Source organism: Rhipicephalus microplus, chromosome 1 (assembly GCF_043290135.1).
Source record: "Rhipicephalus microplus isolate Deutch F79 chromosome 1, USDA_Rmic, whole genome shotgun sequence".
Lineage (NCBI taxonomy): Eukaryota > Metazoa > Arthropoda > Arachnida > Ixodida > Ixodidae > Rhipicephalus > Rhipicephalus microplus.
Genome location: NC_134700.1, coordinates 221,445,660 through 221,517,748, shown reverse-complemented (window position 1 = coordinate 221,517,748; position 72,089 = coordinate 221,445,660). Strand labels below are relative to the sequence as shown.

The following is a 72,089-nucleotide window of genomic DNA, read 5'->3' as shown; positions in this document are numbered from 1 at the left end:
TTTTCATAGCCGCCTAAGTTATTTAAATGCGTATATAGAATTTGATTGTCTGGTTTTAGGGGTACAGGATGGGCGACGTATATGATCGCTGATGCCACACACGCACGCAAGTGATGTCAGTGCAGCGCATATGTGCGCCCGGTGAACATCAATAGCAAGGTATGGGTTTTTGGGCTAGCTGAGGAAAGAAAATTGATCAAAGACTAGTTTTACTTGTTAGGTACAGCATAATGAAACCATTGATGATTGATATGCGAGGTTTAACGTCCCAAAACCACTTCATGATTATGAGAGACGCCGTAGTGGAGGGCTCCGGAAATTTCGACCACCTGGGGTTCTTTAACGCGCACCCAAATCTGAGCACACGGGCCTACAACATTTCCGCCTCCATCGGAAATGCAGCCGCCGCAGCCGGGATACGAACCCGCGCCATGCGGGTCAGCAGCCGAGTACCTTAGCCACTAGACCACCGCGGCGGGGCAGCATAATGAAACCAACAGACAATGAAGCCAATGAATGTCGTTACCTGTAGTCTTTTACTGCAACGTGGTAAATATGATATAAATGTAAAGAAATTAGTGGACGAAAATTGCCGCTTGTAGGGATTGAACTTACAACCTTCGCATAAGGCGTTCGATGCTCTGCCAATTGACTAAACAGCGGCCGTTGTTCTTTCGTACGTCCACTTGGGCATTTCTGTGCACGTAAACCAGAGAGTGTTCGCCAGAGCTGCTCTTAACCACGGTGGCGAATGTGAAACGTTTATTTATTTTATTCAGCTGTGTTACATGGTCAAATGAGAGGGGGGGGGGATAACTGAACAAAGGCTCGTTTTTGCTTTGCAATGAGAGTGACACACAAAAATGTACGATCCATCTGCTGATCCCTGGTAAATTAGGGCACGCGCGAGCGAATACGGCTGATCAACGCAGTTCCTGCCTGTAGAGTCCCATCGCGACTTCCTATCGCCCTATCGCGCGAAGGGCCGGCACGGTGCTTCTAATTTTTAGCCGATGTCGTCCGCAGCATTCGAAACTATCACTCGCACACAGAACATAAGACGTGCAGGGTGGTGTTAATGATTTGAACTTTGTACGGAACATCACGCAGCAACGACAAAAATGAACCTGGAGTATCCATACACTGTAAGCAAAAACTATCCGAGTTTGGGGTTTTTGCGGCTCATGACCTCTGAAAACTCTCTTGCGTTTAAAATTACTACCTCGTATAGGAGTAAAAGATGGTACATGACATAGTTTTACCACCACCTCTCAGGCAAGTAGTAAAAGGATGTCAAAATCCAGTTTTACCACTTAGGTAGTTTTCTATCACGTGAGTTTTAACCTGCGTTTCAGAGTTTATTACCACGTGACTGCAAGGTGCAGCTGCTTCGGTGGCTTTTGCCCCATATCCCCCATTGTGACGCTCTCCTGAAGGTACGCGAAGACGACAGTTTTTTTTTTTTTTTTTTTGGCATCGCCGTGCCTCGGGACTAACCTCGAGTCGACGCACTTTCACTGGAACTGGGGGCAGCATAAGCACAACAAGCGAGAACATCATTCTGTGAACGAAAAAGAAAAAAAGATGGGGGGGGGGGGGGTATCTCAAAAAAAGAAAAAAAAAAGAAAGAAAACCTGCTCAGGAAATTTGTTGCATATTTTCGCAAATTGTTGTCTTTTGCTCGGCGGTGGCCTTGGAGACAGACGGTGCAAGAAGCTCGGTATCTGTGTGTCTGGTTGGGCTGATGGATCACACGTGTTTCCTACATCGTCTAACGACCGTGCGCTTCCGAGCGCCTCCGAACCTGCACGTCGCGGATATCTCGCTTCCGAGCCGAATCGCGAATATCTGCCGGTGGTAACAAAATCAATCTGGTGTCATCGTCCGTGCTTGCCTACTGGAGAAGCAATAAGCAAAATGCTTTACTCTCGTCGGCACCGAGCCGCGGCCGCCAGTGACCAGTGGGACTGTGTCGCCGGGGCAGGTGAAAGAAGCATCGCATATATCTTGTTCCAGAGTAGGCGATGTCTGCATGAGTAAAGTGCTGCCCGAATTGCCCACCTCATGCACCAACTACTCTCAAACATGTAGCACAAAGCCTATACGAGGCAGACGGAACCAACAAGCGGCTGCCGGTGAGCACGAAGAAAACCCGGACGGTGGTCTTTCGTTGGAAGTATACATACACCGCCCCGTCCCCGTAAGATAATGGTCACGTGTTCATTTGTGTCTGAAATGACGACGAAATTCACACAGGATATGTGTTCTGTGATCGCCAGCTGTGTTTCATCGGATAGCCGTGCTCCTCGAAAAGGCCTAGTACGCCGTCGGTAAGAAGCTTGTGTGCAGGCGTGAACCGCTCCTCTACGCCCATTGTGATGAATACGTGCTGCTACTGTGTTAGTGCACCGTCGCTCAATGAAAATCATTGAGGTACCATGGTTTGTGCGTACTTATATATATTTTATGGACTTGTGGATCAGCAGTGCTAACACGCGTGGGGCCATGAGCCCGGTGTGCCAAGTAATTATTGGATACTCGAAAAGGTGAGATTGGGTAGATTTACAATAAAAGGTCAGTGTGACATTTAGTGCCCTGCAGCCCACCTTAAGTTTACGCTTGCACCTTCAACTGTTCTTGTTTATCGATGCAAAAAAAGCGCTTTCCTACTGGTCCTACGGGGCCGGTCAAAAAGTCGTGCCTATATATACCGGATTGTCAAAGTGTAGTTGAGCAACGCGTGTAGTCTGTGCGAGTGGTGTTTTATTCTGCATTTGTTGTGTGTGGGTGTCTGTCTGTATGTGAATCTATGTGTCACCAATTCTGCCGTTCAATAAATTCAATCAATTGTGCTGTTTGATAAATTTGTCGACTCTGGGCGAATGCACCCATCAATTTTTATTTTTTTACCACCGGAAATAACTCTCTGAAATCCCCTCAAAAACCTTGTGAAGGCAGTAAAAATTTACTCTCTCTATACTCGCTCAAAACCTCACTGGGGTAAATAATTACTACTCTCCCTACGTTCAAAAACTCAGCACGAGAGTAAATTTTTACCTCCAGAGTAGGTGGTAAAAAAAAAAACAGGAAAGGTAGTGCGCCAGAGGACAAATGGTTTACCCAGTCTTTGAGGTTATTTCACGTCATTTTCGTTTAGTGTGTATGAGTGTCGTCGCATTAAAACTTATAGCTTGAACTCAAGAAGCAACTCCTGTTGTATACAGAGCTTTCACAGTATATATAGTGTACAAGAATCCTGATCGCTATAACATGCATGGTAGCTGTGAAGTTGCATGCAGCTTACGACGCTCCCTATCAGCTTTGTAAAGCGTGTGCATGCGTTTTACAGCGCTGGTTGGAAGCTTCGCAAACTGCGCCGAAGACGCTGCATGCAGTCGCGCTTCGATGACGAGCGTATGTGGTATCCGCGGTTCTATTTGGAAACTGTATGGTTCGCCTATAGTTGTCACCTAATGATACCTAGAGATATGTGAGACCTCTATATGATTGACTTAAAATACACGTCAGGGAATTGGACAAATATCCTGGAATTCGCAGGCGTCTAGGATAGCACCCCGCGGACGTGAAATCGCTTCAGTGTCAGGCAGAACCCATTGAATTATCGGGCAACGTTTCACTTCAAAAGTATAGAGATATGTCTCCGTTCGTCGAGGTTTTAGAAGCCCGGAAGTATGCCAGCTCTGTATAAAAGCTTGTATTCTGGTGCATCCTGCAGTGCATCTAAATGTCATTCGTACTTTAACGCGGCATGGCCAGCGCTATATTGACATTACCGATATCGGGTGCTGTATACGTTACCCGCCATCGACATTATTATTGATTTTTGGCACTGTATACAGTGCTCCAGATAAGCAAAATTATATATATATATATATATATATATATATATATATATATATATATATATATATATATATATATATATATATATATATATATATATATATATATATATATATATATATATATAATTCCATTTCTCCGTCTCACCAGTATAGATAGCATATTGCGGAACTTGCGAGGTTGCTATCAAATGTGAAAAACGTGAGCGCAGGGAGCAGCTCCGCCGCAGAGGAGCCGGTGCATGCTTCAACATAAAATCACTAGCAACGCTGAGTCTGCACATGCATGAACCATACGCGTCACTGAGAGTCAGTGAGCGGGCATGCGCATGGCTTCATCCGCGCCGCCGTCAGCTCGCACCTTTCCCTTTGGGAGAGAGAGAGGGAATGTTACTTACGTACAATTTAATTGAAATGTGCACGAGTTGAACGAAGGCTCTTTTCGTCTTAAACGTGAGGATGCATTTCGTCTTTGTGCGAATACCGTCTCGCTCGGCTGCGCCGTGCAGACCACCGTTTAACTTCTTGCAAACGTTGCCGCAAGCGCAACTACCTGATCTGTTACCTGTTGACTAATTTGCACCGAATCGGCTCTTTTGGGAGCGTCTGGCACTTAAAATTTAAGGCAAGGCAGCTGTATCCTCATCTTGTGCGTTCTCGCTTGCACGGTATACTTGTTACATCGTATACAGGGCGTTCAACGTAACTTGAGCCAGAGTTTAAAAATATGCCGGTACACGTAATTACGACGCGACCAAACGCATGTTGCTCACCGTTGCCTGGAGTTAGACTATTTTTTGTGTTCTCAAATATTGTTTAATTAGATATGTTTAATTAACTGACTTTTAAAGAAACGAAGGTAGATGAAAAAATTTATGAAAAAGTTGTAGATCGGTTTGCAAAACGACCGATAAGATAGTTTTCAACTTTATATCTGTTAGGTATTAGTGTTTTTCTGCTAATTGCAAATGCCCGCGAAATACAAAAGAAATACCACGGGACAAACGCGCTTGCGCATCAGTGCGCACGATGATTCTAGTGCTCCCTAACGTTTCGCGTACGGATGACACGCTTCCCTCGCTCCAGTTCATGACAGCGATAAGCAGTCACAGTGGTTATCGTTTTTGTGGCCCATAGCAAAACGTGTTCATCGTAAAGCCACCACCATCGTATCGGCCCTGTCGAGACAGCACAATGGGGGCAAATGCTATATATGGTCGTTCGTACGCGAAACGTTAGGGAGCACTACAATCATTGCGCACACGAGCGGGTTTGTTACGTGATATATATATATATATATATATATATATATATATATATATATATATATATATATATATATATATATATATATATATATATAAAGTAAGGGAGAGAAGTGTATACCTAAGGGCTCGTATTTCCGTGTTTTAACACAATATTAATGAGATATAACAGACAGTAATGCCAAGAAATGTACAGGGGAAGTTATTAGAACCAATGGAATGTAAATAAGAAGAAAGAAGAAAGAAAAGTGGATGAAAAAATTACCAGCTGTGAGCAGGAATCGAACCCACGACCTTCGAATAACGCGTATAGTCATATATATATATATATATATATATATATATATATATATATATATATATATATATATATATATATATATATATATATATATATATATATATATATATATATATATATATATATATATATATATATATATATATATATATATATATATATAAGCGAGAGAAAGACTATTTTACGGATGCAAGCATGATATTGGGCTGTTAAAAGGGTACCGACACGTAATTTCGTGCCTGAAATAGTGTTCGGAATCAATTTTCGTGACGAAAATTGTACAGGCACACATCATCTATAAAAAAAAGTCTGCACAGCTAATGCAGCTCGGAAGGTAACTTCCGTGAATTTTGAAGTTCGCGTGTGCGGTCTACAAGAGCGCTCCTCGGGACATTGACATCGTACAAAACGAGCTCCAGGTGACCCGCCAAACTTCTGCGACGTCACCGCTGAATCGTCACGTCATAGTGCTTCTGCCGTTCTCGCGTTAGCAGGCCAGTGATCGGCTGCGGCTGCTCGCGAGACGCATGACCACGGCGAACGTACATGTGGGAGCCTCAAGAAAGTCCTTGCCAGGAAAGGGCGATGATGACAATGACGGCAATGACATCTAAGAACGCGAGCAGATGATGCAGGCAGTGCGGAATTGCGTCACAGTTTTGTGTCCCGTTCACGCGCTAGATGGCCTTAAAGTTACTGTATATGCTATACCTTTAGGTAGCATACAGTAACTTTAGATGGCCTTAAATGGCAGCGCCATCACGGCGCTATAGGTGGCCGCGGGGCGCAAGCAGATCTGTATATACAGGAGACGATTGTTGGCGAAAAAAATGCGTTGGCTGCAACCTACTTGTAATGTACATGCCGTCCGTTGCCGAATGGATGCACGAAGCTCGCCGAACGTTATTATTACTTGTGAGAGAAGCGCAATCTGCCATGGAAACGAATGTTCGCTCTATGTCACGTTTCTTGTATTTTTACTGGTAAGTCCTGAGATCGAGTCCCGCCTATGCTATATGCACTGCTGTACAGTGCGACTGACTTCATTATTTGATTCATGCGTGCTGGTGTTATACGAAAGAAAGAAAGAAAGAAAGAAAGAAAGAAAGAAAGAAAGAAAGAAAGAAAGAAAGAAAGAAAGAAAGAAAGAAAGACAAAAATGCCGTAATCTTGGCTTATGAGCTAAGTCGACTAAGGTTGCACGGCGGGCTTGTTGGTTATTCATGTTGTTCGAGGTATATAGCGCATCCAGGACGGGACAGAGAAGAAAACACAGAACACATACACGGCGCTAACTTTCAACTATGCGGTTTAATCCGAGAAACAGAAACAGCAATACTTGGGTATAAGTATTGCTGTTTCTCGGATTAAACCGCATTGTTGAAAGTTAGCGCCGTGTATGTGTTCTGTGTTTTCTTCTCTGTCCCGTCCTGGATGCGCTATACCTCGAACAGTATGAGCTAAGATAACCGCGAATACGCATCTGCATTTTTCTTATACACTTGTTCATGAAATGAACGTTTCTTCTGGAAATCTACGCGACTGACAGCATTCTGGCGCGCTTGTCGTTACTCGGATGACATTATAAAAAGATAACAGTTCAGCATATTGATTATCTGCATGACAGTGATGCAACAAAGTTTCGTTCAGTTCTTCGATTGGACAAAAGATTTTTTTTTTCAAGCGAATAATGCGTGCTTTTTCCGCCAGTCTATAAACAACGCCTCAAAAGCGCTTAAAGTATCGTAGAAAAAAAAACGTTCCCGTGAAATTATACGACAGAAATGCGGCGCGCCGTCTGGATTAAGTTTGGCCATCGCGACTTTTTAACGTGAACACAAATCTAAGCACACCGGGTGTGTGTATACAGATTTAGCCCAATATTGAAGTATATATGCACAGGGTGACTCGAGCTTAATCCCCTCCGTATCGGTCTATTTTCTGTTTTTTACGGTGTACTTCAACTAAAAAGCGGCGCCCACGTGATCCTGGTAAATGGAGGGCACGACGATAACACACAGCAATCTCGGCAAGTGCCCAAAATGATTTTATTGCAGTCAGTAGATCATGTTACGCAAACGTACAAGCAGTTAAACTTGCACTATTGTTAACAGAAGGAACGCCATTCGATCCGTGCGGTGCTACTCAGGAAAAAGTAATACCGTTCGTTTATGAAATCAATCTCGATAATTCAGAAGAAAAAAATGGCCGAGGAAGTTCTGGACGGAAACTATATAGAGTGGTATAAAAGTGAAGTTATTTATTTTAAATGACCTGTGGGAAGTCGCATCGCTAAATAAAGGTGCCTAAAGTTTTATATCGCAAAATACCCCAAACCCAGTCGATCCGCTTAGCCGGTATAGCCGCAGAATGAACACAAACCCGGCTGACATGCATGAGCCGCTGAACGACGACGACAAGTGGCAGCAAGTGGTGAATTTAGTTGCTTTGTAATTGGCGGTGCGAAATATATGCGTAAACCAGAAGAAGATACTTGATCGAAAGATAAAAAAAAAGAAAAGAAAGCTGCCTTGATGTCATCGCTGGAGATACGCACACACGTGCACCCAGGCTTCTGCTTGTTTACATTATGGCCGCCAGACGCCACTAAGGTGGTAGAGTAAAAACATTTTGCGACAGCCTTTTGTACAACTCACCTCGTGAAATTGAGAGATTTCTCGGAAAACAACGTTAATTTGGTGTTTCCATGAATGCAGGTCCAAAAATAAGAATGTCGAATGCCACCTTTCAGTATATAGTCCCTGGAATTGAGAGTACACATTTGGTTCGACTGCGACGGCGAATGTGTTTCTCGAACTCATTCGATTGCCTAAGTCATCCCATTCTAATGACATTATACATCACTATGCAGCAGCCGCATAATGTCATTAGATTCGAATGCCATTCCAATCGAACGACATGTATATGTTTAGTGTGACAGGGGTATTTTATGTGGCAGACGACGCAGGGAGCAATCCAGACTCGCGACCGGACGAGCTAGATATACGCTACCTTTAGGTAGAATACCTTATTTTCAGGTATGAGCATGTACACTAACTCTAGGACGAGTGGCACGCCAGCACCACCTAGACTGCTGGTGTTGGGCACGCGCGATCTCCCGCGTGGGCTGTGTTCCAATTCTTAGACAGCACGTAGACAGTCTACGCAGACTGCTTATAGAAGACCGCACCGGGCCCATGCTGCCCTATAATTGGAACACGTTTAGACAGCTTTTATCGATTTATTATTTATTTATAAATACTGCAATCCCTACTAGGAATTTTCGCAGAGTGGGTTACATGAATTACATGAATGCTCAATATGAAGACGAACAAATTTTCAAAACAGGAAGATAAAAACACAGAGAAGCAAAAGTATACGCACAAAGCAACCCAAATATGCAAACATTCGAACGTTTATGGGGACATAGCTTAATTGGCATGCTATATTAAACACTGTTATTGAGGCTAGAAGAAAACAATGTTAAGGATGGCTGTAAAACTTCGGTGTTGGTTAGTTTGTTCCAGTCGTTTACAGTTCGTGGAAAGAATGAATATTCAAAGCAGTTGTTACGGGTCGCATAGGGTGTTATTGTGCGCTCATGCCTTTGTCGAGTTGCATAACCGGACGAAAATGAAAGAACTTCAGAAATGTCTATCTTGTAATGTCCCTTTATTAGTTGATATAGAAATTTTAGTCTAGATAAGCGGTTTCTTTCTGTTAGTGTTCGTAGATTAGCTCGAGTTGAAAGTTCCGTAATTGAAGTGCGCCCGAAGCTGTTATAAATAAAACGAATGGCCTTTTTTTGTACTCTTTCTAGCTTGTTGATATTAGTTTTGGTAAAAGAGACGCATATAATGGAAGCATAATCTAGAGTCGGTATAACTATTGTTTTATAAGCCAGAAAGCAGACGGAGGGCGTTGAGAGTTTCACTGCTCTTCTGAAGAAGAACAGTTTACGCATTGCAGTGTTAGTTACTGTATTAATGTGTTTCGTCCAATTCAGGTCATCTGTGATCCATAAGCCAAGATACCTGTAATGTGGGACTTGGGAAAGTTTGGTATGGGTAGTGGAGTACGCGACGATGCGCCACCTCGCGTCGAGAAGAAAAAGCTAAAAGAAACAAAAGTAACAGTTGTCATTTCTGGCTTATTTTATGTTGGAATCAAAAACAAATCAATGTTACCGTCACATTGAGCGTCTGGGAAAGCGTCTGCTTGTGTGCAGACGACCATTCTGGCGAGATTTGATTTATCTGAGCGATTCGCTGAGCCGCCGTCTTGTTTAGACAGCAAAGTAGCCTGCATCACCTTTCCTTCCTCCGTGCCTGCATCGTATTTGTCTACGATGCGGTCTTCTCGGATCTGTCTGCTTTGCCGGCTACGTGAGAATTAGAATGGGACTTAAGATGGCCGCCATCCATTTAGCTGTCTATACAGCCGTCTACGGTGAGTATTGGAACACAGCCGTGCACTCCGGCCGGGCTAGTCTAGGTCACTCTAGCCGCGCTAACCGTGCCATACACTAGGCGCGTTTCAGCCAGTGGCCACCAGGCGGCGATTCCGCTCGATCTCGGGTAGAGTTACTGTATATGCTACCTTTAGGTAACAGAGCTGCGCCACTGTTTTTCGGATGGATGGATGGATGGATGGATGGATGGATGGATGGATGGATGGATGGATGGATGGATGGATGGATGGATGGACGGACGGACGGACGGACGGACGGACGGACGGACGGATGTGGCTGCACCCTTTAGATCGGGCGGTGGCTAGCGCCACCAAGCCGTAATACCTAATGAACCAAAAACTAGATTTATTTTTTTAGGTGAGTTTGAGGATTCGTACTTTGCAGTGAAGGGTTTAATTTTCACTCGTGCCTTGACTTTACCCACCAATCAGATAACCGCCTTCTGGTTAAGTCTACCCGCTTAAAGTCTATTTTGCCCTCCCGGTCCCTATACCCCAGTGCTTTGAAAAACTCTGCGCCATCATCCTGAACTATAAGGTGAAGCCCTTTACAGAACATTATCAAGTGTTCGGCAGTTTCTTCCTCCTCTCCACACGCACTGCATACTGTATCTACCCCTTCGTATTTGGCCCGATATGTCTTGGTTCGCAGTACTCCCGTCCTGGCCTCAAACAGTAGAGAACTACCCCGAGTATTATCATAGATCCTTACCTTGGCGATTTCCTGCTTAAAAGTTCGATAGATCTCGAGTGCGGACTTCTTAATCATGCCAATTCTCCACATGTCTGTCTCCGTTTCCTTCACTTCCTTCTTAACCGATAGATCTTTTTGCTTTGGCCACCTGCTGTTTTCTAAGTATTTACCTGTCAATATCCTGGTTTGCTTTCTTCATTTTGTATCGACATTCTTCATGTACAAGTAGCTGAAAACCTTCCTAGCCCAATGCTCCTCCCCTATTTCTCTCAATTGCTTCTCAAATTTTGTCTTGCTGCTAGCTTCCCTGCCCTCAAATGATGTCCATCCCATATCACCTCGTACTCCCTGTTTTGGTGTATTCCCGTGAGCTCCTAAGAAAGCCTACCTATTCCACGTTGCTTAATTTTTAATCTCGCTTGAACTTCTGATCTCATGCACAAGGCCGCATTGCCGAACGTCAGCCCAGGAACCATGACGCCTTTCCATATTCCTCTCACAACATCATACCTATTGTAACTCCACAGTGCCATATTTTTCATCACTGCTGCATTCCTGTTACCTTTAGTAGTCACGTATATTTCGTGTTCCCTCAGGTACTCGGCCTCATTGCTTATCAATACGCTCAGATATTTGTATTTATCTGTTATCTCTAGCGTGACCTCCTGTATTCTAAGCTCACTACCTTCGTTGTCGTTGAAAATCATGACTGCTGATTTTTCCTTACTGAATCTAAAATCTAACTTATCTCCCTCATTACCGCAGACGTCCATCAATCTCTACAAATCTTCCTTGTTGTTGGCCATCAGCACTATATCATCTGCGTACATTAATGCTGGTAGTGCCTGATCAATGAGTTTTCCTTGTTTGACTAAAGATAGGTTGAAGCCCAGTCCACTTCCCTCTAATTTGGCCTCTAATCCTTGTAGGTACATCATGAATAATAAGGGCGACAGGGTGTCACAAAACGAGCGCTCAAAAAAGGGTGCGCCGCCAAATTCTCGCGACGAAGCGCCGAGAGGTCAACGAAAAAAAAAAGAAAACAAGCATCCAAAGGCTCCCCGGGTGGGCGTCCTTCTCCCCTCGAAAGCGTGGGTTCGCCGACGAACCTCCTCTCATCGGCACCCGAGCAAGCCCTCGAATGTTCTAGATGGAAAGGGGCGGGGTGATGCCGGGTTGCGTCATCCGTCGCGGACGGCCTGCGAACCGTCTCGCCCTCTCACCAGCCTTCGCTGCGTATCGCGCCGACGAAATGATGAGAACTTTCTGGAATCTCGCGCAGAAGGTATTTAATCGAGTAGCCGAGTTGAGAGATCAGCAGAAGAAGGAAGTTAACGCCAGAGTGCGTGAGGTCGGTGAAGGTTTTGTCCTTAGTGGCAAAGCAGGAGAAGAAAAAAGTATGCACCAGAGAGCGTAGGGTGTACCGCCTTGTGGGCGAAGCCTTTTGTCTGCCGTGACAAAGGAGGAGAAGAAGAGGATTTCCACCTGAGGGGTGACGACTCGAGCTACAGGCAAGGGTGTGTGTCTACCGCTATCGAGCGAAGACGCGTGGCAACAGCTGCGTGTGGGAAGCCGACGTGTTTCCGGCGAAGAAGTTTGAAGCTTGAGAGTGACCAATTGAAGACGCGAGGTTTCCTGGAAGAGAAACTTCGGGTGAAGCGGAACGACAACAACGCTGGACTTTGAGTGAGTTATTCTCGGAAGAGAATCATCCAGACTTTTGTTCCAAGAACTTTGGACTGAATAAGTTTTCTAACTCTTTAGTCTTTAGTGTCTTGGTTGTTCAATGCATGCGACTGCATTGTAGTGCGTATTGTTGTCTGTGTCCGTTGTTTCGAGTGTGGCTGATTGTACTGTGTAGTACGTTGTTTGATTGGTGATATATTGTACTAAACTATTGTGGAGTGTGCATACTTGTGTATTGTTTTGATCTGCCATTATTGACAATATAATTTTGTTTTGTTTATCAACTCTCGGCTCTGACTTCTTCTTTGGGCCACAGCTGGCGTCCGCTGGCGCGCCAAATAGGACCAGTTCTAAATTGTCCACGCTTTCGTGGTGCGGTTCGGGGGGCCGATACTTCGGGCCTTGGAATTAGTCCGGCGATCGCTTCCCTAATTAACGGGACCTGTGACACAGGGGACACCCCTGCCTAAGCCCCCATTTTACCTCTGCAGGCTTGGATACCTGTTTTTTCCACTTTATAACTACCTTTTTACCTTTATAGATATCCTTTAAAAGATTAGTGACTACATGTTCCACGCCTAGTGTGTCCAGTTCTCCTTACAATTCCTCTTGAACCACGCTATCGTACGCTCCCTTGATATCCAAAAATGCTAGCCACAGGGGCCTGTGTTCCTTTTCTGCTATTTCGATGCACTGCGTCAGTGAGATCAGATTGTCTTCCAACCTCCTGTGTTTACGAAACCCATTCTGCAGTTCCGCCAGCACCCCCTCATCCTCTATTCATGCCTGCAGTCTTTCCTTTATAATTTGCATCGCCAGCCTGTATAATGGATGGATGGATGGATGCTATGAGCGTCCCCTTTATAACGGGGTGGTGACAAGTATGCCACCAGGCTCGACAAAAAAAAAAAACCCTTTTTTTTATGTTGGCCTAATGCCTCTACTTCGATAAATTTTATCTTAATGGAAAAAAAGGTAAATTTTCAGCTTAAGTTCTCTGCCATTTACGGCACACTGTCCATATTTTATTTTTCCAATATTTATTTTTGTCCTTTCTCTCTAATTTTCTGCCACCAATACTCTAACCGTCTCTTACTTATTTCAATCGCGGGTGTGTTCAGCTTTCCATTGTTGTCCCTAAAACCCAAGGCTTCCTGTAGGCTCGTGCCCAAACGTACACCTGGGTGGATATCTCCACAATCAATCAGAACATGCTCCGCCGTTTCCTTATCTTTCCCGCAGCATGTGCATTGTTCTTCTTCTTTACTGAATCTTGCTTTATAACTACGCGTTCTAAGGCAACCCGATCTCGCTTCAAACAGTAAAGCGCTTCCCCTTGAATTATCGTAAAATGCCTCCCTCCTTATTTCATTTTTGCCCTTGCGGTAGTTACTCAGAGCCGGTTTTTTCTCCATAGCTGCCATCCAGTAAATCCTCTCCGCCTCCCTGACTTTTCCCTTAACGCTCTTTGTTGACATATGGCTCACAATACCAGCCGTATATTTACTAGTGAGTCTTCTAGTTCTTTTTCTCCACTGTGTGTCCACGCTCTTCCTATACAAATAACGGAACACCTTCTCTGCCCATCTACTCTCCTTCATATTTCTTAGCCTTTCTTCGAACCTTATTTTGCTCTGCGCTTCCCTCGCCTCAAAACCTGCCCACCCCATATCGCCCTTTACAGCCTCGTTTGTCGTCTTCCCGTGAGCACCCAACGCGAGGCGTCCCACAGTCCTTTGATTTACATCCATTCCCGATTGCACCTCTGCCCTCATGCACACCACTGAGTTCCCAAAAGTAAGCCCTGGAACCATTACACCCTTCCACAGACCTCGAAGCACCTCATACCTATTGTATCCCCACAACGCTCTGTGCTTCATTATTGCCGCATTCCTCTTTCCTTTTGCTGCCGAGGCTTTTTCCTGTACCTCCATGTATCTATCACTCTCATTTACCCATACTCCAAGGTACTTGTATTCACTTACCCTCGGTATTTCTTGGCCTTGTATGGACACCGTCTGATCACAGGGATCATTGAATACCATCAATCCACACTTCGTTACACTGAATCCTAGTCCAAGAGCTTCACCTTCCCTTCCGCATATATTCGCCAGCTGCTGTATATCATCTCGACTGTCCTCAAATAAGACGATATCGTCCGCATAAAATAAACCTGGAAGCTTCTGCTCAATCATCATGCCGCCCTGTTTGTGTGACAGATTAAAACCAATGTTGCTACCTTCTAGCGCTTTTTCCATACTCACCATGTACAGCATGAATAACAGTGGGGACAAAGGACATCCCTGTCTCAGACCCCTGCTAACCTCAACGTTCTCTTTGCTACGCATTCCTTCCCACTCTATGCAAACTGTATTTTCTCGGTATATCTCCCTCAAAAGCTGTATACAGTCGTCGCCCATGCCCATTCCTTTCAATATATCCCACAAAATTTCCTGATTAACGTTGTCGTATGCCCCAGTGATGTCTAGAAAAGCCACGTACAAGGGCCTATTCTCTATTTTAGATATTTCTATACACTGAGTGAGAACAAACAGGTTATCGTCTAACCGCCTGTCGACTCGAAATCCGTTCTGAAGTTCTCCCAAAATATCGTTATGTTCGGCCCATGTTTCTATTTTCATTTGCTTGCATCGCCAACCTGTATAGTACCGATGTAATGGTTAGTGGTCTATACGAGCGAATCTTGTCCTTTTCTCCCTTGCCTTTATAGATTAAGTTCATTCTACTTTGTCGCCAACTGTCCGGTATTTGTCCGTCCTTTAAGCTTTTTTCTACTGCTTTTAACAATGCTTCTTTAGTGTTATGTCCTAGTTCGTTAATGAGGCTAACGGGAATCCCATATAAACCCGCGGCAGTGCGCTTTGGAATTTTTCCTTCGGCCTTTTTCCAGTTGAAATTATCAAGTACTAGCTCTTCCTCTGTTGCTTTCTCCGCCACACTTTTACTCACCGGGGAGATCCCCTGGACGCTCTTTTGAAACGAATCGGCTGTTACCTTTTGGATGTAACCTAGCGCTTCGTACCCTTCCAATTGATTTCCTCCTTCATCTAGAATATGTTGTTGCGTTGTGACAGACTTCCTACCTAGCGCCTTTATGTGGCTCCAAAAAATCCTAGGCGCGGCCTCCTTTTTTTCGTGTATCTCTGTCATCCAGCGTTCACTTTCACCTTTAATTTTTGCCTCTACCAATTTCTGTACAAGGGATTTTTTCTCCAAATATATTTCCCATATTTTTTTGACTTCGTCCTGCGGCCGCTTCTCCTTTTTTGCCTTTCTATGCTCCCGTGATGCTTCGCGTCGCTTCTCGATCGCCTCCCGGATTTCCTTGTTCCACCAACTTTTTGGCTTCCTTTTTCCTTTCCAGCAAACAGTTTTCTTCTCTTTCCCTATCTCCTTCGTCATTAGATGTAACAGCTCACTATACTCCCAGTCCTTGCCTGGTATTTCGCCTACTTCTTCCTCGACTCTTGCGGCTATATTTATTATTTGTTTGTCATTTAAATACGAGCTGCCAGACTTTGATTCCATGCTCATATTTTTAGTTTCGTATCCCATTTGTAATGTTATTCGTTTATGATCACTACCCAAGCTGTTAATGCCTTCCTCGTCAATCCTCATTTCTGTCAGTTTGTGGTAAATTCCTTCAGTCATGAGACAATAATCAATACTTGATTGCTTGTTTCCGACTTCCCATGTGATCTGGCCGTCACATTTAGGCCCCGTGTTAACTATCTCCAGACTATGTTGCTCGCAAAGATCTAGTAATAACTTCCCATTGGTGTCTGAATATCCGTCAAGGTCATGTATGTGGGCATTCATGTCCCCTAGAAGGATGATTTCGGCCCCATTACCAAATTCCTTAATATCCGCACTCATGCGATCCACTATCTCCTGATTCTTTTCTCTGCAGTTATTCCCCGTCCACAAGTAGGCTACCCCTAGCCACGTTTCCTTTCCACCTACTGTGCCCAGAACCCAGAGGTGCTCTGAACACGTCTGTTTCACTCTAACCCATTTGGCTCCGCGGTGAATTAGCATTCCTACACCCCCACCTTTCCTTTCCGATATGGTCCTGTTACACCCTTCCCAAACATAATTTTTAATATGTGGTGGCTCTTCCAAGTCTCTAAGGTGTGTTTCTGTAACCGCATACACGCCTATCTGTTCTTTGTTTAACTGCTCCTCAATCTCTAACCATTTTGCCTTCTTTCTGCCACCCTGCATGTTTATGTAACTAATTGCAACACGCGCCTTTTTCCTTTTTCTTTTACCTTTTTTCTGATTTTTCGCAATTCTACCTGTCAAAGCGTCCTCCTGGTTGTTTTCCCTGTTACGAGCTACCCCGGACTCCGAAGGGCCCGTGAGCCCCCCAAAAAAGCTACTGCGCGTCCTGCCAGTCGCCAGCCCACCTCGTGTCCAAGCCTCTTATCGAAATGAATCTTGTCTCTTTGGAATCCACCCCACCTGTGCACTTCCCTGTTTAAATCCACTACCTCGAAACCCTTCTCTCGACTAATTCGCCATATCTCTTTGTTTGCGTCGACAACCGCTCTTTGCAGGTTGACGTTGCGTACTGGTACTTCCGGTACTGTGCATACTACAATTTGCACCTGGGGGGACACGGTGCGCATGTCATCCACCCCTTTTGCCAAGGTCGTCGCTAGTCCTGACGATTCTTTTTTCAGGACGTCATTTAACCCTCCCGCAATTACAACGAGGTTACGATTGTTAGCTTTAGCTGCGAGTTGTTCACCCGCTTGACTCATTACTGTCCCCAGCGTTTGTCCTGGGAACGTCCCTATCGCAACTCTCTTGTCTCCTTTCACCCTTTCTTTGATTGCCGCTGCGCATCGGACTAAATTTGAGTCACCGGCGATGATGACCTGTTCAGACATTCCTTCTGAAACCTGCACCTGGCTGCTGACTAGGTGACTAGCGTGAGTCACGGCTGCTGGTTTGCTCCCTCCCTCCCTCAAAACTACTTCCCGGTAGCTGGGCCCTGTGGCCAATGTATCTGCCTTTGTCATGCCTGTTTCCCTCATTTCTCCCGCACGGGGGGTCGTCGCCATAATGCTTCCGCCGTCACCTGCGTCTTCGTTCCCCTTCACGACCTTCGATAGGCCCTTCTCGGCTGCCCGGAGCCTTTTCTCCATGGCTGACGTTTTCTCTCGCTCCTTCGCCAATGCATTCTCCAGCTCTGCGATTTTCTCCATGAGCCCACTCTGGACCGCCATCATATTTTTCATTTTCTCCTCGAACTCGCACTGTCTACACTTGGCGTCATCTTCTGCTTTCTCTTCCGCACTAATTTCCACCTTCCGCCCTACCCCGCACTCTGAACACTTTACGGTCTTTTTGACCATGGCTAGCTCAGTTTACCGATGCCCACGTGTTAGAAAACTGTACTAAAATACACTGGTCTAAGCCAAAAAGAACCACAATAATACATAAATACGCTACACTTCACAGCACCTGCGCATGCACGTGGTCGGTCTACGCGCAGGCCTCAGCCACGTGGTGGCTGGAGCAAAAAAAAGACACAGTACAGAATACTAAAAAAAAAAAACGTACACCGTACTAGACCTAATCAAGCTTTACGCTAGCGCCTTACGTTCTCATAACGCTACATACAGAGGCAAGCTGGAAACATGCAAAAACACTTATCTGTAGCTGTCATTCCGGAGCTCTCCAAAAACACGTCCGACCTCCTACCTGCTCACCGGACCGTAGCCGGTGTTAATCGTGTCGGTCGCGAACGCCACCACGCGGAGCTTGTTTAAAACAGAAGGCAGGCCAACTCCGCTGGGAGCGCGAGCCATTCCTCAGGCATCTTTCTATAGGAGGCTGTCACACCTGTCCCGTTTATTAGGGAGGCGATCGCCGGGCTAATTCCAAGAGCCGAAGTATCGGCCCCCCGAACCGCACCACGAAAGCGTGGACAATTTAGAAGTGGTCCTTATTGGTGCGCCAGCGGACGCCGGCTGTGGCCCAAAGAACAAGACAGAGCCGAGAGTTGATAAACAAACAAAATTATATTCTCATTAACGGCAGATCAAAAACAATACACACGTATGCACACTCCACAATAGTTACATACAATACGTCACCAAACAGACAATGTACTACACAGTACAATCAACCACACTTGAAACAACGGACACAGACAACAATACGCACTACGATGCAGTCGCATGCACTGAACAACCAAGACACTTAATGACTAAGGAGATATAAAACCTATTCAGTCCAAAGTCCTTGGAACAAAAGCCTGAATGATACTCTTCCGAGAATCACTCACTCAAAGTCCAGCGTTGTTGTCGTTCCGTAGCTCTCGAAGTCTCTCTTCCAGGAAACCTCGCCGGAGTTTCTCTTCCAGGAAAACTCCCGTCTTCAATAGGCCACTCTTCAGACTTCAAACTTCTTCGCCGAAAATCCGTCGGCTTCACACACGCAGCTGTTGCCCGCGTCTTCGCTCGATAGCGGTAAACCCACGCTCTTGCCTGTAGCTCGAGCCGTCCCTACGGACCACAAACTTCGCCGACTACACGGCGGACTCTCTACGCACTCTGGCGCTCACTTCCGTCTCCTCCTGTTCTGTCACTACGAGCAGAACCTTCGCCGACTCCACGGCGGAATTCCTACGCGCTCTGGCGTTAACTTCCGTCACCTCCTGTTCTGTCACTACGGGCAGAACCTTCGCCGACTCCACGGCGGAATCCCTACGCGCTCTGGCGTTAACTTTCGTCTCCTCCTGTTCTGTCACTACGGGCAGAACCTTCGCCGACTCCACGGCGGAATCCCTACGCGCTCTGGCGTTAACTTTCGTCTCCTCCTGTTCTCTCGTCTCGGCCGCTCGATTAAATACCTTCCGCGCCACTTTCCAGAATTTTCTCGTCCTTTCGTCGGCGCGATACGCAGCGAAGGCTGGAGAGAGGCGAGACGGTTTGTCAGCCCTCCGCGTCGGGTGACTCAGCTCGGCGTAGCCACGCCTCCTTCGTTCTGGAAATTTCTAGCGCTTGCCCGGCCGCCGCTGTGGGGTGAGGAGGTTCGTCTGCGAAGCCGTGCTTCTGCGGGGAGAGCGCGCGCCCGGGAGCCTTGGATGTTTGCTTTCTTTTTTTTTTCTTTTTACCTCGCGGCGTTTCTACCGCCCGTTGTCGCAAGGATTTGGCGGCGCGCTCTCTTTTTAGCGCTCGTTCTGTGACACTGCCCCCCACTTTAAGAATATTATCTCATAATATTCAAAACCGCACAAACGAGCGCGAAAGTCACCACACACTCTCACAGACTGTAACACCATCAGTCGCTCATAACACTTCACATTCACAATAGATCACGCAATACAATCTTACATTGTAGTTCAATTCCACAACACATGAAATATAGCCACAGGTACATGCCTACAACACTTCATCACACATTCTAAACAATACAAACGTACAAAGTTCTGTCTATCCAACAATTATACAACACTATACATCACACCATCGCACAGAACACTGACTCACTCGACATACACTTGAGACACAGGATAACAAGAACATTAACTCAACATATGTCACTCAGCCCTGCCGAACACATTCTGATTCCACCTCAGCACCTATCTTGAGTACTTCGAACAGCGCTTGCGCCCCTTTTTGCGGTGCTCGCTCGATCTATTCTTGTGTTTCCACGTTCTTTTTCGGCGAGCCCTTTCCCACGACGATATCTGAGGCGTCGTCTCAGCCATCGTTGTCTCTTCCGACACCGTTAACGCGTCATTACATTCGACGGGTCCTGTCTGTTTATTTACCCGCTTGATAATGCCTCTACATTTCGCCCGGCTGGCCAACTCCGTCTCCTTTACACTGTCGGTCGGTTGAGGTCGTGCCGACGTAAGTCCGGTTGCTCGACCCGCGAACTTATTCGACACGATCGTCTTCTCCTTCGCTGTCTCTTGCGCCGCGGCTTCGCCTTGGGCTCTAGTGAGGTCCGTCACGGGATGCTCCTCCACTGTATCTCGCGGCCGCTGTGTTGGCGAGGGCTCTATCTTCGGGTCTTCTCCCAAACATTCTGGATCACTTGGCCCTCGCGCCCCGTCGATGTTTCCGATGACAAGGTCATACAGGGGGGTCGTCATGCATAATGCAGTAACCTTCCCGCTGAAGTACGGGGTTTCAACCTCAATTTCTGCTTCGGGAAGCATCCGGACCGTACGGTCAATTAGGCAAACCGGCTTCGTTCTGCCTGTCAACTCTCTTTCCCGTACCAAATTTCTCCTCACGATAACCGTGGAGCTACCGGTGTCTCTTAGAACCGTAATCTCCTTGCCTGCAATCTTTCCAGGAAGCGTTGGCATTCCCTTCGTAACACCGGTTGGCTGTTTTGACATTACAGCACCCACAATAGGAATTTTCTCCCCATTCTTCAACTCTACGAATCCATCGGTGACGGCATTATTATCAGATTTCGGTGCTGCTTGCACACAGGATACCTGGTGAGTTTGACTCACTCCGTTCCGACAAGCGTCTGCTTTGTGCCCAGTCTGACCACACTTAAAACATTTTACAACCGTAGGGCTCGTAAAGATCGTTCGACAATTTTTCGCGCGATGACCCACTCGGTTGCACAGAAAACATCGCGGAATGCTCTCTGGTGCACGCTTCTTTTCTTCGGGAGCCAGTTTCTTCGAATCATCGGGACACTCCTTCTTTACCTTGGCCAAATTAGTGCCACCTTGCGCTTCCAAGAATTGATCAGCCAATTCAAGCATGTCTTCAAGTGAGTCAGCCTTCCTCTCTTTCAAGTACAGTGACAGGCTTGGGTGGCAACTAGTAAGAAATTGTTCTCTAATTAGCAGCTCTCTAAGCTCATCGTACTCCTGTGCTGTCCCTGAAAGTTCAATCCATCTGTCGAAATAATGGCAAAGTCGGGCGGCATACTGCGTAGCCGTCTCACCATCAGCTGGCTTTCCTGTCCGAAACCTGTCCCGGAATCCTTCCACAGTGAATCTAAATCGCTTCAACAAAGCCGTTTTCACCTTTGCGTAGTTGGCTGCATCGGTCGGCGTCAGCCTACCGTACACACTGAGCGCTTCACCACTCAAGCAAGTACTCAAAGCAGTTGCCCATTGATGTTCCGGCCAATTCTGGCTCTTCGCAATCGTCTCAAATCGGTGGAGGTACGCGTCTAGGTCGTCCTTCCTTTCATCAAACGCTACGAGCAGCTTGCTTGGGTTCAAGCGGAAGCCGTGATCCTCTCGTTCGCTGCTTTCAACTCTAGCTTGGACGGGAGTTTCGCTTCGCTGTTGCAAACGGAGCCGCTCGAGTTCCATCTCGTGCTGCCGCTGCCGCTCCCTTTCCTCTCTTTCTTCTTTCAGCTGGCGCTCTTTTGCCTCTCTTTCTTCTCTCGCCCTTTCGGCTGCCAACTTTTCTCGCTCCAGCTCCAACTTCAATTGCTGCTCTCGTTCTTCCTTCAGCTGTCGCTCTTTTGCCTCTCTTTCTTCTTTCGCCCTTTCAGCGGCCAGCCTTTCTCTCTCCAACTCAGCTGCCTTTTCTTCCTTGGCCCTCTCTGCCGCCAACCTCTCTCTCTCCACCTCAGCTTCTTTTTCCGCTTTGGCTCGTTCGACCGCCAACCTCTCTTTTTCCAGCTCGGCTGCTTTTTCTTCTTTGGCTCTCTCTTTTTCTTCTTTTTCCTTCTGGGTGACCCACTTCCGTAGTTCGACGCCAGAAAGACCCATCTTTTCACCAAGAGCAACTAACTTTTCGAGATCCATTGTCTCGCAACTCTCAAATAAAACCTTGCCGCGTGCAAAAAGTATCTGCCTAGATCAGTCTATCGGAGCACTCCCCTGCACTCGTTAACGAGAACACTGAACAACACACAAAATCCTTCCGATAGCACTATCAACAACTCGAGGCTCTTTCTCACTACTTTGGACACACTGTGCACCAAAAGGTCCTGTCGCGGACGCCAGATTAATTGTCACACCTGTCCCGTTTATTAGGGAGGCGATCGCCGGGCTAATTCCAAGAGCCGAAGTATCGGCCCCCCGAACCGCACCACGAAAGCGTGGACAATTTAGAAGTGGTCCTTATTGGTGCGCCAGCGGACGCCGGCTGTGGCCCAAAGAACAAGACAGAGCCGAGAGGTGATAAACAAACAAAATTATATTCTCATTAACGGCAGATCAAAAACAATACACACGTATGCACACTCCACAATAGTTACATACAATACGTCACCAAACAGACAATGTACTACACAGTACAATCAACCACACTTGAAACAACGGACACAGACAACAATACGCACTACGATGCAGTCACATGCATTGAACAACCAAGACACTTAAGGACTAAAGAGATAGAAAACCTATTCAGTCCAAAGTCCTTGGAACAAAAGTCTGAATGATACTCTTCCGAGAATCACTCACTCAAAGTCCAGCGTTGTTGTCGTTCCGCAGCTCTCGAAGTTCTCTTCCAGGAAACCTCGCGTCCTCAAATGGCCACTCTCCAAGCTTCAAACTTCTTCGCCGGAAATCCGTCGGCTTCACACACGCAGCTGTTGCCCGCGTCTTCGCTCGATAGCGGTAAACCCACGCTCTTGCCTGTAGCTCGAGCCGTCCCTACGGACCACAAACTTCGCCGACTACACGGCGGACTCTCTACGCACTCTGGCGCTCACTTCCGTCTCCTCCTGTTCTGTCACTACGAGCAGAACCTTCGCCGACTCCACGGCGGAATTCCTACGCGCTCTGGCGTTAACTTCCGTCACCTCCTGTTCTGTCACTACGGGCAGAACCTTCGCCGACTCCACGGCGGAATCCCTACGCGCTCTGGCGTTAACTTTCGTCTCCTCCTGTTCTGTCACTACGGGCAGAACCTTCGCCGACTCCACGGCGGAATCCCTACGCGCTCTGGCGTTAACTTTCGTCTCCTCCTGTTCTCTCGTCTCGGCCGCTCGATTAAATACCTTCCGCGCCACTTTCCAGAATTTTCTCGTCCTTTCGTTGGCGCGATACGCAGCGAAGGCTGGAGAGAGGCGAGACGGTTTGTCAGCCCTCCGCGTCGGGTGACTCAGCTCGGCGTAGCCACGCCTCCTTCGTTCTGGAAATTTCTAGCGCTTGCCCGGCCGCCGCTGTGGGGTGAGGAGGTTCGTCTGCGAAGCCGTGCTTCTGCGGGGAGAGCGCGCGCCCGGGAGCCTTGGATGTTTGCTTTCTTTTTTTTTTTCTTTTTACCTCGCGGCGTTTCTACCGCCCGTTGTCGCAAGGATTTGGCGGCGCGCTCTCTTTTTAGCGCTCGTTCTGTGACACTCGCCGGAGTTTCTCTTCCAGGAAAACTCCCGTCTTCAATAGGCCACTCTTCAGACTTCAAACTTCTTCGCCGAAAATCCGTCGGCTTCACACACGCAGCTGTTGCCCGCGTCTTCGCTCGATAGCGGAAAACCCACGCTCTTGCCTGTAGCTCGAGCCGTCCCTGCGGACCACAAACTTCGCCGACTACACGGCGGACTTCCTACGCGCTCTGGCGTTAACTTTCGTCTCCTCCTGTTCTGTCACTACGGGCAGAACCTTCGCCGACTCCACGGCGGAATCCCTACGCGCTCTGGCGTTAACTTTCGTCTCCTCCTGTTCTCTCGTCTCGGCCGCTCGATTAAATACCTTCCGCGCCACTTTCCAGAATTTTCTCGTCCTTTCGTCGGCGCGATACGCAGCGAAGGCTGGAGAGAGGCGAGACGGTTTGTCAGCCCTCCGCGTCGGGTGACTCAGCTCGGCGTAGCCACGCCTCCTTCGTTCTGGAAATTTCTAGCGCTTGCCCGGCCGCCGCTGTGGGGTGAGGAGGTTCGTCTGCGAAGCCGTGCTTCTGCGGGGAGAGCGCGCGCCCGGGAGCCTTGGATGTTTGCTTTCTTTTTTTTTTCTTTTTACCTCGCGGCGTTTCTACCGCCCGTTGTCGCAAGGATTTGGCGGCGCGCTCTCTTTTTAGCGCTCGTTCTGTGACAGAGGCGTTGGATGGAGGGCCACCGGGGGCGCTCACACGCGCATGCGTCAAAGCAACGCAACGTCGCACGCACCTGCAAGTATGCGGCGGGTGGCATCGCCGGCGTGCGCGACGGGTTACATCGAACTGTATTGTTGCCTTGAGTGTGGCTTGTAGTCATGTTGATACATGACACACACCTCATGATTATCATGTTTGCACCAGTCACATGTATACCTTCGTCATCCATTCACGTGACGTAATACCAAATTTGGCATATGTGAAGCTAGCAAAACAGCTGCAGTGGATCGTGTGTGTGGCGTTTATACATGGTGTTACATGACACGCGTGTCATGATTATCATGTTTGGACGTGTCCTTTACCCACATCGCCCGCTCGCGTCACCTAATAGCAAATTTGGTACATGTGAAGCTAGCCAAACGGCCACGAATGCGTCATGAGCGTAGCATGTAGTCATATTGTTACATGACACGCATCTCATGATTATCATGTTTGCACCAGTCACATACCTTCGTCATCCATTCACGTCCCGTAATACCAAAATTGGTAAATAAGACGCTACCGAAACGGGCGTGAGCGCATTATGAGCATCGTATGTAGTCATGTTGTTACATGACGCGTACCTGCACAGATGATTATCATGTTTGCACCAGTCATATACCTTCGTCATTCATTCACGTCCCGTAATACCAAATTTGGTAGATGCGAAGCTAGTGAAACGGCCGCGAGCGCACCATGAGCGTTGCGTGAACTCATGACTAGTCATAACATGAAAATCATGACACATGTCATGATTTCCACGTTAGGGTCTGTCACTTTTGTTCGTTATGCAGTCATGTCATACCATACCAGTTTTTCAACATATCATGTGAATGAAACTACCGCAAGAGCAGCAGGACCATGATATTAAATCATGTCATTCATGACTTACATGTCATTATTTCCATGTTATGACTAGTATTTTACGCTCGTCATACAGTCATGTTATAACATACCAAGTTTGGTGTCGATACCGTTATCGAAACGGCCAAGAGAGCTAAAAGTCGCAAGCGGATAGATAGATAGATAGATAGATAGATAGATAGATAGATAGATAGATAGATAGATAGATAGATAGATAGATAGATAGATAGATAGATAGATAGATACGCTAAAGTCACGGAAGCTCGATAATAAATGCTTCGCATTTAAAAGCACTGGAATACAAACCAGCAGCGTATGTGGACGCCAGTAACGCCGGCGGGATGAATTATGTTATTGCGGCAGTTGATGGCTATGGACGCACATTGCGGACAGAAACCATTCAGGCCGGCTCCACAACCGAGGCAGAAGAAACAGCTATTGCTATAGGAACTACCAGCGAGGGCACGAAGTTTATTATATCGGATTCGATGTCGGCTATCAAGGCATATGCTGCAGGGTATACAAATAGAGCGCCACTGCAAAAATTAGCACGACCTCAACCAGAAGCATACCACGACGGAAACAAAGTCTGGCCTGCATGCTGCGCCCTCTCCCAATAACAAGTGGAAGAATAAAAAAAAGAGGCATGACCTCCGAAATTGCTAACACGCGGCAAACGTTTACCTTCTCGAAGGCTTCAAAAAAAAAAAAAAAAGTAACTGTAGCAGTGGTCGAGAGATGACGCAGCGTTCGAAATGCCGTTGGCATTCCATGTCTGGCTTGGGGCAATTGTTTTTGCGAAAACCTGATGAGCTCTAGTAAGTATTTCTTTCGCTATTGTGCAATTGTTAATTAACTACCATTTGCCTAAGCATTAGATACAACATATTTACGTGTGGGCATGTAGTGGTATGGCTACAAAACGTAAAAAAAGTTGACGAAAACTTACTTGTAACTTGTGCCACTATGGTCAGTCGAAATTTATTGCTATATAAGCTTGTGCGCTTACTTAATACTGTAGTGCTCGAAATATGCTCGTTGATGTGCCAACCACGGGCTTCGCGGGGAGAAGCATGCCGTCCACCGGCGGTAGACGGTGATAGCCGCAATGAGACTGCTATGGCCGAGCCACCCGAGCCACAGAAGGCCGAGCCAAAATGGCCGAGCGGCCGGACCCGGAGCCTGAGCGCGGAGTAGTGGCGGTCGTGTCTCTACAAAGGGTGGTGGTGGTGGTGCTTGGTTAGAAGATGAGAAAAGGCACCTAATTTCTGCAACCCGGTCGAAAGCACGGCGCAGTGCCTCTACTAAGGGCCGTTATACACGCTACCCGCTCCGCACACCCGCACAAATGGGTGTGAGAGATCTTTGTGACGTCCGGAAGAGCAGCACTCATCTTTTGCATGCCGGCTCGCATGGCTCGCCTCTCATTGGCTACTGCGAAAAACAGCCTGGGCGGCCGCCCCGTGGCTTCGCTTGGCAAACATGGCGCTTGCTGAAGCGGGCGCTGCAGCGACATGGAAAAAGAACAGCTGATTTTATCGTTGTGACCATCGTAAGCGCTGTGAAACTCCCGGGGAGATATCGGTAGCCAGCCAGTGTTCACTGCCCCGTCACTTTTTTTAGGCACTGCGCCGTGCTCCCGACCGGGTTGCAGAAATTAGGTGCCTTTTCTCATCTTCTAACCACTACCACCACCGTCACTAGGTGCGATCGACAGCGGAAACGAAGAAACGAGCACAGTTGAAGAAACGAGCGTGATGCAGGCAGTGCGGAAACGAGCACAGGTGGTTCGTTTGCACTGCGGGGAAGCCAGCGCTACGCAGATTCCGGGGAGATCGAGCGGGGTTGGCAACGGCTGTTGTTATTCTCGTCGCGCTTCTTCGCTAATGTAGCCATGCTGCTTGTTCGTCAAGAGAAATACGGCAGCGAATGCATTCTGTGTTGAATTGTACTACGTAGAGACCATGTGATTAGACACGGGTGCAGCGGGTGTTGCTATAGAAATGATTAGTGTTAAGTCTGAAGGAATAAACGCTTGGCCATGGTCGTCGGCAGGATTTTCTCCTGGTGGGTGAAAACCATTATTGAATCGCGGCTTAGGGAGAACGAGAGAACTGGTCTAGGTTGGTAGGGGCCCCACCGCGGTGGTCTAGTGGCTAAGGTACTCGGCTGCTGACCCGCAGGTCGCGGGTTCAAACCCCGGCTGCGGCGGCTGCATTTCCGATGGAGGCGGAAATGTCGAGGCCCGTGTGCTCAGATTTGGGTGCACGTTAAAGAACCCCAGGTGGTCAAAATTTCCGGAGCCCTTCACTACGGCGTCTCTCATAATCATATGGTGGTTTTGGGACGTTAAACCCCACAAATCAATCATTAGGTTGGTAGGGAGCAAGTGCTGTTGTGGCGTGAGGGGGGCAAGTGCCCCTTTTGCACTTCTCTGCTGACACCCATGCGCTTCGCTTTTTTTAACCTATCCGCAGCACTGCAAAACTTGCTCTATTTGTATTAACCACCGATGCAGTAGTGAATACGTTATACGTGCAGAGTTGGTCAGCGTGTGTCAGATGCATACGTCCAAATTGGCCTGGTGGCTAAGACGCTAGAAATAAAGGGAGAATTCAAACCAGAACTATTTTAATCGGCAAGGCGTTTCTGCTAGCGCGTGAATTTAATGCAGCTAAAAACAGCGCAAAAGCCGAAGCTAATGTAAGTTGCCTGCTATAAATATACATATGTATCACTGGTTCAACGAGCTGACGCACTTTTTTCATTATTACATAGCAAAAATGTTACCAAAAAAAGTGAAATATAGATGCGCCGAAGTGTATGTGCCCTGTTACTGGAATGGTATGAAGCCTTTGTGTTCTGTACATGCTGTAAATAATTTTTTTTTTCTAAACGCAAAGATGCCAACTGTGCATGGTCTCATGATGTGTGAGGCCTACGGGATGGCTTTCAGCTCTCCCATAGTAGAGTACCATGTACTCTAAATCGTTTACCACTTTTTCTCAACGCACAAACATAAAATCAAGGCTTCCAGGCGTGACCACAGCAACTGAGTTTTTCTCTTGCCTTCATAAAAATAGAAAGAAAAGAAAACGAAGATAATAAATAAAGCAACGCTAGTACTCTGAAGCGGGAGCACTGCTTCTTCGACGGTGGTGAGCGGCTTTCTCGCAAGACATTTGAACCCAAGATGGTGTACCTTGGCGGAACTCTGCTACTTAAAGGTAGCATATACAGTAACTCTAATCTCGGGGTAGCTCGGAGCACGGAGAAAGAAGTATTCGGGGCGAATGTATGTGCGCGCCTCCGGGCCTCCGTCTTCTAATTCACGACAGGGGCATGTTACTCTGTGACAGGGGCACGGCGGTGGAGGCGCGTGCATAATTCAGAAGTATCGACCGTACTCTCGATACTATATTGATCGTTCCATCAGTATGAAATTATCCATGGTAAAAAAAGAGAAAACTGTCCATAGAGCCATTATAACATCAACCACGCGAACTCATTGCAGCATAAAAGTGGTTCTGCACGTGTGTGGAGCAGTGGGAGAAGGCTGAAGGGTTAGAAGTCGATATGCTTGCGCTCCTTCACCAGATGCATAAGAATTAATTCTTGGCTGATACACGAATCTGCTGTACAGGTGACGAGACCTTTAAATTTGACGCTACTGTGCGGCTTCAACTTTATATTGCAATTTGTGATTTCATAATGAAAATGTCAGGAACAACAGGTTAGTTATATGTAAGGCGTGAGTGGTTACTTTTTATTACAAATTTATAGGACACATTTGTACATTTTCACTGCTGAATTAATTTATATTTTTGCAGAAAATTGTTCGTTAATTAAGTCCACTGGACATTGCTGATAATTTACGTTATCGCAAATGCTTTATGGCAACGTCACCGGCCACCAACAGTATAATTATTGACAGCGCTATCCGCAGTAATGTCGGTAGTGATGCTACCACCATATATATTACTATCGATAGATTTTTTTTACTCTATCCATAGTTCAAAATAAACTATCGATGCCATTGGTAGTAGATTCACCGATAGTTTTGCATTACGACTTAGTGATATTCGTGCTGCATAGGTCTCGCGGGCGTCTATGGAACTTCTGGGGCAACTGGTTGGGGGAAGGCCAGTTACGGTCACGTGATCAAGCATGGCAGCAGCGCCCGTACGCCGCTGCGGAAAATCGTCTACGTGTACATATACTGGACATGACGGCGATGGCTAAAACACGCCGGGGGGGGGGGGGGTCCACATAATTGCTTGCAATAAAAGAAATAGAAAATGAAAGAAAGAAGAAAATGCAGAAAGCTAGGCTTATAAAACCATATAAATGTCCATCATACTACATAGGTACCCATCAGCCCCGCGTTCTCTTTAGCATTGCGACTTCAGTGCAATTATATAGGCTAGGCTAATATTTTCTTTTCCTTTTTTTTACGAGTGCGCAAATAAATTTAAGTGATTCTCCATGGTTTTACACCATCTTAATGAGCATGTTAGTAAACATAAATCCCAAATTATTCACTGATGCCGGCAAATGAGGTGGTCAAAAGCAGTCATGCACCGGCCATTATATTGGGTCTTTCGACGAGTTACGGTAACATGGTACGCAAACACGATAAAACAGCCAGTATACGGCAGCGCTCCTCCTGTCCAACGACACTACCACGGACGACCGCTCCCTCGTTAACAATGTGCAGGCTGTCAGGCTACAACAAGGCGTGACAACCCGCTGGTAAAAGGTGAACGACCGGGAAGGGATAAGCAGTACCGTAATACTGAGGTCCCTAGATTCTTTCATGTTCTTTCAAAGAGAAAAATCTAGGGACGTTAAGTAATACCGTATTTCCATAATTTGCGAAATGACCCCGCACGAACGACAGCAGTGACCACCGGCCACCGCGACAGCTTTTTCGCAGTGCTCGCCTGCAGCCCATGTGGCGAGAACGTGCTGGCGCCCTCCCTCCCTGCATCTCGAGCTAATCACCACTCCCGCCCTAACCAACGCGTTCTCAGCTCGCATCGCTAACCCAATTGCGATAATTCCAATTTTGACAGTATGGATGTTGTTATGCCGCCTTTGGTTGGGTGTTGCATTTACAAAGGTGTACTCCTTTCGCATTGGTATGGCAGACACTCCTGCATGCGACTACTGCGGAGCTGAAGAGACCATCGAACACGTCCTATGCAGCTGCGCTTGCTACGACACACAGCGGTGCCAGCTCCGGATGGTTTTGAATCGACTTGACCCCGGACCATTTTGTGTGCAGAAGATACTAGGCCCTTGGGCATCTGCCTCAGTTGCGCAGAAAGCAACTAAAGCACTGCTACTTTACCTTAAGTCAACAAACCTGAGCGACCGCCTGTAGACTGTGTGTGCTCCCCGAGTGTGCTCGTGATTGCGTGTACCTTCTCATCTTTCTGCAACCTCTTTTCTCCCCTTTATCCCTTCCCCAGTGCAGGGTAGCAAACCGGATGTGCGCCTGGTTAACCTCCCCGCCTTTCCTTGCATCTTTATCTCTCTCTCTTGACAGTATGGATGTGTTACAGCTCGGTTGGAAGTGTACACACATGTAAGAAAAAATAATAATAATGTCGGCGTACTGACCCTTCGTAGATATGCTAACCGTGATTGATGATTGATAAGTGGGGCTTACCGCCACAAAAGCACCATATGATTATGAAAGACGCCGTAGCGGAGGGCTCTGGAAATATTGACCACCTGGGGTTCCTTATATAGCGCGCACCCAAATCTGAGCACACGGGCCTACAGCATTTTTCGCCTCCATCGAAAATCCAGCCGCCGCAGCCGGTATTTGATCCCGCGACCTGCGGGTCAGCAGCCGAGTACCTTAGCCACTATAGACCACCGCGGCGGGACAGTATACTAACCGTTCACCTGTCACAAAAACCACTAACCCGTATGCAAGTCGAAGTGTATATAGTAAAATGCTGATTAGTGAAATTCATTATATGTTTAGTAAATCGAAAACACTGACTGGAATAATTATTACGTTCCTAAGGTGTTGGTTAGCGCACTATAGCCGTGCTATAACTATACCAAACTACAATTAAACAGGTAGACGTTTATGCCTATTCTGTTATGTGCAGTACCATATCGGATTTATGCTAGCGCAATATAGCATGCACAATATGAAAAAGAATACGTAAAAACCAAATGACATGACATGTCTCTTTTACACGAATTATTAACAGCTAATTACCTTAACTGCAGTGGTAGGCACACATCACACCAACGTGCATAGAGGCATGGACAGCGAGAGAAAACCAGCGAGGGAAAACACGCACATGCAGAAAGAAGATCAAGTCTATACTATACGCAGGATCCATTTATGCCAACAGCTGCTTGACGGCTATTTATGACACCTTCCGGTAACACACAGCCATAGATTGAGGAAGAATAATCAAAGTTTTCTATTATCTCGTGCCCCACAGTTTGCATGTATGGTTGCTATCGCGTAGCACGAAGGTTTTATTCCAACTATGCGAGAAAATATTTACGCGATACTTGAGAGGGCACCACAAAGAACACACACGCCTCGATCTGTTAGTGCGTCTTTTTTTTTTCGTGGTGTCGCTTTCAAGTGTCGCGCAATTATTAAATGCTAAGCTTTTCTTTGCGTTCTGCAAGCACTTTTGGTATCTATCTATCTATCTATCTATCTATCTATCTATCTATCTATCTATCTATCTATCTATCTATCTATCTATCTATCTATCTATCTATCTATCTATCTATCTATCTATCTATCTATTTATCTATCTATCTATCTATCTATCTATCTATCTATCTATCTATCTATCTATCTATCTATCCGCCCATATACGTTGGTACGTTGGTCATGACATGAATAATGTCACAATGTAGTAGCGTACGTGATCAAACAATAAAAAAAAATAGTAGCCCATGCCCGGGGCGAGTATGTATGCGGGTATAAGCCATAAATGATATACATTTTATATCTACCCAGGAACGGCGAGAACACACATACACACATGTGTAACGTTAACACTTGAACGTAACGAAAAAGCTCCGTCCATGTGTCCATTCGTCCGGATTACAGACGCACGATCGGACGGATGAACGCACAGGCGGACGGACAGACGGATGGAAGCATGCATGGACAGACAGACGGACGGATGCATGGACGGAAGGGCGAACGGACGGACGCATGGATGGTTGGACACAAGGATGGACGGACGAACGCTTCGCCTCGCTCATGCATCATTAACTCTGTGGATATGCTGTAAAAAGCACTAACGCTATTTAGTTATATTATTCCCAAAGATAAATTAATGGATGCTATGAGCATCCCCTTTATAACGGGGTGGTGACATGTGTGCCATGCACCAGGCTCGAAAGAAAAAACAAACAAAAATAAATTATTTATGTTGGTCTAATGCCTTATCTACTTCGATTAAATCGGTATTATTACAACAAAAATAAATAAATTTGAGTTACATCTCTCTGCCTCTTCAGGCAGAAGGGCATCATTTTCCCACTATTTCTGTCCTTTATCTCTACTTTTCTATGCCTAATATTCTAACCGCCTCTCTCTCTTGGTTCTATCGCGGACGTGTTCAGCTTTCCATGTTTCTCCCTGAAACCCAAAACCTCATGTAGGCTTGCACCCACGCATATACCTGGGTGGATATCGCCGCATTCAATCAAAACATGTTCCATCGTTTCCATAACTCTCCCACACAATGTACATTGTTCTTGTTCTTCACTGAATCTCGCTTTATTACTACGCATTCTAAGGCAAACAGACCTCGCTTCGAACAGTACAGCGCTTCCCCTCGAATTATCGTATAACCTCTCACGCCTTATTTCGTTCTTGCGTATAGTTACTGAGAGTCGGCTTCTTTCCATCGCTGTCATCCAATAAATCCACTCCACCTCTCTGACTATTCGCTTAATGCTCCTTGTTGCCGTGTCGTCCACACTGCAAGCCATATATTTACTGGTGAGCCTACTATATAGTTCTTTTTCTCCGCCTTGTGTCCACGCTCTTCCAATACCTGAACACGTTCCCCGACAATATACTCTCTTTCATTTTCCTAAGCCTCTTTTCAAGTTTCATTTTGCTCTGAGCTTCCCTTACTTCAAAGCCTGTCCATCCCATATCCCTCTTTACAGCCTCATTCGTCGTCTTCCCGTGAGCGCCCAACGCGAGACGTCCCACAGCCCTTTGACTTACATCCATTCCTCATAGCAACATAGACTTCATGCACACCACTGAGTTCCCTAATGTAAGCCATAACCATTACGCCTTTCCACGGGCTTCGAAGCACTTCGTACCTATTATATCCCCACAACACTCTGTGCTTCATTATTGCAGCATTCCTCTTTCCCTTTGCTGCCGATATTTTTTTCCTGTACCTCATTTACCCATACTCCATGGTACTTGGTCTCGCTTAAATTACCCCCGGTATTTCTTCGCCCTGTATAGACCACCTGGTCTTTGTTATTATTGAATACCATCAATACACATTTTGTTGCACTAAATCCTAGTCCTCAAGCCTCGCCTTCCCTTCCACATATATCATCCACCAGCCGCTGTATAACGTACGGCTTGACTGTCCGCAAATAGGACAATATCGTCTGCATGAAATAGACCAGGAAGCTTCTGCTCAACAATCGCGCCAGCCTGTTTGTGTTACATATTAAACCCAATGTTGCAACCTTCCAGCGCTTTTTCCATCCTCACCATGCACAGCATGAAAAACGGCGGGGATAAAGGACATCCCTGTCTCAGCCCCTTGTTAATTTCAACGCTGTCATTGCTACTTATTTCGTCCCATTCTATGCAAATTGCATTTCCTCGGCATATCTTTCTCAAAAGCTGTGTACAGTCATCACCCATATGCCCACTTTCTTCATTATGCCCCACAAAATTTCCTGATTACCGTTGTCCTACGCCACAGCGATGTCATTAGGTTTCCTCGACGCGCGCGCCACCTTGGAGGGTGGATCCACTCTTTGAAGGGTTGAGTGCCGCCTTCCGATCGGCGGCCGCCATTCGGCTCCCCCCGGCTCGTCGAGGCTGGTTGAGTGAGACACGTACGCGGCGTTTTCTCGGGCAAAATACCCGGGTGTTGAGTGCCACAGTGCACAAACCACTCGCGAAATGGCTACACGATGTTCAGATTCTCGAAATATCTGAAAAGGCGACTCCTGTGGCTTGTAAAGATCAAACGCGAGATCTAGCAACCCACGGACCATTCGTGTTTGTGCAGCGTAAGCTATGCGTTTCAGCATTTGGAGAGTTATAACTTAAAGCGCTGTCCCACGGGCACTTTCAATCACGATAAAGTCTGATGTGATTGACTCTCTACGCCAGTTGCAGAAGGGCGCCAATCACCGTTGAGAAATTAGATTCCGATTAGGCTTAATTGCGATCACCAGTACACCGGGTGCAATACACGTTCATCTGCATGCTGTGTACAAGCGCATTTAACTCGTTCATTTTGAATAGCACAAAATGCGTTGTTCTTAACCGCTTCTTGTACACAAGTTGCAATTGCGTGAAGATGAGAGCCTACGTTGTGCGCTTGTTGCTGCCGGCGTTTTCACTATAAACGAGAGCACGCCATGATCTCGCGCCCAGGCGCCTTCGGCGGTATACCCTCGCTCCCAGAGGCGCTATAATTTGTTTGCAACTGCCAAGGCATGCCTCCCTAGCCCCCCCCCCCCCTCCCCCATCATCTTCAAGCATCCTAACCAGCTAACAAGAGAAATCGCTGAGGCATATCATATAAAGATTAGGGGTAGCAAGTGCGTTAGTGAACCATCCGTCACACTGCATGAAAAAGAATTAAGTTATTTAGGCCAATCTTGTTTATTGCCATGAGTGTGATAACGCTACCTCGGTGCACCTCGTGTTCAGCGCATGTTGTGATGTAGGCTGCCAGTACCTATATATACACTTTTCACCCCGTTTTTTCCAATAAACAACAGTTGTGAGTCAGCGCCGTCTTTTCTTTTTCTCTTTTACTCCTTCCCTGTCCTGCATTTTTTCTGGTGTTGCGCTGTAAGTTCACGATGGCTCCCTATAGCATGGAATGCAGTGGCTCTGGGAGTTAAAAATGCGAAAAAGCGCCTGTTTACGCGGCGCCCGCTTATAAAATGTCACCTTTCTACCACTGCGTTGTCATCTGATGCGACAACAACCAGCGCAAGAGGAAGCGATTGCTCAGCACTGCCGGTGAAGTTCACAGCGCATCGCGGGAATCGTGCCGGTACGGTGCTTTGAGATTTCACGGATTTCCGTCCACAACGAAAAACGCCGAGCTCCGCCGCCTTAGCATATACTCGCAATCAGTAGGAAAAACTACGAGCCCCGTGAAGTGTACAAGTAAGTATACTTATTGCGTTTATTCAAGCGCCACTCTAGCTGTTTCACTTTACAGCAGTGATTTGCGTGCAGTATGCCTGTAGTATGCGGCGAAGACTAATGCCGTACTCTTTCGCAGGCCGCATGTCAATAATAGGATATACGTATTACGACTCACGCGTGGATGCACACACCGCGCATGTTTAGTACAACTGCAACGGCCTACTATCGCGATGCGTGAACGGCGCGGAAAGCTTGACTTTCGACTCGGTCGTACTGTGACATGCGTTGACTGTTACTAGGCGAATCTACACGTGCTTTCGGCCGGCGTCACCGTAGCATTTTAATACCTTGTTTTTGCTGGCACTTTTGCAGCGCGTGTGTGTGCCGAGTGCCCAGCAGAGCTGGCAATTGATACACATGCGGTGCATGAGCAAAAGTTAGGACCAGATTCTAGCGCTATACGTCGACGCCGGCTTACAGCACGAATTCTGCCTTGTCAAAGCCAAGGCACGCCGCAGTTCGACTGAGTCGAAAGCAACGCTTTCCGATGTTCGCGTTTCTTTCAATCCCGATAGTACGTACCTGATGAAGCTGCATGAGTAGTCTGCAATGCACGTGCTGCAGACATTCCGGACTGTCGAGGAAGGCCTCTTCGACGTTTCACACGAAATCAGCACAGGAACAGCGCGAAACATGCTTACAGCCAGCTCGAGTTGTGAAGTTCCGCGTTTGATTTGCAGAGCGTCTGATCACCTGGCAGTTGAGAGCGTTGCTTCGCCGCGCTTGCAACAGACGGCGCCAAGCGCTTTTCAATATGGCAGCAAGCACTGCGCTCGCTGTGGTCTGGGCCATGGGCAAACCCTCTTACGCCGTGGGTCGTATGTCCCGTGTCGTCGTGTAGCTAGTTGCATTGCAATGCATGTAAATAAAAACAGTGTCGCAGCATATCCACAGAGTGAATTATCATGAGTGGGGCGAAGTCCATCAGTCAGTCCATGCGTCCGTCCGTCTATACGTTCGTCTGTGTGTCCATCCATTCGTCGGCCCCTGCGTTCGCCCGTGCGTCTGTCCGTCCGTGCGGCCGTTCCTAACGCCTACGACATAAAATGCCCTTCAAAGCTTGTATGCGGCAGCCTGTTTTTGCACATGCCGGCGAACTCTAGTTATAAAAAGGATGACTCACAGTACCTGGTTGACATGATTTCCCAAGGGAAAATATATAGAGTGTCGTGGAGATGCTGAAGAGGAAATTGATGATGGCGAAATTCTTTTCATTGAAGCGTCGACTTCAATACAGTGTAGGATTGTGCACCACATAGGTGGATTTCTTGTGTAAGGAATCTTGAAGAAAACGGACTCGGGACAGTGCAGCGCTGCAATGAAGGGCTCGGGGAGCTATGAACACGCATATTTAAGTGCACTGAAGGAGTATGTTCAGGATGGTGAGAACTTGTGTTATCCGAGCGGTGGAGTTATGAGCTCGATCTCATCTTGTGAAGAGAACTTCAAAGGAATCACATCCTGGACAGACAACCTGTTCACCCTGAAGTCCCCTCTCAAAGCTGTAACTAGAGGTGGTTATATACTACATACGGAGGAGGGAACGACCTATGACCTAGGAAGCTTCGCCCCCCCCCCCCCCCCCCCCAAAAAAAGACCAACAGCGAACAGATGTTAAGCGCTCACACCGCACAATATACTATATAGGTATAACGGCGCTACCTCCTTTCAAATGCGCAAAAGATCTTACCACTTGCCCTAAAAAACAAGAAATAAAAAGTTAGACACAGTCTACACCGTTTTGCATTGATCTACAACCATGTAACAATTGATTGATATGTGGGGTTTAACGTCCCAAAACCACCATATGATTATGAGAGATGCCGTAGTGGAGGACTCCGGAAATTTAGACCACCTGGGGTTCTTTAACGTGCACCCAAATCTGAAAATCTGAGCACACGGGCCTACGACATTTTCGCCTCCATCGGAAATGCAGCCGCCGCAGCCGGGATTCGATCCCGCAACCTGTGGGCCAGCAGCCGAGTACCTTAGCCACTAGGCCACCGCGGCGGGGCTGCAACTATGTAACATGTCAACAACTTTGTAATGGGAACTTCTGGCTCGGATTTATTGCTTCAAGATTTGGCCAATTAAACATAAAGAAATAGCGCTACTCATGCATAGTCAGCAACATCGCTTCTCCACGGTAGAAAGCGTTGCAGCTTCCCATTGCGCTCTTTCGCTTTCCTCTCCCCAGGCGCCGTGTCACCTTGAGGGTTGCAGGAATTACCGTATTTCCTAAACTCTCTTCCCACTCACTGCTCGCCACGACAGCCGAAACGACGCCTCCTCCATTTTTTTTATTTGTTAAAAGAGAGAGATAGAGAGAGGCGCTGGTCGAAATGGCTGGGTTATGAGTCATGCATGCATGCAGCCTCCGTGGTGTGCCAAGGTCTTAGGTAAATAGCGAGCAAACATCGCGCTCAGTGGCGCGCGCTATCATGTATAACCAAGTAAGACTGAGCCAATGGCCGTATAGTTTATATAGAGTTACTGCATATACAGAGACACTAAGTTTATACAAGTTTGTATGCCCATCGGCAGCCGCCATACAGCCAATGGTGCGAGCGAGGCTTTGCGCGGAAAGGGAATATATGTGGCTGCGCAACTAGATGTTCATTAAAACAAAGCCTTCATAAGCAAGACAGATAGATATGTGGGGTTTAACGTCCCAAAACCACCATATGATTATGAGAAACGCCGTAGTGGAGGGCTCCGGAAATTTCGACCACCTGGGGTTCTTTAACGTGCACCCAAATCTGAGCACACGGGCCTGCAACATTTTCCCCCCATCGGAAATGCAGCCGGGATTCGAACCCGCGACCTGCGGGTCAGCAGCCGAGTACCTTGGCCACTAGACCACCGCGGCCCTTCATAAGCAAATCTAATTCACCCGTGTTATACGTTGCAATGGAAGTTCACTTACTTGCATGGAAAAAGAGGAAAGACGACATACTGTCGCAATTAAAGTGATCATTGCCTCAATCGTCGTCTTATTGATTGATTAAAACTTTATTTTGGTCCTGAGAAGACGCAGGGGAAACCCCGCGCCACCCGTCTAATCCTACGTAGGGACCGTCAAGCCGAGCTTAGCGGCCCCTTCACGGACGCTCTGGACAGCCAGGGTTTGATTATTAAGTGTGGGGCTGCGTAAGAGAGCACCCCTCCTGTCCTCTCTGAGGGCGGGGCCGATGGCTTCACATTCCCACAACACATGGTTGAATGTTGCTAAGAGTCCACAAGCGGGGCAATCCGCACTTGGATACCGTTCAGGGTAGATGGCGTGAAGAACCGCAGGGTTAGGATACGCACTGGCTTGCAATAGTCTATAGGTGACTGCCTGCACAAGGCAGGGTGTGGGAGAGGGAGTACCCTCTTAAACACCAACTGCCGAACATCGGTCCCTTTAGGGTAGCGTAGAGTGCGACTTCCTTTGAGCTTGCATGTGCAAGCTACATTGCGCGAAGCAGCGTTTTAATCTATTTCTCGCACCTGTTACCCTTAGAAGAAAAAAAAAAACGAGATATGAAATTCTCCTGTGATTTGCAAATGCGATAGAATAGCTGATCGAATCGTCCGCCTGACAGATTAAAAAAAAAAAAAGAATCCAAGCGCTGCAGGGGCGGGGGCTACGACGAAAGGTCTAAATCGACCTTAGCCTTTCAGTCATTGTGTGTACAAATGGACACACACACTTCAATGGCACGTCACGCGCCGCGTGTTTGATCAAATGACTTGAAACTTAGTGCGCACATTCAAGCAGGCCTCCTGAGTGGACAACTCGCGAATATTTAACATCATTGTGCTGCGTATTGCTGCAGAGGATGACTTTCCTGAATGTATTACCATGTTCGACGATTGTTCGGCGTGACGAATTCTAAGAACAACGTGAAAAGTATTTTTTTTTCGCTCAAAACAAATGCAGCCAAAAAAAAAAAACTGTGTGTGTATTTCAAGCCTAATAGCGGATTCTTTTTATGGAAGTACTCAAGCTGACTGGTGGCAGAACAATGCTTTCCTTCATTTTGTTACTTGGAATGTTACACTGAGGGCCCAAGAATTGTGCCATGCGAATTTGACACGTTTCTGACAACGCATCGTAATTCGCAACTGAAGGGCCTCAATTGTCGTCTGTGTGAAAACTTTAACAGCCGCTCGTCAAAAGTTGTTGAAGCAGCAGTTGTCAAAGTTAAGAAGAACATTTTTGTGAAATTTCCTCGAAAACGAATGCTTTGATCTTATTGCACAATATTTTCATATTGAGAGGCCCAATCAGGTTTTCCCATAAACAACTGACCCAGCCTTACTACAGACAAATCCTGTATCCGCTCCTGCCCTTCTGTTAACATGACCGAATGTTGCAAATGCGTACACTGAAATAGATACCCTGCCGAGTGTACCACTTGGCCGTGTAGGCTACTGTCGTGCCCTGTGGCAACTGAAATTATTAATATGCAATGACCGAGGTTTACAGCACCTTGGATGCACCATCACTGTACGTAAGAAAGCTTTAAAGCTTTCCTATTCTAATTGTCAACAGGCAATGCATACACCACACAAACTATTCACAAAGTATCATTTACGATCGTCTTTACAGTTCTTGGTTTGGAGAGTCAGTTTACAATCATTACCAAGGAGCCCATTTAACTACAACACCCCAAATTGCATCACATGCATTGATACAGCAGTGGAGAGCTCGAGGAAATTTAGACCATCAATCAATGTAAGTACACCGGCCCGTTGTGGTCACCTGCTATTTATGTAAATTTAAGGGGGCCCGCAAGAGGATGCATGCTTGATAGCGACAACTACTAAAGCAAAACTTAGCATGCCCTATACTAGAACTTCCTATTTTCACCTCCATTGATGATGCGGCTGCGGAAACTGGGACTTGATCCCACGACGTCCGGGTAAGCAGGCAAGCACCATAAGCACTAGCCGACCATGGCAGGCAAGACGCTAGCATGGAGGAAGCTAGAAGAAAAGATGAAGGGTTTTCCTTCTCCCAGCAGTGGAGGGCCCCGCCACAAAGACAATCTTGCAAAACTTTCACGATGCATCGATTTGACTTTTTCGTTACAGTCGAACGCGCTTTGTGTCTCTGGGGATTAAACGCAACACGGCTCCAAGTGGGAGCTGTGCATGCGTTCTCGATATCGTATGAAACTGCATGGCTCCCGAACCAGAAAGCACGACTACACTAGCAGCAAAAATGCCCAAAAAGTTCAAGTGCTGATATCCTTGGCAATAAAAATAAATTATGCACAATGCATGTCGACCTCTGTGTAGAGTAGCGCAGTATATTAAATGAATTAATTTAGTTACATGGTTTTGTTAGCAATAATCATTTAGTACAGCCCGTTGGATGCGAGGCTGCTCTATTCCAATGCTGCAGAGTGGACATCTAGGTCACTGTGAATCAAGTCAAGAAGTACAGGGTCCTCAAATGCAGCTGCTGTATACTCTGCGTATGCAACAGCCACCGCTTCTTCCTAAACAAAAATTAGACATTTCAAGCTTCCACTTTCACAATATTGTCTAATATGATGCATTATCTACGTGATTTGGTGTTCAACATAGCTTGTGAGCACTGCCACGCACATACATAAACATCACACAAGTTTATGCTTGCAGCTCTTTTGCTAGAAAGGCATAAACATTGCGTGACTGTGCATGCTGCCTAAGGTGAAAGGAGGCCACTCTCTGCTGTTATAATATGAACTGCCTACCTAAAGCTTCAGTTTCTAAGCATTTAAACACGTTCGTTGAATCTCCATACATTTTGTTTAGTTCACACACCTCACCTCTGAGCAGAGGTGAATAAATATGAATTGTACAAGCTGATTTCCTTCTATTACCTTGCTTGTCATTACGGGCGATACTAAATTACATGACTTCAATGGTGCCAACTTCCAGTTAATGAGGTAATGAAGTGAACTACTGCCCCATTCATATCAATACAACTTCTCAACTAAATAAGTCCGAGGAGCCCCCAAACTGGTTCAAAAGTCAGTAGTTAGTTGCACAAGCAAGATAAACTTTAACTATTCAATCGACATTTTACTATGTGGTCTTGTTCCATGTTGTTTGCATAGGTCAGGAACATTTACTCTTTACCTAAATTGACAAGATATTACTATGTGCTCGAGATCTCTTCTCTATTCATGTATTACATGCATAGGCAAGCACATGAAATGCCCCAGCTGTGCACTTGTATGTGTAAATGACAGTTAAGGAACATTCATATTTTTGCTTCAGCTTGGGTTCATATGTTGTGCCACTTAATTAACATAAGGTTCTCTTTATTCCTGAAAACTATCAGTTAAAATATTTCTGTCTAGAGCTGTAAGCAAAGTGATGCACATGACTTTCCAAAACAAACAGCTTGTCTGTAACAGCAAACAGAAAGATCTTTTGGCGTCCTCATAAGTATACTGTGGTGACACCTCTGAAGCAACTGTCATGCCACCTTTAGCTGGGAAATTCAATATCACCAGTCTAGACCATGTCACTGTGCCATTTACAGATAGAAACTGAAGTGCAACGGTGTTGCTTTCTGTCACAATGCACGCCATGTCTGCATGACAAAATGACACTCACATCAAGTCAAAAACATAAAATCTCAATGTTTCAATAAAATTCACACAACAAAAAGCACCTGCACACCTGCAGAGCTTGGAATGATAGTAAAAAGTGAAAGCAGCACTCGAAGAAATCCTGAGTGACATAATATGCTCAACAAAGTCCCATAAGCTTACCAAGAGTAAACAGAAAAGTGTTATTTCGAAATACCAATCAGAAGATGCTGTTATTGTGTGCTCAGGCAAGACATACCAGAGAAAATGTTTTTGTTCTGTGAATGCCACTTCGACCGCAAGATTTCAAGAATCGCCAAACACATATTAGACTTTTATACAACACAGCCTGCGCAGCACCGTGTAAGATGTATTGTACTATGAATAACCAAGCAAACAAATTGTTTTTCATTTTGTGCATTGGACCAAGCCTGCAATTGTACGAACCGTGAAGGCTGGAAAATGCAAGGTAGCTGTACACTTCAAATATCCAGAACAGCATACTGCACCAAAAAATATATACACTTGGTTCATTGGTTGTAATGTCGGCGCAAATGAAAGCACGAAACACGGCTAATATACAAATAAGGCTATGGGAAAAAACGGGAAGTGAATCAATGTAATGCAGCTGATGGGCGGATGCGTATGACTAAACGAGTAAACAAGCAGGTAATGTAAACGGTGAGTATTGCGAAGTAAGAATATATTGGTCAATTAGGAACACAATAAAAGCACTCGTCGACGGCAGGCTTCTGTCGACTAAGACAAGACCTCGAACAACAAATAGGAATAACTGCACGTTGGGTCGTGAACAAACAAAACAAAGTCGGAAAGCGGTGCAACAACACGGAAGTTCACTTTAGACACTGGGCTTTCTCAAGGGAGTGTACTTCATGCGCGCTTTCTTCACGACCGGTGGTTTGGGAACCTCCTCCTGCTGTGGAGCGGCCTCTTCGGTACACGGCCTTTTCGGGTTCTCGGCAGGTGCGCTGCTTTCATGACCGGCTTCCTCTCCTTTCTCGGCACTCGGCCCGGGGTTCGGCGCTGTCTCGGCACCCTTGTCGCCGCCTTGAAGTTCCTGCTTCTTAGACTCTTGAAGTTCCTGCTTCTTAGACTGCTTGTCCACGAGAGAGGAAACCACTTCGAGTTCCGAGAGAGTCCGGTCTATCAGATTGCCGATCATGTTGGCGAATTCCGGCGACTGGTTCTGATTGCGGAGCGACTCGATTGCGCTGGGCCACTGTTCCAGCGCGTACAACGACTTTCGAAAGGAACTGTCGGTGATTTGCGGGGATTTGGCCCCCGCCGATCCTTCGCCGTCTTCCATGGTGACGCCGCGTGGTTTAACAATCGTTCTGTAGCAGAAGTTGGAATGGAAAACCTGGATGGCGATTGCTCACGAGTCGCGGTTTTTATGCAGCCGCTGTCCGCCCTGTTCGAGCTGTTCTTTCACAAAATACCGCCGCTTGGGCTCACGGAAAGCACGATAAGCAACGAAACTACCACACACGGCTACTTTGTTATTATTATTTTTTGCGACGATTTCTGGCCAAAGGATTGGACTGTTCCGGCTGCGTTTTTGTCTTGACCTTGTTTTTGACTTCTGCTTTCAAAGTTTTAGCGTTGTCAGTCAACTAAAATCAAACAATGTTATTTATTTATTCAACAATAACCTAAAAATTAAAAAAAATAATAAATGTACGTTTTTACAATATAAAAAGTTGTTGTTTTTGATAAAAGTACGTCCTAAATGCTCCTTTTTTTAAAAGCGTCAAAACGTGTTTGTTTTAGAAGCAAGCTATAAAATATTTATTATAGCATAACGCGAGTTTGGTTCACAGACCATAAAGTAAATTATTATTTGTCAATACTAACATGGTCAATTTTTTTAGAATGCAAGAAAGGGGAACAGCCCACAAGGGGGCTTTGCACTGGCCTTCTGCTTCAGATTTGTTAACATTAATTATAAACAACTGTGTCTCGCATATGTTTGTGTTACTCACGAGAAGGTTATTGCTTCTATTTTTCCTGAAGTAACGCCAAAGCCAAACCACACTATGACGGTTTTTTCATCCGTTTGACCGTGACGCCGTGTGACCCAGCTTTAGTAGGCGTAAGCGGCCATTTTATCATCGGGGTGTTTTCCTTTTTCGTGGAAAGTTTGTCACCACCGACTCATCGCGGCCGAAATGACATAACAATGAGGTAAGTTCACATCCGCTACGAACGTTCAAGCGTCACTCGTTCCACCAAGTACCCTACGAATTGAGTTTAAGTACCCAACGCTTAGCTTTCAAGCGCTAACATAAACCGCGAGCACGCACGGATGAGTTCGTCCGTGCGCACCCAGTGAGTTGAACGTTACGGGGTTTTTCGAAGGCGACACCGCGACATTCGTGATCGTCGCCGTTTGACACCGAGCGAGAGTAGTTCGGAGGTTGTCGGAAGGTGCGGTGACGTGAGGGAATACGATCGCCCGTACCTAGTGAAGCCGGCGGAACGTGTACGGCTTCGCATGCCGGATGTATATACGTGACATGTTTTCGTGATCTAGTGCGTCGCGAAGGGGTCAGTTCGGCCAAATAGCGCGAAATTGCGAAAAGCTTCGCTGTCGCGTCGTTGACGCAGAGACAGCCTCGTCGAGACGTCGGTCACTTGTCAAAGCATCTCGTAAGCGGCCGCAACTACGAGTAACGCGCTCACAGGTAAACCTGTTAATCGCGTCATGTATGTGTTCTTGTTTCACTTCCTGTTGTTTTCTTTCGTGAGTCACGTAATGAACTAGAGCGATAGCCCGAATGCTCAGCAGGTAGTTTGTTTCTTTATCTGCGTCGAGTTGACGGCGGTAGGGGCAATAACGCTGAGTAAACATTGCTCCGGCAACACTCCCTGCGTGTCCTCGTATCGCCCGAGCACCTTGACCGTTTCCCACCGCTTCCGGAAAGGCCGGAGTATTGCGACCATTCGTACGTATGACATGATTGGCTGCTAGCGATTTTTCTATTTTGTCTGGCTTCTCACTGGTCTGTGCTGCTATTTTAAGCGATCGTTTTGATTCTAACTACAGCTACTACCGTCTTGCGCGTCACTGTGTGTCGTAATCGAGGGCGAAGATTGCTCTCTTGCCGAAGGAGTTTCGAACAGGTGTCGCGATTGAGCGCTGTGCATGACTGATTGCGGTGTACGTGCGGTTCCAGTCGGGGTATAAATGACGTCTGCCGCAGTGCTTCCCGTTCGGAAACATGTTGTCCTCCGTAAGTTCCCGACAATATGGTGCCGTGGCACACTATTATGAAAGTGAACATTAGATATGCCTTAAACCACTGGTAATTTCCTCTTTCACATAAGTCAAGGAAGTACTGTGATAGGCGGGTAACAGTGGACAAAAGAAAGCAAAACTTCAAAATTCTGCTGAAATCGTATGATTGCAAGTCAGGTCGTGTGTCACCTCTAATACCAATCACCATTTATGAACTATGATCAGCACAACTTCAACGAAGTAGAGGGCCGACTAAAAGGACAACTAGACAGAATGCCTTTTCAAACTAACCTAGCTTGAATGTACCACACCAGCAGAAAGTGCCTGATGTAGATCTGTTAAGTGAATGTGTCATTAAAAAATTATTGCTGGTATTGACGCATGACAGCTTTGAAGTGTGAAAAGTTAATGTGACGTGTTGCCATCATAGTGGATTGTGCTGAAGGTTTAACTGACCATGTATTGTGGGGTCAGCAATTACATGCTGCATGTTGGTGTGACACATTTTCGCACTTACACAGCTTGTTTTGGTATTCTAGCTACCACACGCCACCACCATATGTAATTATAAATGCCATCAGCATAGTGTACTTAACAATAGATGAAAAATTGTGGTATCTATAAGCCCCGCCTTTTAAGAGTTGACCGTGACAGCAATATCCTGTCCCTAGTGTGTGCTTCAAGCACTAGGGGCATGATAAGACCATGAAATATTTTTGAACTTGCCATGCACCCACTGCATGGCCCTAGGGGCAGTAACGTGTGTGCTTTTCGTGGGGAGCTTTAAACCATGAATTCACATCACAACCACATGTTCTGATGCCCTACGGCAATGTACCGTGTATTATTACTGTAATATTTCATGCTGCATTGTGAAGCATGTATATAAGGCACGTGTGTTTGTAAAGCATGAGTGTTACTTCCGCTACATTTCCAAGCAGAGGAAGTTATTTTCGCTGTATTCACAAGCAGACATGTGGCTGTGTAGTACAACACCCAGTTGCCATGCAGACAACCCTGGTCCGATCCCCACTCGAACCCGGAATTTTTCATTATTTATTTTATATGTATATTTTTCGATCACGCAAAAGATGACGATTTTTCGATCACAACCAACGCCGACGACCCAATGTGTGCAAAACGAGCTCTGAAACACTCATTTTGTATTCTGTCGCCCTATCAGAGATCCACCATGCCTGTGGCTAATGCGATACATAACAAACGCCACATGGAATCATGGTCGCCAGTTGTAAACTTTAGACGTTACGCAGAGGCACTGCATAGTTTACTTCCACCATAAAATATTTCCATTTAGGACAACTTCTTTGTTGTTATCCAGCATAGCCCTCGGCTTGCCATGGTGCTGGGTAAAAGAGAAATGCAAGAAAGGAGAACAGCCCGCAAGTGGGCTTTGCACTGGCCTTCTGCTTCAAATTTGTTAACAATTATAAACTTATAAACAACATTAATGATAAACAACAAAAAGAGGTCAAGTGACCACTGGTTGTTTGCTGGGCTTGATGGTTAGCTTCATACTAGCTAACAGCATGACAGTGCTGTTAATGCCGCGTTCCCTTTGCTTCTAGGAGCGATGCTCCTTAAGCCGTGGGTCATGCATCCTCGAAGTATGTAGTTGGAGGTAGCCACCTCTCATATAGTTTTTTGAATGTCCGCTAGATGGCATCACTTGTATATGGTGAATATATGATGAAAAGATGCGAGATGGTGGTATTTCGTGTGTTCACTAGATGGATGAACGGACAGACAAAAAGACGGACGGATGGATAGACAGACAGACAATTCACGGTTTACCGATAAAACCCTCCAAAGCTTCGCCCCGCTGATTATCATCCACTCGGTAAACGTGCTGCGATAGTTTTTTTGTCTGTTGCGCTGTTAGCCGGTACTAAGCTATACCAACAATTTGCTCAGTGTTCCATCATATGAACCTGTATATTGCTGTGTCGTTTCATTACATTATTCTGTGAGCAGTATAGCCACTTTGTGCCTACTTATTTACACTGCCTTTCTTCTATTGCAGGTGCACGCATTAGATATTATGAGTTTTTAGTTGCGTGACAGCCAGTGCCATGCCTCCACCACCACCTCCCCCGCCCCCAATGGGGGGACTGGGGCCGCCAAAGCTCGGGAACATGGCAGCCACGCCGGACCGATCTGCTCTGCTTTCGCAGATTCGTGGTGGCGCTGCGTTGAAGAAAGCAATCACCAACGATCGCAGTGCACCTATAATTGACGGTGAGCACTGTCACTAAGGCCATATCACTTTAAAGACAGCTCCTGTCACCTTTCTTCATCCCTGTCTTCAGTGCTACGGTTTAATTTAATTCCTACACTGGGTTTGCTTTCTTACACCTATATTTGTTCATGCCAACCATGTCAAAAGGAAATAAAGAAAACCTGTGGGAAAAAACTGCAAGAAATATAAGTAGTCGGCTGGATTTCAAAGGCTTGACAACGTGACCGTTACATTAAATATGTGAAATTTAGTATCTATGATGGCAGTTGACTTTCAGTGTGTTCAAATATGTTTGTGGAGTAAAGCAGGCTCGGAGATTTAGGCAGATAATAAGCTCCGTTTTCATAAGCCCTTAGATTTCTTTATTATTATTATTATTATTATTATTATTATTATTATTATTATTATTATTACCTCAAAGGTCCCCATCAGAACATTACATGAGGGGTGGACATCAAAATATAAAATACAAATAAAAAGAGAAAAAACAACAAAGAGATGGCAATGGTGATAAATTTACAAGAATAGCTCACAAAAATGAGTCAAGAAGCACCAGTTACAAAGACTGGCCTATGCACTTAGTAGTGAATCGAAAGCGCTTTGCATCACAGATGAGTGCAGCTTCTCCTGGATGGTCACTACAGTCTAAAATAGTTTGGACGAAGAATGACTCCAGAAAGGTAGCCGTGGGCTTGTGGTGGTATTACAGTGTTAAGATAACCTGTCAGGGGAGTACGACGAGCCAGTTGAATTAGCTGGCTGTCACGAGGCATGAAGTGATAAAACCTATGACAGAGGCATAGGTGAGAGATGCAACAATGAGAACAATCTCTTAAGCAAGCGGGCAATAAAGCTGTCTGTATGCCATGGCATCTACGATTTCTGTAGACACATCGTCAAAAAAATATATTGGATATTTCATTCGATATTCAATGTTTTTGATCGTTATTTGACACTATTGTATTCAAATTCGATCTGAGATAAAATTTCAATATTTGCACACTTCTCATAACCACTTTACTCCTAAATAGACAACTTTCATGTCAAGAAGCTCCTGAAAAAGCTCTCAAGATTTTAATATGGCTATTTCTACTAGAGTACCTGTAATGGCTAATGAAGTGAAACTGAAAAACAAGAACTACCAGAAAGTGCTTGTTTGTTCGGGACTCTGCTCACCCATTAACAATTTGGCTAGGCTGCCTACGGTATTTAGTAACTCTATTACAAAGCTTCTGGTGGTACTTATGCAGAATTCTTCGCTTTGTTTCCCTGTAGGTGCCAAAAAAGGAGGTTCGTCATCATCATTGTCATCAAATGGCTCTGGAAAGCTGGGTGCCCCTCCCGGGTTGGCAGGCCTGTTTGCAGGAGGCATGCCAAGGTTACGACCTACAGGAAATGCAGCACATGGTCAGTTCAATGTGCTGTAGTTTTGTGACACTTCCCTGACGTGCAGGGATTGCCTACCTCAAAATGCCATGACTGGTCTAATCAAACCTCACAAATTAAACGTCACTCAATTCAAGTGCTCTTGAACAGGCACAAGCCATGTAGCACCGTAATAGCAAAAGTTTCCTTTTTGGGGAACACTAGCATATCATGCCAGGTATTTCAATATCTTGGGTTTTCATTGTGAAATTTACTGAGGGAAAGCAATAGAACACACGCACTCTCTTGGTATGGAAGGCCTGAACTACGGAAATTAGGCATGACTGGCACCAAAAAACATTTAACGAGAGCGTAGGTCCGCTCAACTTTTTTTAGTGCCATGAACCGTGTGAAATGCGATGAAACCATGCTATAATGAATTGAAGCAGATGGCAAAAAACTCAAATAAAATTGACCATCAGCAACTCAATAAAACTCAAAACATTATCAATGTTGTGTAACTATAGCATCCCGGCTGTCTGCAACACCATGAAAGCTTGTAAAAGGATATCCAAGCTTGTTAGTAATGGCTGCGACCGTCTGCTTATTTATTTGATAACAGAAAAAAAGGCTGCTCTGCAAGCTTCTTTTGGACTCAAAAATTTCCAACTTATTCAACCATTGTGCAGTACCATAGTCATTACTGGCATAGCCAGGGGGGTGTTCAACCGACACCCCATTGTACTTTTTCAGTTTTACCTGTGCATATACATGCCAGGTACAGATGCATGCATAAAATATTATAAAGCACTACTGAATCACTCTCTGCTTCCCCTCCCCCCCAAAAAAAAAAAGTTTCTGGTTGTGCTACTGATAGTCACCTTTCCTGCATTCAGTACTACTGTGAAGCAGCAGAAGGCGCTCCCATGTCTATGCCATTGTTCGCATCCTCCTTTAATTTCCTCGCCCCTTTCCCCAGTGCAGGGTAGCAAACCGGACGTGCGTCTGGTTGACCTCCCTGCCTTTCATTTCTTCCCTTCCTTCTCCTCCTCCTCCTTCTGACCCCCTAAACTGTATTGCCGAACACGGCATCTATGATCTCGGCATCAATTAGTGGAGGTACATTTGTGTCTGCAAGCATGGAAAAAGAGAAAACAGGCAGTCTTTGAAGTTCCCTCCAACTGTTATACGTACACTTATACTTTAGGATGCTGCTGAAGCTGAGCAGGCTTAAAGGCTGGCAACAGTGGCAAGTTGGTAAAGACGCATGAATTTGAATGAACAGTGCATTAGACACTGAGACAAAAAGTACATAGACAGTGCAGGCTTTAACTTTCAGCCACACATGAATTCACAATAACTTTAATCATAGCAGTCATGTGCATCACTCTCGTACAGTGACAGTACAAAAAAAAAAAACCCTTAAACTACCAAGCATTGACTTCTGACGCTACTGCGCAGTGAATCCCGCATGCGTCGACAGCACTGACACCCAAAAGTACAACATGAGCCAAAACAGTAAAGCAAACCAACTTCTAAGAAAAAACAACAAAATAATAATTTCATGCACGCATTGTTATTATATGATAAGGGTGATATTAGAAAGATGGGTTAAATAATGATAATTATTTATTATGGAGGTGTACAAATGGCTGGCTTATACACATAGAGCCCTGTCTATGGATGACGCAAGTCTCAATTATTCTCACGCGTTCATTGCACCCAGTGACAGAATAAAAGAGCGATTAGTTCGAACTGTGGATTGAAACAGTGGCTTAAAGGAACCGCCAACAACCATTTTTTGTGGTGCCTATTTTTCTTAGCACGAAGGAAATCTTGCCCGTCAGTGAGTCTGATCCCTGAATGGTGAAGCGGAAAACACCACGAAACGTTATCGGAATTTTGCTTTCTGAAGCGAGTATGAAGTCTCAGTGAGTCTGATCCCTGAATGGTGAAGCGGAAAACACCACAAAACATTGGTAATCGGAATTTTTCTTTCTGAAGCGAATATGAAGTCGTATGCTCACATGCTGCTGAGCGTGCGGGCAGTTACGTGTTCGAGGGTGTGGTTCACTGCGCATGCGTCGACTTGGTCCACTGGTGGCCGCGACGGCAGTACCGCTTTTTCGCTGTGCTACTCTTTTTCATCGTAAGCAGCACAGAATTCAGCGGGGCTGGATAATAATATACATACTCTAATTTTGAGGGATCGCACGCACGACAGCATCGGACTATGTGAACCACGTTCAGCAATGTGATAGACTTCATATTCTGTAGTCCAGCTTCAAGGCTCTTCCACTAGGCTGCACAATGAGACGGTTTTCGATAATTTTAAGCATGATTTGAAAACGCAAATCCTAGTCACAACGTGAAAAGAATGCTGGAATATGTCACTATATTTCATGCTCTATTCATTTCTACTACGATTTAATTGCACATTCTGACCAGTTGTAGGTCCTTTTAAAGACTTTATATTGCTGACATGCAGCCACAAGGCACGAGCTCTATTAAAGATAAACAGAGTAAATAGCTTTTTTTTCCCTGTGAAATATGTATAAAAATTGTGCAACTTCTCGTATTTTTCTCCCCAAACTTTTCTTGGCTGGGCAAACATGAGAAACCTTTCGTCTGCCAGACACTCACCCAAATTGTCAGAACAGAGTTGAAAGCCTCCGAACAGTTTTGGAGATCATTATGGCATGTGTTTGCAGCACAATAATAAAAGCAGGGCGTAGGTTTTTTCTGGTGGTACATGGACGCGTGTTTGCAGCACTTTGCATCATTGGTGCATGCTCTAATCCATATACTGCATTAGGTCATTCATCATGTTTGTGTCTGTGATGCAGGAACAGGACAGCAATTCGCTTCAGGCAGCAATGCGCATTCTTCTGGTCCTCGACAAGCTTTTTCTTCTAGTCTTGCCGCGGGTGGCTCGCACAAGCCTGCCGCTCAGCCACCGCTGCCCAGTGAAACGCCACCTGTGCGCCGTGCGGCTCCCTCTCCCTTTCCAGCCGATGTGAGCCCTCGTGGCCCACCTCCTGCCCCTCCCCCATCAAGCCACAAGCCCAACCTGAACACCATTGCCCCCGCAGCAGACTCCGCCCCGGCGGCTGGCCGCAGCAGGACGGGTCCTCCTCTCCCAAGCAAACCCCCGGGAGTGACAAGGTCCGCCTCCCAGTCGAGCCTCGGGGGAGGAGCCAAGCAGCGTCCACTGCGTGCACCTGCCGTCAAGCCCCCACCTCCACCTAAGAGCCCCGCGGTGGTCACCACGGCAGTGAGCGTTGCGGCTTCAAAGTTTGGCACCATGGGACCGTCGCATCACAGCAACCGATTGGCAGTACCTGGTGCCGCCCCTCCTTTGGCCCGTAGGCAGAGCTTCGGTGCTCCGGACTCGCGGGACGGTGAGGTTCCGGTGCCGCAGCTCAAGCCAACGGGTCCTCCACCTCCTCCGCGCAATGTCAGCGTGCCTAGCAATCTTCACCAAGCGCACAAGGTACCTTGCCTTGTTTTGGTTTTTCGCAAGCTTTCGAAGTGCAGTTTGCTGGGCTAAATTAACAAAATTACTGGTCTGCATTAAGAAAAGTCATACTGTACACAGTCAAACATCAGTATAGTAAATAGGGATGCCACATAATATAGAATTCTTGGTCTTGAACTGGTACCAGGCATAGTTCAAGATTGTCCTGGTGTTTCAAGGCTGGTTCATTTTTTCTCAGGGGTCAGCTGCATTGGCCCTGGAAGAGCGGATGTATCAAAATAGACGAAATGTTGCTCTTTCCCACCAATAAAAAGGATGATTTATGATCCTCTTCAATGCTTCTAATTTAGGTCAGAATCATTTTAATACAGCTCAAAAAGAAAAAAAAGAGCACGTCATAACCACCTTTAATTGTGTTTGGTGCTTGTTTAGCCTCTAGAATTCTTCCACTATGTTGGACAGATTTCTTTCAAAGATATTTATCAGATTTAGAGTATGAGATGCCTCGCTGCGGTGGTCCAGCGGCTAAGGTACTCGGCTGCTGACCCGCAGGTTGCGAGATCGAATCCCGGCTGTGGCGCCTGCATTTACGACGGAGGCGAAAAAGCTGTAGGCCTGTGGGCTCAGATTTGGGTGCGCGTAAACAATCACAGGTGATCAAAATTTCCGGAGCCCTTCACTATGGCGTCTCTTATAATCATATGGTGGTTTTGAGACGTTAAACTCCACATATACATTGCTTTTGTTCTTCCCAATTCTTTTCTGTTTCATTCTTTGTTTCTGCACTGCAAATTACAGAAGGATGTGTACCAACTAGCCCTATCTCGAGCATTAATTATGAAGTAAATATCATGCAAATAAACACTCTCCAGCCATGTTTAGTCTTTAGTTTTGAATATTAAAAGCTGGCCTTACATTTCAAGACCAATTCTGTCTCTTCTTCAGGGGTCTCTCTGGCCAGCTCCGAAGCTAGCACTTTTTCTTCGTGGTTGTCTCCCTCTCCACCGTTGTTCTTCCCGTCGATCTTGTTGCTGTATTTTCTCCATTGGTTCTGGTCCAAGCCACACAGATCTCTGTTCTATACGTTTACCTTTAAATGGTTACATATAGTGCCCACCACACAGTGGTCTAGTGGCTGGGGCACTCCGCTGCTGACCTGCAGGTCAGGGGATTGAATCCAGGCCGCGGCAGCAAAATTTTTGATAGAGGCGAGGATGCTTGAGGCCCTATGTATAGATTTAGGGGCACGTTAAAGAACCCCAGGTGGTCAAAATTTCCAGAGTCCCCCACTACAGCGCCTCTAATAATGATGTGGTGGTTTTGGAAAGATACACTTCAAGAATTGTTATTATGGTTTTATATGGTAAGGTTTTTTACTTTTACTTGCTGCACAATAGTTTAACTGTGTGCAGAAATGTAAACGTTGTGGTGGGCATCAGTTGACACCCTGGTTCTCTTCTGTAATGACTGCCAGGCTCGTGCGGTCCCTCCCGCTCCCCCTGCGCGTGGCCAGGCACCCACTGGGCGCCCCCCGCCTCCGCCAAGAGGACGAGAGCCGCCTCCCCTGCCAACCAGTGCGCCTCCACCCTTGCCCAGCACTGGGCCCCCTCCTTTGCCGAGCAGTGCTCCGCCTCCTCTGCCTACTACTGCACCACCGCAGCTGCCCCAGAGAGGTGCCCCTCCCCAGCCACCTCACCAGACTGCAAAGCCTACTGCATTGGTGGCCCCTACGAGGCCGTCTCCCACACCCCCTCAGAGAAGCTCCTCGGTCAGGTACCCTGCCTCGGCCCCCTCTTCAGGTAAGGGCAATGGCTGTGTTACGCGTGTTGTTTGTCGCAACCATAGGTTTACACTGAAAAGTGGAGCTCACTCAGACTCGCTGAAGCAATATATTTTGTGCTTAGGGCTCACTCAGATTGGGACACCATTATTTTTCTCACTGGACTCACTCGTACTACCGTAATTACTCGAATCTAACGCGCACCTTTTTTCCGGTTAAGCGAGTTCATAAATCGCATGTGTGTTAGAATCGAGTACGGAAAAAAAAAAAAAAGTGAATACGGTCATTCTATTGCCATCGGCATTTCTAAAATGGCTGCTCCCTACGTGCGTTGGCATAGCGCGTCGGACATTTCTGCCTATGTGTTTCTCATGTGCGGCACTTCGTACGTGTGTTGAGAAGTTCGTCTCCTTGTAGTGCATTAGCATTGACGGCATGGAAGAGCCGACTCCAAAAACTCGACGAGTGCACCACAATACCGCTTTTAAAAGAAAAGTCATCGCATGTGCCGAAACGGATGGAAATCGGGCCGCATCGCGGTTGTTCAGATTTCCCGAAACGTGCGTGTGGGACTGGCGGAAAAAAAAGCAGAATATTGTCGACAGCAAAGATTCACACAAAGGCTTCAGTGGACCACAGCAGGGTCGGTTTCCACAAATTGAAGAGCTGCTCGGCGAGTATGTGATTAAGCAGTGAGCGGCACAGCAGCCCGTGACGACAGAACTGCTCCAAATGCAGGCTATGGAGTTACCCTTAGAAAAAGGGCTAATGTGGAGACAGTTTAAAGTGAGCAGGTGGTGGCTAACAAACTTTATGAAGAGGAAAGGCTTTTCCCTCCGAAGGCAAACGGGCATATGCCAAAAGTTGCCGGAGGAGTACGAAGAAAAGATTCACAGTTTTCAGAGGTTCGTCCTAAACTAGTGGCACAACAACGGCTACCTGCTTGGGCAAACCGGGAATGCCGGTCAGACGCCTTTTTAATTCGACATGCCTGGCACCACAACCGTCGAGGAGAAGGGGGCGAAGCAAGTTTGCATGCTGACATCGGGCCACGGTAAAACTAGAGTGACAGCAATGCTTCGTTGCACGTCAGATAGGCACAAGCTTTCCCCGTACCTCATACTTAAACGGAAGGCGCTCCCGAAAGGAGTCGTTTTCCCAAGTGGTGTGATCGTGCGGGCCAACCAGAAAATTGGGTGCGAGTTGCAATCGATGTCTTAGTTTTTTTTTTTTTCGTCGTGGAAACCGGGTGTGCGTTACAATCGAGAATGCGGTAGAATCGAGTAAATACGGTAGACTCGCTAAACATTTCTTCAACCGGACTCACTCAGACTTAGACTCACGGGTTGATTTGAGTACGAGTTAGTGGGTATGAGTTTGCCAACCTATGGTCACAACTAGTGTAGCCAACAGACAATGAGGTCAAGGAAACCATAGGGGTCCTTATGTTTTTTTATATTTTTTTGAACTGTTCTGTAATGATTCTAACCTAAATTGAAAAAAATTAAAGCGGATGAAAAATTGCCCTTTCTTACCAATTGAAGGGGTGAATTCTTTTGCACTTTTTTTCCCTCTCAGTTTAGGTCAGAACCATTTCACTACTGTTCAAAATAAACACAGCAATTTCTTCCTGCTTTTTTAAACTTAATTGTTTATTGATTTCATTACATGTGTCCAACAGAAAATGAGACCTTCTTGCAATCTTCCTTCATATGTTGCCATAGTGTTTCAATACCCTCATGACCACCTGTTTGCATTCTGTTTCTACCAAGGAAATATTTGCTTTTGAATCTTATAATGAAATTGAAAGAGGAGCTGGCCTGACTTCTTTATAAATATCTTACCCGCCACGGTGGTCTAGTGGCTAACGCACTCGGCTGCTAACCCGCAGGTCATGGGATCGAATCCCAGCAGCAGCGGCTGTATTTTTGATGGAGGTGAAAATGCTGTATGTTGGTGTGTTCAGATTTGGGTGCTGATTAATGAACCCCAGGTGATCTAAATTTCCGGAGCCCTCCACTACCGCGTCTCGTAATCATATGGTCGTTTTGGGATGTTAAACCACAGATATAAATCAATAAACTCTAAAGATCTTGTATTGTTATCGCCCATATCATTCTGCAAAAGGGATACTCAATGTTCAGCACAGTCTAATGCCTACAAGATAAAGCTTGCTTTGGAGCTACAAAATACGTATTCGTCTGCAAAGCCTAATTTCGGGGGTTAACTTAGTACAGCATTACCTCATTACAGCAGACCTCTATGATGGAGAGAATTTCGGTCTGTTGTTGTAAAAGGAGTATGTAAAATCCAAGTACTGTTACAACAGACTTTTATGTTAACTATGAATGGGTCTGTTATTACCAGACAAAATAACAAGTCAAATGGATTTATTCTCAATGGGAGCTATAAAAAATGATTTTTTAAAAATCATTTTCAGTTTATGTAGACCTTTTTCTGTTTCCAAAACATCTTCACTAAAAACTACATTCAAGTGCTGCAAGAAAATTTCGCGCCCGTCGAGCTAGCGAAAATTGTTGGAGAGACTACAAAAAGCTGCATTTTTCAAAAATAACCATCGGAAATCATGCTACTCAGTGATGCTATCACCCTTGTTCTGTGTTCACAGGTCAAGATTTAAGCAGCCGCACTCAAAGGTCATCACATTATGATAGTCTGCCACACTCGCCGTGCACATCGCACACCCACTGTAATAGCGTCTCGCTGCTAATCAGCGCTTTAGACCTTGTGACAAAGACCACTGCAGGACAACCCTTAACCCGCACGATCAAGCATGAGGTACTTTGAAACATCGGGCACCACCTCTACGGGCATCGCAACAGAGATTTCTGCTCGAAGTCGTGGCTAGGCTTAACTTTGCTAAGAAAATTGCGGGCAAGACCATCGTGCTAGCGGACATGTGAAACAAATAAGCCATGATTTGCTTCAATGAAAGTGATGAATTATATCATTCCCTGGCTCCTCAAAACAGCGGATGGGCATTCAATGCATCTGCAGTGGCCAAGATCACAACACAGTGACCGCTCGGAGCAGCGGTGGCCGCGGCTAGCGCCTCAGCGCCCCGAAACGCAAGACCAAGCACGCTGTGCACCACTTTTCTGTCGCCGTAGCTAGGCATAACTGATCATTAATGGACCAAAAGTTTGCGGCCTTCGTTCTTAAAACGTCCCTGAAACACTTTTTCAAGTAATCATGAAATGGATTCACTAGAAGAGCTTATTGCCTCATAAATTCAACTTTGTAAAAGATTTAAGAATCCGTGCAGTACGAGAAGAGTAACGAAAATTTGTCGCACGCTGCATTTGCATTCTCTCTTTTCTCGTCCCGATGAAAGGGCTGAAAGCTAAGCAGGGTGCGATGGCATGGGCAAAGAAAATACGCCACGCGCTTCTCGTGACCTTGAGCACTTTTCTTTCTCTTCGAATATGCAATCTTTTCAATTTCGTCACGTGTGGATAAGCCTCAATTTTGCACGGCAATTCCTGTAACGACTGAGTGTGTCATGTTCAAATCAGCCAATGGCTGATAGGAGGCCTTCTACGAGTGATTTTTTAGCTTCCTCTGCGATTTTTCGAGACAAGAGAAAGCAGTTTTTAGCTGACTTTGATAATTTATTGCGAATTGCAGGCCGTGTGCTGGGTTGCGTGTTATCAGGAGCCTTTTCTACTGATCGGCAGCATTTTCTGACCAAGCTGAAAAGGTGTTGATGAGCCCTTTCAAACCAGTATGTCGATGCCTGCTGTGCGCTGTTCCCATCTCGAAAGTACACTCAAACCTCGTTATAACGTAACGGGTTATAACGAAATAATGGATATAATGAAGAAAATGAAGTTGCCCTTGAGAGCTCCATTGAGAACTATGCATTTTCAACCTCGTTGTAACGAAGTAAAATTGATCAGTAAATGAATATAACGAACTAAATTAGTCTATCAAATAATCTATAAAAAAACGACCGTTGTGTGTTAAGTATGTCGTTTTCTGCGGAGTTCGACGCTCGTTCGGCGCGGATCTTTCAAAACTCTTACGCCGACCTTACAGCCATATCACGCGCGGCCGACAGAGCCGTCCTCCTCACACAGCCAGCGGAGAGGATTGAGGGAGCGCTCAGCGGGTCACATGACCGAGAAGTGGCACCGCGGTGCAAAGTGATTTCCCTCTCACGTAAGAACACACGATGGAGAAGCTTCAGAATACTTGCATTTATTCACAAATCAGAGGACATCTGTCATTAATTGAAGTAATCGGTGATGTGCGTCTTCACACGTTTGTCTTGCAACAAGTCAATCATTTTGGTGGTGGTGGTAGTGGTTAGAAGAGGAAGAAGGCACCTAATTTCTGCATCCTGGTGGAGAGCACGGCGCAGTGCCTCAATATCGCATGCAGTTTGCCAAGCATAGTAGCGTGCAGCTAAGTTCAGCGCCAACGGCAATGACTGCATCTCCGCTGCTACCCTCTGCACCCAGAAAAGAGGAGCGTCTCCACGCGGAAAAAAGCCAGCCAACTCTCCGCGACAGCTTTTTCTTTTTTTTTTCTCTCTCTCTGCGCGCCGCCTTTAAAGGAGAAGGGTCTCTACTTGCAGAGATGGAAAATAAAGAAGTGTGGCACAGGCGCGTTACAGATCGGCATTTGAGAAAGAGCAAACAACCCGCCACAGTCTTTTCTTTCTTTTTCTTCTTTTCCTTCTTCGTGCGCAGCATTGAGAGGTGCCGCCGTGGGATTGGGTGTGGTGCTGAGAGCATTTTTGAAGCATTGTATGTTTGAATTAACCGTCGAAAGTGCTTGCGCGTTCGAATTACAGGGCATTTTCGCCCATTGGAATACACATAGCTCTGACGGGACCACAGGGTGAGTTAGAATTAATCGGAAGTTCGAATTAAGCGTGTTCGAATTAATGAGATTCGACTGTTTATTTTTCGTCAAACGCGTGGTCGCGTAGCAGTACATCGGGCCGCGAGGTGGTTTCCTTCCTTACATGCCTATAGGTGTGCGCCCATCTGAGCATACATTGCCACAAACTGTTATAATTGATCTAACGAAATAATGGATACAGTTGAACTCGGCTACAACGAACACGGCTTCAACAAAATAGTCGCTACAACGAAAAATTCACGATTTCCCATCAGCAGTTCATAGGAGTCGGTGCATAAATATTGTCGCCACAACAAACCCTTTTTCTTAGATTGTCCCACTTGAACAAAATTTTATAATGCGATTCCAGGCTCAGATACTTATCGCAATGCAGTAAACTGAATCTTTAACATTTCGATAAATTTTCAGAGACTGAAAATGCGTCAACGAAGTCTAAAACACGCGTTGGCACCACCAGAAACCGCTGCAATTCAGCAAGCATGGGCGCCGCCATTGCTCGATAGCGATGGCAATGAGACTGCCTTGGCCTCGCTTTTGCCACTGGCTTGCTTTTGAGCCCGAGACAATCAGAAACTTAAGCTTCTGTATATGAGTATTGACAAGGCTTAGTGATGATGATGAATAAACTTTATTTTCGTATCCGGCATGTTTGTGGTCCGGGCTAGACCGCACAGGGAGGTACCGGGAGACCTTGTCTCTGTACAGCCTACCTGGCCTGCTGGATAGCCCATTTTTGGTCTTGAACCTCCGAGCTGAGCAGCACAAGTCGCCACTTCTCCCGGAGGACCTCAGGAGAACTTGTTGATAAGCTGGGGCATTCCCATAATATATGTTTGTAAGATGCCTTTTCTGTTACACATAGCTTACATTTATTGTCCGGGTATAAGTTTGGGTAGCTCCTGTGGAGGTGCACAGGGTTTGGGTAGCAGTTCGTCTGTAGCTGTCGGTATTCCGATATTTTTTGCCTGTTTAGACTCAGATGAGGGGCGGGAAAGACGCGCCTTGCTTCTCTGTAGTGTTGCATGTATTCTGTGTGGCTTGTAAATCGGTCTTTGTGTGGTACGTCGGCGGCGCCAGGGATGATCGTCGAGCGGTGTGGTCGGGTTGCGCGCCGGGTTAATTCTCGCGACAACTCATGAGCCAGCCCGTTAGGATTGGGTGTATCAGTCTCTGTGTGTGCCGGCAACCATACGAGGTATTTCAGTTCATCTACTTTGTATAGTTCTTGGTTATTAACGAGGATTCTGAGGGCTTGCTGTGAAATCTCTCCTTGCATAAAATTTCTGATTGCTACTTGCGAATCGCTCAGTATGCATGAGTGTTCGTTGGAGGTGATAGCCATGGCTATGGCTACCTCCTCAGCCTCCTCTATATTGTTTGTTATGACAGAGCACGCATTAATACAAATGCCGGACGTGTCAATCACGACAGCAGTGCGAGCTTTTCGTTCAGGGTATGGGCTAGCATCCACAAAAAGAAATTTATTGTTCGTGCCGTGTGCTTTGAGCAGTGCTTTTGCTCGGTGTTTTCTGCGGTCCGTGTTGATAATGGGGTTCATGTTTTTCGGTATCGGGTTAGAAATGATCTTAGCCCTGATTGTATTAGGGATGTCATTTTTGACACCATGTTGTGCATGGTACATGATCCCTAATCTACTCATTATATTTCTTCCCGTTTTAGTTTTACTGAGCCTTTCAAGCTGGGATATCCACTGAGCTTCTATAATCTCTTCAAGCGTATTATGTAGTCCTAGCTGAAGAAAAAAGTCTGTGCTAGCATACTCAGGTATTCCTATCGCTTGTTTGTAGACCTTCCGGATGAGTGCATTTATTTTGTTAGTTTCAGCTTTTTGCCAGTTGTGGTATGCTGCTACATATATTATGTGACTTATGACGAAGGCCTGAATTAGACGAATTACGTGGGCTTCTTTCATACCTCGGTGTTTATTCGTGACTCTGCGAATCAGTCTCATCGCATTCGTGACTTTGGTGTTTAGTCTGCGTATAGTCTCGCCGTGGGCACCATTAGCCTCGATGACTAATCCCAGTACCCGTATTTTTGGAACTGTCGGTATAGCTGTGCCCTCCTGTGTATGAATCCTAATTTTCTCATATTGCCGCTTGTTTTCTTCTGACTTGCGTGGTCTGCCTCTGATTGCTGGCCTGTAGAAAAGAAGTTCTGATTTCTCCCGGGAGCATGTGAGTCCTGTGCCTTCCAAGTATCGCTCAGCTGTTCCTATTGCTTCTTGGAGTCTCTGTTCTATGTAGCCGTCACTGCTATCACTGACCCATATTGTGATGTCATCCGCGTAGATAAAGTGATATAATCCCGGGATTTTATTTAACTCTTTCCGTAGTCCTATCATGATTAGATTATAGAGCATTGGGTGTATTACGGAGCCCTGTGGAGTGCCTCTGCAGCCCAATTCTTGGAGATCAGATGTAAAGCTTCCTAAGCTAAGCCTTGCTTTCCTGTTGGTCAAGAAGTTTCTGACATAATTATAGGCTCGCTCACCCATGTTTAAGCTTGATATGGGGCTGAGAATTGTTTCATGAGCTGCATTGTCAAATGCTTTCTTGAGATCCAGACCGAGTATGGCTCGTGTGGATCTTGTGGGGTAGTCTATGATTTGGTGTTTAATCTGTAGCATGGCGTCTTGGGTGGCTAGGTGACGACGGAAGTCTATCATCGTATGTGGGTAGTACTCACCATCCTCAAGATAGTTGTTGGCTCTATTTAAAAATGCATGTTCCATTACTTTTGCAACGCATGACGTTAATGAGATGGGTTGGAGATTTACTTCGTTGATTGGCTTTCCAGGTTTTGGTATAAGGATTGTTCTAGCCTCTTTCCACGCGTCGGGTATTTCCCCTTCTGTCCAACATTTGTTTATATATCCAGTTAAAAACTCTATGGATTCACTGTCCAGGTTACGTAATGCTCGGTTGGTGACTCCATCGGGTCCCGGTGCTGATTTTACATTTAATTTGTGGAGCACCGCTCTAATCTCTGCTACCTCAAATTTTTTGTCCATGTTGGGGTTGGCTTCGCCTGTATAGTTTTTATGTTGTAGTGGCGGCGATTTTGGCATGTAGATGTTTTGTAGATCTGTCATTAGCTGTTCCTCGTTTCCTTCGTATTCGCGTGTGAGACGACGGATAGTGTGTCTCTGTTCAGTTTTGGTGTTGGTGGATCTAAAAGAAACCTTAGCAATTTCCACGTTTGTGATGTTCCAATTTGGGTGCCCATGTCCTTACATATCTCCGCCCATTGTTGCTCACACAGCTGCTTGCAGTGACTTTCAATGTCTTTATTAAGCTGTGCTATCTTTTTCCGGATTGTTCTGTTGTGTCTTTGCCTCCGCCATTTGTGTTGTAACGCTTCGTTAGTTCGCCACAGGTGGATTAATCTGTTATCGATGCGCTCAACTGGGATATCTGTTTCTATTTCATGTGTGGCTTTTCTGACAGTGTCTATTATGCTCTCGCACCATTGCTGGATATCATCAGGTTGTTCGGTAATCGTTTTTCTGATATCCCGAAATTTATCCCAGTCAACTGGACGTCTCGTGTTACATATGGTCGTAATCCTGTCGCTATCAGTGAATGGTACGTGTGTTTCGAGTATGCGATGGTCACTTCCTAAATCATCGAATGTGTTGTGCCATGTAGCCCCCGGGGCATTCTTGGTTATTGTAAGATCCGGTGTTGTGTCTCGCTGGGTGCTTGTACCTATGCGTGTGTGTGCATGCGGGTCTGTTATCAGAGTAAGCTGTCCATCTTGTATGCTCTGCCATAACCGTTTCCCTTTGGGGGGGGTGTAACCATACCCCCATGCCTCGTGTGCGGCGTTGAAGTCCCCTGCTATGATGAGCGGGGTGTTGCCAGCTGATATCACGGCCTGCCTAAATAGAGAGTGAAATTGCTGTCTGTGATTTGACAGACTGCTATATATGTTAAGAATAAATGTGCTGCTCCCTTTTGTTTTTCTAGATAGAAGTTCTGTCATTATATGGTTGTATCCACATTCTAGATTATGGGCTCTGACCGTAATCTCTCTCCTTACTAGTGCAGTGAGAGCTTTATTTCCTTCTTCACGCTCGGGACTTACTGACTGGTATCCTGGTAGTGTGGCGAGGCCATGCATTTCTTGAAGTAAAATAACATCTGGCTTGTTACCTTGTCAGATGTACTGCTGGATGACAGATTTCTTAGCCCTGAATCCTTTACAGTTCCATTGCCATATGCGGAGTTGTCCTTTACCACGCCTCACCATCGCTGTTCGTTATATGTGTGGGAGGCGTGAAAACAGGTGGGTGGATGGGAGGGGTTGGTGGTTTTGTGGGAGTTGCCTGCAGGGGATATGGTGCCTGCGGTTGTTGGTGAACGTTCGCGACTACACCCTGAAGGTCTGCGGATGCTTTTGGGTTGCGTCCTCGTTCCAGCATTTCTACCCTGGCTGCTAGTGCCGTCAGATCAACAGACGTCTTAGTGGTGGTTTCCAGGATAGATTGGAATAGGGTTAATAGCTGGTCTACTTTTTTCTCTATGTTATCCAACCTTGTTTGTTGCGAGATGCTTTCTTGTTTAGTGCTTAGGGGATCTGTAGTTTTCTGCATTTTGGCCTTTCGTTTTAACGGAGGGGTAGTTATCTCCATGCGATCGTCGGCTATGGGTGTTTCCTCCTGCATTACAGTGTTAGTTATATTGGGCTTCTGGGTTTGCCGCATTCACGTTCCATAGTGAGAATTTCTATTTGAGCTTGCATCTGTTCTATCATTTCTTTCATTCGTCTGTTTTCATCTTTAAGCCGCTCTAACTCTTGACTGTTGTTGTTATTGCTATCATTATTATTTTTAACCTCCTGAGGTCCCTCCGGTCGCTAGCCGTGTACTCTATCTGCCCAGCTCACCTTGTTTGTTGGTCCCTTAGACGCCGATCTCGACCTGGAACTGGGATGGGAGCTTGCAGGGCTGCAGTTCCTTGAACCGGAGCGGGATCTTGTTTGCTGTCGTTTTCCGGGTCTCGATGTCGAGCGCTCTCGTGGACGTCCTCTTGGTGGAGATGAGCTTTGCCTTTGATGTAGCGTGGCCCATTGTCTCTGTTTTACAATGTAAGGTTTCTTGAACCTGGCCGTGCAGCTTTTATCGGCTGTAACGTGGTCTGTTCCACAGATTTAACAACTAGGGTCGCATCTGTGGTCATCTTTGGGGTTGTGAATGCTGCAACCAGCACAAAGTTTATCTTGGGGGTTGGGGCACCCATCACTTCTATGTCCCAGTCTGTTGCACTGCTTGCAGTAGTCAATTTGCTTGCGGTATAGCGTGCACGGTATTATTACTCCATCATAGCACACACTGGAGGGTACCTTGTTTCCACTGAAGAGCACAATGAACGTTGTAGTATTTCCTAGTCGTTTCACTGTGATGATGCTGGGGTTTCTTTCAGTGACAAGGGCTGCCCTAATGCTACCGGGCGTTTCTTCCTGTGGGATTCCTTTAATGATACCCTTAGCTGTGTCTTCTGGCGCTGTTTCATATGTTGCCACTTCATATTCTTTGCCTCGTATAAGTATTTTCTTGATTTTTCTGTACTGGTCAGCTCGGTCGGGGTCTGGTGTGCTCACTATCATGATGTTCTGTGTCTTGTTGGGGCATATCACGTCGAAGTGCTGGACTTCTGGTGGTGTAGCCGCGGCTTCTTGTATGCCTCTGGTTATGTCGATTGGGCCGAGTGCGGCTACGCGTAGGCCTCCTCTCGGTCGGATGACAATTTTGTAGTCTCCCGCTGGCAGCTTGGGCATTCTGCTCGCTTTTTCAGTGCGGCTCATCCGCCTTTCCTGCGTTTTGGCTTGCTTGTTACGAAAATCGGGTTCTACCTTGTTGTTAGCACCATGGACGCCATCAGCGTCCCTGACCGATTCATGTCCGGGCTTTCGACGACGTCCGTAGTAGACAGTGTGCCAGCCTTCTTCATTCTCGGTAGTGGCTGGCGATTCATCATCATCATGTTGTACGTTCATCGTCCTCGAACTAGCAGCATTGTCTTGCGCGTCTCCTGCCGACGCGGTGGATTCCATTGGGTTTACAGCGCCGGCTCCCTGAGGAAACCGGCCTGTTTCGCGAGGCTTAACAGCGTCTCGTGTGGTGTGCACCGAAAAAAGGCCGTAGAAAGACGAAAAACAGTTGGCCCACCTTGTCTTTGGTATCCTGAGAATCTGGATGACGAGGCGAATCTTCTGATATCACTCTGAGAAATGCCCGTGGTGATTTTCACTGCGAAGTTATTCATGAAAGCGGGAGCCGACGTGAAGCGCGTCTGCACTCGTCGGCGCTCGCAGCGTCCTACCACAAGGCTTAGTCAAATAAAAAAAATTTTGGGTTCGTAGTGGATAGTGGTTTGATTGAATAATCTAATCGAATTTGGGTGGTACATACCACATATTGTACAGAAAAATCTGGATATTTGTCATGACCCTAACCTGCACGATATTTTGTTATGTTGAGACAAAGCATGTGCAAATGCCATTTTCTTTTTGTTGAAAGGAAGCGGAAATGACTTTGAATAGTATTTCCCCTGGATAAATATTTTCATGGCATAGCACTCCTCTGCAGTAAAACTTTTTACAGGGGGTTACATATGGACTAATATGCACCTATAATTCATTTCGAATACTTCAAAATTTCCAATGATCCAAATCGGAACAAATTTGATACTGTAATATTTGTTTGAATATTCGCACGAGCCTACACTATAATAACTTCCTTAAAAACTTGCATTGATGTCAAATTAAAGACGTGTGTTCTGTATCCAACTGTTTGTTTCACTGACCACAAGATGCTGGTGGGTGTGCTCAGTGGCGCAATCAGATTTCCTCCAGAGCAATAGATCCTTCGTTGATGACTCTTTCATGATGATTTCTCCATACTTCCATCATTGCTTTTCAAGCATTCTGTGGGCACTGCACAAGGAGGTAGCACCCATTTGCTTGAAGGTTGTCTGCGTTCAAGTTGTGAAACATCACTCAATTTTAAGTGGCTAGCTGTTTTGAGGATGATGCTCCTGAAATACTGATAAACTGTTTGCGAGTAAGAGTGCCTATTATTCATGAGCCTCATTTCCCAGTTCAGTGTGCATTTAAATGCGAAGCATTTTTTAGTTGCACAATGTCGTGCTTTGGCGTCAGCGTCGTCCACACCCCCACTGTGCATGCTCAGCTCGTCTCGTGCCTCGTCACGTCTCGCTCGAACCTAGGCGGTGTGTATACAAGCGGCAGGGTGCACATTTGGAAATAAGTGAAGGGCCTCTTTACTTAGCTTTCGTTTGATTTGACGCTTTGCTTGACTCAAGTAGATGCGATGGGAGCAACAGTACCTTCAACCATTAGTGGGGCACAATCCAACATCAGCGTCCCACCTCTTGTTGGAGGCAACGCTTCTCCTTCATTCAATAAATTAGAGTAATAAAGATGAAATGACAATGAAGCATTCACAAACCATACCCAATTACGCAATATTCACGCGATACCCCCCAACACTCTGCAATGCATTTACTCGATTTCCCCCCGTGGAAAGATGCGGGTGCCAATTTTACATTCATAAACTGGCCCACGTACTCTTACAACATACCGTGTTACAACACCATACTGTGTAACATACTGCATTACAGCTTCAGCTATCTCAGAAATGTGACGAAAGTGTGCTTTTCTCAGCACCTATATCAACGTCTTGACCTTCAGTTTTGTGCAAGACACCATGGCTGTTATTCATTTGGCGCAGAATGTTGCTGCAAGTGTGTGGAAGAGCTATCATGTTAGTGCTAGCTTGGGTTGTTAACTATAAGTTTAAAGATGGCATCGTAAATGGAAAGTAAAGTGTCAGGCTTCACAGTCTTCGTTTCTACTGCACATGACGCTTTTTTTAAGTTTCTGAAATCTCTAAATAATGCTGTATTATCTAAAAATTGCTTTTTTTCCTTTTCCTTTTCAGCATTTGAAAGCCGTTTCAGGTTTAATCCCATTGACCAAATGCCTGCACCTCACTATGTTGCAACAAAGGATAAAAGGTACCCCAGTAAAGGTAAGTGGTTGGCTTGTCATTTTTTTTATTATTTCTATATTAACACAAGTAGATTGTACTTCTGTGTAGTTTTCACATCCCTAATGTATTGCGTTTCAAAAAAAAGATTCACCTGTATATTCTTCCAGCACCAGTTTTCTTCATAACTGCAGCTTGTGCGCGCTCTTTGGGAAATCGAAGCAACCACATCATTGCAAGCACCCATTGAAGTTGCATGCTGGAAAATTCAGGATGACTAGGAAGCATCATTAATTAGCTTCTGTTTTAAATCTTTTCACAATTAAAACATAGTTGGGACAAATACTCGGCCCATTCTCAGTCTGGCCATTTGTATTCATCGCTATCCTTTTTCGTTGGATCAACTGTGCCCCTCAACCCTCAGTGACGCTACAGCGTGGCACAAAATTCCCTTTGCCTGTTCATTACGGGTAGAGACAACTACATACTGTGTTGATACCATCGCTAGTGTAGCAATGCCTTATTTGTATTGAAAATCACAGAGGTGTAGTAGTGACCACCAATGGGTGCGACTTATTGCCAACGTCCCTGTCACAATCATAAGTTGTCAAACTCACTCTTGAGTGCGCTCACTCAGACTCGCACAGACTCAGATCGGGTCGTGAGTCTTAGTGGGAGTCTGGGTGAGTAATATTTTGGTGAGTTTAGATGCGACTAGGTATGGCTAAAGAAAATTTTGGCAAACTTGAATCTGAGTCATTCTTATAGGCAAAATGTTAGAGCAGTGTGAATCGCAATATTTCGGTTGCAAAGTGAATTAGAATATTGAAGTGTTAGTGTGAATCAAATATTTTTTTAGCATTCTTTGATTATTTTTTAAATACTTATAGAATGGTATTTTTTCAATACTTCGAAGTGAAATTGCAGAAGAAAGGTTGTAGAGGATTCCTAAGCATATTTTTATGAGGTAGTAACATAAAAGTGTTTCTTTTGTCTAGGTTGATGAAGCGCTAGTGGGGTGGTGAACGCAGTTGTTTTATCATGATTGAGGCAACGCAGAGGTCGAATTGTATTTATGTACATGATTTGGTACAACCAAACTGTTGCTGACAGCACTTTACATGTGAAAGGCTGAGATACGACAACAGAATTTCGATGATATGATTGCGGTTTATGCGAATTTCGCGATGATACGAATTTTAAGGTTGTTTTGAATGGACTACATGCAAGCCAGCAGTGATCTGTCCATCATGAACAGAAATGGTTGCGCCGCGATAGCAGCAGCAGATGTCACCTAGGAAGCTATTGTACCGCTGTGGACTTCCTTCGCTGCCTTTACACTGCTTCCCCACCAGATCACCTGCTCTGACCCTGCGCATAACAGCTCAGTCAAGCCAGACATAATGCCAAGGCCAATTGCTCGTGGGCAGCCTTGTTGTGTGTGAAACTGGTGCAAGGACACAAAAACAAAGGCAGGGGGGGGGGAGGGGGGAGAGGGAGGGAGTCCAAGGAAACAAAACATGGGAAGAAACAAAGATGGTTGATTTCATCGTCATAAACCAGTTTTCAGCATTAGATGAAAGCGAACCGTGTCTTCTCAGGAATTAGTGATTGTATATTGTACATTGATGTATGAAAGCTTGAACATTGAATGTCTCGGGGAGCCTCCTTTCGAACCCCTAAAGTTAGTAATAGTTAGTAAAGCTAGTAAACTATGCATATAATTATGATACTTAGAGGGCCAGTAAACAGACTCCGACTTTTTTTTTTACACTCCCCAAACAAGCTCGCCAATTCATACAGTAGGTAGCGGCAATCACATTTGCTGAATATTACAGCGCTGCGTGCCGCACAGACCTTCCATTTCAAAAAAGAATCCCCCGCTTGTTTCCCTCGCCTGACCTATCCCACTCATACACGCAGTCTGATGAAAGCTTGCCCATGGGCAACATTACGGACCACTGAGTTTATCTATCGGTTCTTTCTCCTGCGAAACAGCGCCTTGGCTCTGCGTTGATGCAGTTTCAGCTACGGAGTCCGCAATTTCATTTTTCTGTGTTGCCCTCTGCCATTTTTTATAACCCGAGACTCTGGGAGAAGCGGTATTGCTAGAATGAAAGCCTCAGAGATGAAGAGGCGTCTCACTAGTTTACCGCGAGGAGAAAAGTGCCCCTCGCCCTGTGTTTCCTGCCCGCACTGCTATGACACATGCTCATGGGGGGGAAGCCCCGTCTGATCGTTGGTTGCACGCCGACGACATATCTAGGACGTCATGTCACATTGCTGAAGTGGGCAGAGTCACAATGACAGGCTACTCCTTCGCAGAGAATACTGGCGAGTGGCCGCGGGAAAATTTGAAACTGGCTGAAACGAATGTTCTAACCATTGTAATTTCCTTATTATAGCACGTATTCACAAAATTCTTGCGGCAGCATGTTCACGTAACGAAAATGCACATATATTTCTTCATGAAAGTTTTTGGACCTCGGTGCTATTTACTGGCCCTTTAGTAGTAGTTTTGTGAAGGAAAATAATCCTCGATAGAAACATCGCAGCTGATAGATATTGTGTATGGGTGTACTTAAAAAAATTATTTTAACACGGAAATGTTTTATGCCAAGGTCTACCACGGCTCCGTGACGTATTTCTGTCAGAGATATGGCATTGTAAAATATTTACTAACAGATTGAAAAGAAAAAAAAATATTGAAAAGGAAAAGATTCGCAGCGGAGCGCTGAGGAGCAACCTCGCGCTCTTCAGCGCGCGAGGCTAACTGCTTCACCACAGCACGACCCTTTCCCAACATGTTAACGGCAAGCCATTTATGTACACGCTGTACTGCTGGTGGTCCTCAGAGCTCGGGTACTGCAGCACGTTTCAGTAATCAGTAGCGAGATGGCAGCACGAGCGTTCGGTGTGTGCGCCCTAAAGGTCGTCATGCTGCGCCACCCCGGGCGCCGCTGTGTGCTCGGGCCTTCACATGGCGTGGTCAAAGTGCATTTAGATGTTCTCTAGCGTGGTGGCTCACGTGCACACTTACTTATCTCGGTATTCGGGTGCTTTGTTTGTCTTGTGCTTCCACCGCAAGTTTGCTTTGAAGTTACAGTAGTTAGAGAGAGTGCGGACATCAATGATCTCGTTGCCACAGTCGCATTTATGAAAGGAGCGCGCTGCTCGCCTACAAAGTAAGAATTGTGAAAGTTGTTTGTCCGTGCTCGTCCTGTGTATGCTCATTTCGTGCATGCTGTCTGGCTGAGGTGTGCGCTGCAAGTTTTGAGCTGCTTACCATTCCTCACGTGGCATTGCAATCTTTTACTGCAGCATGCATTCCTTCGCCCTTGTGGTGAAACAATGCACAATAAATGCTTAACTACCTCTGTGAGGACATGTTTCACTTTTGTATTATACCGATTCCTAAAAAGAGGGTTCAGCTATGTTTTTTTATCTTATTATTATTATTAGCAGTATTTATACCATATGTCCAGTTCCAGGTTGACTTTTCAGATGGGCTCTATTCCTTTTCTTCAAAATAGCTAAGGGAATTCTCACTTTTCGAATTCTCTCACTGCTGGTAGGGCATTGGCTTTGTACTCCCTACCATATTTTTTGTTTTTGTATATTATATGCACATATCCCAGATGTCATATTTTTTATCGCAAACAGGAAGAAAAAAAAGAACTGGCTGAGTAGAAAAGAAGGCAGTGCACAGGGCAAGTGCACTGCCCTGTGTGCTGTCTTTTTCTCTTCTCGGCCAGTCCGCTTTATTTCTTCATGTTTCTGCTAAAAAAATATGTCTGGAATACAACGCCAACTAGCCCACCAGGATGCTTTATGTGCACATAAATTTGCATATACGGTATAAGTGCATAGTGTTCATTGCCTGTTCTGTTTGTGTACGTTTGTGTGCATCTGTACTTATCGCTTGTTCTTGGTTACAGCCGCGCAGAAGCAGAACCATCAACGCCAGGCTCCCCTGCCCCCAATGTCGCTGCACGCGAGTGGTCTTGTGGCCCACCAGACCCCTGTCTGACCGCAGGCCAAGGGCCCCAGCGGGCACAGTGCAAGTCACAGACACCCAGAGACCCTTCATCACCTTTCGGGGGTTGGGGAAGCTCGACGTTACGTTGGTCCCGCTCTGTTGGACGCCACAAGGACGGGGAACTACTGTAAGGATGTCAAAGAACAAACGCACCCTGTAACAGACGGTGCACACTGCTGGAATTGCCACTTTTTGTTGTGACACCTTTTTTTTTTTTCCCCTGTTTTTATGAACGTCATGACATTGTTGTGGTCCACAGGTGCTTTGGCCTTGTCATCTTTATAGGTTGTGTGACATCCCCCCCCCCCCTTTTTTTTGTGGCTCGCCTTTAATTCAAGATAGTAGTGCAGAGAATAGTGAAAAAGAGGTTCGTTCTCGTGTGTTGTATTTCACAGCTGCTGTTGAGAAGAAAAACATTTTGCAAGTGTCTCTCCATCTCCAGGCGCTTAGTGACTGCATTATCATGCTTTCATAAGCGTTGAAGATTGGGCAAATCAGTTCATCATACTTGAACTGGTATAGCGCATTACATGAAATGAAAAACAGCCGAGCAGACCATCACAAGTGGACAGAGTGCTCTGTTTGCTTCTATTGGTCTGTTACTTCTTTCCCGTAATGTGCTATACCAGTTCAAGTATGCTTTCATAACTGTTTGTGTCTTGGTCAGTGTCCCTGACCTCCTCACTGCATTTGGAAAACCTAGGCTTAACCTTATAATGCTATTGCAGAGGGGTGAAATATTGCTGCGAGCGAAATATCGAGCAGGGATGTTCTGTCAAGACAGAATACATTGTC

General features: G+C 46.0%; 2 protein-coding genes across 3 annotated transcripts; one reads left to right on the top strand and one right to left on the bottom strand.

The window, feature by feature from the left end:
* Positions 1-41,901: 41,901 nt before the first annotated feature.
* Positions 41,902-43,745, bottom strand: LOC119160167 (uncharacterized). Its single transcript, XM_037412873.2, has one exon. The coding sequence runs from the start codon at positions 43,516-43,518 to the stop codon at positions 43,051-43,053; it is 468 nt and encodes a 155-aa protein (XP_037268770.2). The 5' UTR covers positions 43,519-43,745; the 3' UTR covers positions 41,902-43,050.
* A 500-nt stretch (positions 43,746-44,245) lies between these two features.
* Positions 44,246-71,527, top strand: LOC119159625 (uncharacterized). 2 transcript variants are annotated; one of them, XM_037412439.2, is made up of 7 exons: positions 44,246-44,396; positions 47,492-47,706; positions 48,983-49,114; positions 51,919-52,565; positions 54,025-54,349; positions 67,208-67,297; positions 71,194-71,527. In XM_037412439.2, exons 2-7 carry the CDS (start codon positions 47,541-47,543, stop codon positions 71,283-71,285), a joined length of 1,452 nt encoding a protein of 483 aa, XP_037268336.2. In that variant the 5' UTR covers positions 44,246-44,396; positions 47,492-47,540; the 3' UTR covers positions 71,286-71,527. The 2 variants fall into 2 exon arrangements, with proteins under 2 accessions (XP_037268336.2, XP_075747534.1); XM_075891419.1 differs by lacking the exon at positions 44,246-44,396 and adding an exon at positions 45,032-45,157.
* The last annotated feature ends 562 nt before the right edge of the window (positions 71,528-72,089 follow it).

Bases quoted from the DNA above. Each gene is read 5' to 3' on its own strand.
- LOC119160167 (XM_037412873.2), bottom strand. From the start codon at position 43,518: ATGGAAGACGGCGAAGGATCGGCGGGGGCCAAATCCCCGCAAATCACC.
- LOC119159625 (XM_037412439.2), top strand. From the start codon at position 47,541: ATGCCTCCACCACCACCTCCCCCGCCCCCAATGGGGGGACTGGGGCCG. The intron at 49,115-51,918 runs GTCAGTTCAATG...TCTGTGATGCAG, and splicing joins TACAGGAAATGCAGCACATG to GAACAGGACAGCAATTCGCT. The intron at 54,350-67,207 runs GTAAGGGCAATG...TTTCCTTTTCAG, and splicing joins TGCCTCGGCCCCCTCTTCAG to CATTTGAAAGCCGTTTCAGG.